Source organism: Macaca nemestrina, chromosome 8, assembly GCF_043159975.1.
Source record: "Macaca nemestrina isolate mMacNem1 chromosome 8, mMacNem.hap1, whole genome shotgun sequence".
In the NCBI taxonomy this organism is placed as follows: Eukaryota; Metazoa; Chordata; class Mammalia; order Primates; family Cercopithecidae; genus Macaca; species Macaca nemestrina.
Window position 1 is genome coordinate 80,238,026 of NC_092132.1, and position 72,089 is coordinate 80,310,114.

Below are 72,089 nucleotides of genomic sequence, written 5' to 3' on the forward strand. Positions count from 1 at the left end.
TGATACCAAATGCCTTTCCCTGCCCCTGTCTACCCTAGGATCTACCTTTAGAAATATTGAGACAGTTCTATTTAATTGACCATTTAATATGCATAAAAGAAAGATCTTAATCTTCAATTACAATAAATCCCGATTTATTTAGATAAATCAAAGCCCTAAATATCCCAATAAACGAGCAGAAAACAATTGATTTTTTTTTTTTTTCTGGAAATAACATTGTTCAGCATTAAGACTCAGGCTAATGATTTCCCAGATACAAAATTTCCTTAAGAGACCTATTTTGGGAGGGGCGGAGCAAGATGGCCGAATAGGAACAGCTCCAGTCTCCAACTCCCAGCGCCAGTGACACAGAAGACCGGTGATTTCTGCATTTTCAACTGAGGTACTGGGTTCATCTCACTGGTGAGTGCCGGACAATCGGTGCTGGTCAGCTGCTGCAGCCCAACCAGCGAGAGTTGAAGCAGGGCGAGGAATTGCCTCACCTGGGAAGCGCAAGGGGGAAGGGAATCCCTTTTCCTAGCCAGGGGAACTGAGACACACAACACCTGGAAAATCAGGTAACTCCCACCCCAATACTGCGCTTTAAGCAAACAGGCACACCAGGAGATCATATCCCACACCTGGCCGGGAGGGTCCCACACCCACGGAGCCTCCCTCATTGCTAGCACAGCAGTCTGTGATCTACCGGCAAGGCAGCAGTGAGGCTGGGGGAGGGGCGCCCACCATTGCTGAGGCTTAAGTAGGTAAACAAAGCTGCTGGGAAGCTCGAACTGGGTGGATCTCACAGCAGCTCAAGGAAACCTGCCTGTCTCTGTAGACTCCACCTCTGGGGACAGGGCACAGTAAACAATAACAAACGGAGCAGAAACCTCTGCAGACGCAAACGACTCTGTCTGACAGCTTTGAAGAGAGCAGTGGATCTCCCAACACGGAGGTTGAGATCTGAGAAGGGAAAGACTCCCTGCACAAGTGGGTCCCTGACCCCTGAGTAGCCTAACTGGGAGACATCCCCCACTAGGGGCAGTCTGACACCCCACACCTCACAGGGTGGAGTACACCCCTGAGAGGAAGCTTCCAAAGCAAGAATCAGACAGGTACACTCGCTGTTCAGAAATATTCTATCTTCTGCAGCCTCTGCTGCTGATACCCAGGCAAACAGGATCTGGAGTGGACCTCAAGCAATCTCCAACAGACCTACAGCTGACGGTCCTGACTGTTAGAAGGAAAACTATCAAACAGGAAGGACACCTACACCAAAACCCCATCAGTACATCACCATCATCAAAGACCAGAGGCAGATAAAACCACAAAGATGGGGAAAAAGCAGGGCAGAAAAGCTGGAAATTCAAAAAATAAGAGCACATCTCCCCCAGCAAAGGAGCGCAGCTCATCGCCAGCAACGGATCAAAGCTGGACGGAGAATGACTTTGACGAGATGAGAGAAGAAGGCTTCAGTCCATCAAACTTCTCAGAGCTAAAGGAGGAATTACGTACCCAGCGAAAAGAAACTAAAAATCTTGAAAAAAAAGTGGAAGAATTGATGGCTAGAGTAATTAATGCAGAGAAGGTCCTAAACGAAATGAAAGAGATGAAAACCATGACACGAGAAATACGTGACAAATGCACAAGCTTCAGTAACCGACTCGATCAACTGGAAGAAAGAGTATCAGCGATTGAGGATCAAATGAATGAAATGAAGCGAGAAGAGAAACCAAAAGAAAAAAGAAGAAAAAGAAATGAACAAAGCCTGCAAGAAGTATGGGATTATGTAAAAAGACCAAATCTACGTCTGATTGGGGTGCCTGAAAGTGAGGGGGAAAATGGAACCAAGTTGGAAAACACTCTTCAGGATATCATCCAGGAGAACTTCCCCAACCTAGTAGGGCAGGCCAACATTCAAATCCAGGAAATACAGAGAACGCCACAAAGATACTCCTCGAGAAGAGCAACTCCAAGACACATAATTGCCAGATTCACCAAAGTTGAAATGAAGGAAAAAATCTTAAGGGCAGCCAGAGAGAAAGGTCGGGTTACCCACAAAGGGAAGCCCATCAGACTAACAGCAGATCTCTCGGCAGAAACTCTACAAGCCAGAAGAGAGTGGGGGCCAATATTCAACGTTCTTAAAGAAAAGAAATTTAAACCCAGAATTTCATATCCAGCCAAACTAAGTTTCATAAGTGAAGGGGAAATAAAATCCTTTACAGATAAGCAAATGCTTAGAGATTTTGTCACCACTAGGCCTGCCTTACAAGAGGCCCTGAAGGAAGCACTAAACATGGAAAGGAACAACCGGTGCCAGCCATTGCAAAAACATGCCAAAATGTAAAGACCATCGAGGCTAGGAAGAAACTGCATCAACTAACGAGCAAAATAACCAGTTAATATCATAATGGCAGGATCAAGTTCACACATAACAATCTTAACCTTAAATGTAAATGGACTAAATGCTCCAATTAAAAGACACAGACTGGCAAACTGGATAAAGAGTCAAGACCCATCAGTCTGCTGTATTCAGGAGACCCATCTCACATGCAGAGACATGCATAGGCTCAAAATAAAGGGATGGAGGAAGATTTACCAAGCAAATGGAGAACAAAAAAAAAAGGGGGTTGCAATACTAGTCTCTGATAAAACAGACTTTAAACCATCAAAGATCAAAAGAGACAAAGAAGGCCATTACATAATGGTAAAGGGATCAATTCAACAGGAAGGGCTAACTATCCTAAATATATATGCACCCAATACAGGAGCACCCAGATTCATAAAGCAAGTCCTTAGAGACTTACAAAGAGACTTAGACGCCCATACAATAATAATGGGAGACTTCAACACTCCACTGTCAACATTAGACAGATCAACGAGACAAAAGTCAACAAGGATATCCAGGAATTGAACTCATCTCTGCAGCAAGCAGACCTAATAGACATCTATAGAACTCTCCACCCCAAATCAACAGAATATACATTCTTCTCAGCACCACATCGTACTTACTCCAAAATTGACCACATAATAGGAAGTAAAGCACTCCTCAGCAAATGTACAAGAACAGAAATTATAACAAACTGTCTCTCAGACCACAGTGCAATCAAACTAGAACTCAGGACTAAGAAACTCAATCAAAACCGCTCAACTACATGGAAACTGAACAACCTGCTCCTGAATGACTACTGGGTACATAATGAAATGAAGGCAGAAATAACGATGTTCTTTGAAACCAATGAGAACAAAGATACAACATACCAGAATCTCTGGGACACATTTAAAGCAGTGTGTAGAGGGAAATTTATAGCACTAAATGCCCACAAGAGAAAGCAGGAAAGATCTAAAATTGACACTCTAACATCGCAATTAAAAGAACTAGAGAAGCAAGAGCAAACACATTCGAAAGCTAGCAGAAGGCAAGAAATAACTAAGATCAGAGCAGAACTGAAGGAGATAGAGACACAAAAAACCCTCCAAAAAATCAATGAACCCAGGAGTTGGTTTTTTGAAAAGATCAACAAAATTGACAGACCACTAGCAAGACTAATAAAGAAGAAAAGAGAGAAGAATCAAATTGACGCAATTAAAAATGATAAAGGGGATATCACCACCGACCCCACAGAAATACAAACTACCATCAGAGAATACTATAAACACCTCTACGCAAATAAACTGGAAAATCTAGAAGAAATGGATAATTTCCTGGACACTTACACTCTTCCAAGACTAAACCAGGAAGAAGTTGAATCCCTGAATAGACCAATAGCAGGCTCTGAAATTGAGGCAATAATTAATAGCCTACCAACCAAAAAAAGTCCAGGACCAGATGGATTCACAGCCGAATTCTACCAGAGGTACAAGGAGGAGTTGGTACCATTCCTTCTGAAACTATTCCAATCAATAGAAAAAGAGGGAATCCTCCCTAACTCATTTTATGAGGCCAACATCATCCTGATACCAAAGCCTAGCAGAGATACAACAGAAAAAGAGAATTTTAGACCAATATCCCTGATGAACATCGATGCAAAAATCCTCAATAAAATACTGGCAAACCGGATTCAGCAGCACATCAAAAAGCTTATCCACCATGATCAAGTGGGCTTCATGCCTGGGATGCAAGGCTGGTTCAACATTCGCAAATCAATAAACATAATCCAGCATATAAACAGAACCAAAGACAAGAACCACATGATTATCTCAATAGATGCAGAAAAGGCTTTTGACAAAATTCAACAGCCATTCATGCTAAAAACGCTCAATAAATTCGGTATTGATGGAACGTACCTCAAAATCATAAGAGCTATTTATGACAAACCCACAGCCAATATCATACTGAATGGGCAAAAACTGGAAGCATTCCCTTTGAAAACTGGCACAAGACAGGGATGCCCTCTCTCACCACTCCTATTCAACATAGTGTTGGAAGTTCTGGCTAGGGCAATTAGGCAAGAGAAAGAAATCAAGGGTATTCAGTTAGGAAAAGAAGAAATCAAATTGTCCCTCTTTGCAGATGACATGATTGTATATTTAGAAAACCCCATTGTCTCAGCCCAAAATCTCCTTAAACTGATAAGCAACTTCAGCAAAGTCTCAGGATACAAAATTAATGTGCATAAATCACAAGCATTCTTATACACCAGTAACAGACAAACAGAGAGCCAAATCAGGAATGAACTTCCATTCACAATTGCTTCAAAGAGAATAAAATACCTAGGAATCCAACTTGCAAGGGATGTAAAGGACCTCTTCAAGGAGAACTAGAAACCACTGCTCAGTGAAATAAAAGAGGACACAAACAAATGGAAGAACATACCATGCTCATGGATAGGAAGAATTAATATCGTGAAAATGGCCATACTGCCCAAGGTTATTTATACATTCAATGCCATCCCCATCAAGCTACCAATGAGTTTCTTCACAGAATTGGAAAAAACTGCTTTAAAGTTCATATGGAACCAAAAAAGAGCCCGCATCTCCAAAACAATCCTAAGTCAAAAGAACAAAGCTGGAGGCATCACGCTACCTAACTTCAAACTATACTACAAGGCTACAGTAACCAAAACAGCATGGTACTGGTACCAAAACAGAGATATAGACCAATGGAACAGAACAGAGTCCTCAGAAATAATACCACACATCTACAGCCATCTGATCTTTGACAAACCTGAGAGAAACAAGAAATGGGGAAAGGATTCCCTATTTAATAAATGGTGCTGGGAAAATTGGCTAGCCATAAGTAGAAAGCTGAAACTGGATCCTTTCCTTACTCCTTATACGAAAATTAATTCAAGATGGATTAGAGACTGAAATGTTAGACCTAATACCATAAAAACCCTACAGGAAAACCTAGGTAGTACCATTCAGGACATAGGCATGGGCAAAGACTTCATGTCTAAAACACCAAAAGCAACAGCAGCAAAAGCCAAAATTGACAAATGGGATCTAATTAAACTAAAGAGATTCTGCACAGCAAAAGAAACTACCATCAGAGTGAACAGGCAACCTACAGAATGGGAGAAAATTTTTGCAATCTACTCATCCGACAAAGGGCTAATATCCAGAACCTACAAAGAACTCAAACAAATTTACAAGAAAAAAACAAACAACCCCATCCAAAAGTGGGCAAAGGATATGAACAGACATTTCTCAAAAGAAGACATTCATACAGCCAACAGACACATGAAAAAATGCTCATCATCACTGGCCATCAGAGAAATGCAAATCAAAACCACAATGAGATACCATCTCACACCCGTTAGAATGGCGATCATTAAAAAGTCAGGAAACAACAGGTGCTAGAGAGGATGTGGAGAAATAGGAACACTTTTACACTGTTGGTGGGATTGTAAACTAGTTCAACCATTATGGAAAACAGTATGGCGATTCCTCAAGGATCTAGAACTAGATGTACCATATGACCCAGCCATCCCATTACTGGGTATATACCCAAAGGATTATAAATTATGCTGCTATAAAGACACATGCACATGTATGTTTATTGCGGCACTATTCACAATAGCAAAGACTTGGAATCAACCCAAATGTCCATCAGTGACAGATTGGATTAAGAAAATGTGGCACATATACACCATGGAATACTATGCAGCCATAAAAAAGGATGAGTTTGTGTCCTTTGTAGGGACATGGATGCAGCTGGAAACCAACATTCTTAGCAAACTATCACAAGAACAGAAAACCAAACACCGCATGTTCTCACTCATAGGTGGGAACTGAACAATAAGATCACTTGGACTCAGGAAGGGGAACATCACACACCGGGGCCTATCATGGGGAGGGGGAGGGGGAAGGGATTGCATTGGGAGTTATACCTGATGTAAATGACGAGTTGATGGGTGCAGCACAGCAACATGGCACAAGTATACATATGTAACAAACCTGCACGTTATGCACATGTACCCTACAACTTAAAGTATAATAATAATAAATAAATTAAAAAAAAGAGAGACCTATTTTGTTGAATAATAAGAATGTTTGTTTGAGAATGAATTTATCAGTTCCCTCAAAGTAATGTTTGTCACATGTGCTTATAATCATTTGTCCTCCAGACTTGTTAATAATACCATTACAATTGTGTTTATTGAATTTGTAATACTCTATCCATGAAGGTAGAGTACGCTAAAAGTTTAATCTCAGTCTAGACTTTATATAAAATTCCAAACAGTTTGAACTATTTAAAAATGAATTTATAAAATTTAACTTAAGTTACAATAATTGGCAAATGAAAGTATGTGAGTAAAAGGATACCCAGGATGTTCTAAATTAGTTGGGTGTGGCGTGGTTTCTTCTACTAAAAGAGATTAGGAACTAGTTTTCATTTGTGTGCGGCATGGAATTCTCCACTTGGTTCTGTGACTCTCCTGCACTTTATTTATCGTCCAGGCATTGTTCGTAACAATTTCAAAAGTGAGTGGGTAAGTGTGAAGTCCTTAAGAACAGGATCTTTGTGTCTTATTCGTTTTTGTATTTTCAACACCTAACATTGCTTGGCATCTAGTAGTTACTCAATGTTCGTTTGCTAAAATCAGTGTAAAAATGATGTATAGATAGTATATTCTTATTTGTGCTTTTGTTTACAGGTATAAGAAAATTGGAACATATTTAAACTCTTCTAAGATATAAGAATTTTCACACTCTATGATAATGGTTTTGTTTTTGCTATATTTTAATCTGGGTTATTCAGAAATTGGAGAGAGCTTGATGTTCTGTGAATATTCTTACCAGACCAAAAACTTTTAAAAGTTACTTGTTTTTGTCTCTCAAAAGACTAGATGTTTTGATCTAATTTGTGGATGTTTGTTTATTTGAACGTTGAAGGAAAGCTACTAAAAAGATCGTTGTGATTATAGGCTGCAGAATGAATTCAATTTAAACTCGAACGTATTTCTCTTTGCTTTTAGGATATATTTATGTAAACATTGCTTTGTGAAAAAAAATTGGCAGTGGTGTGTTTATAATGAAAATAATTCATTATATTTATTGAAATCATATCTTCTGTAGTGGCAACATCCTTAGGGAGGGGAGGGAAGATGGTACTCATTAGATACTTTTCTTCATTTGTGAGCCAGACAGTATATTAGTTTTATCCAATTGCCATCTGCCATCCGTTTTGTATATAGTATGCCTAAGGAGCTCACTCCATATAAGGGTCTAGAAGATAAAGGTAGACCATATTGTATTTATATTTGTAAATACTTTATGCATTAAATTACAAATATTTATGTGCCATTAAGGTCTGAATAAAGGAAATACAGAGTTGAAACAGACATGCGTCTCTTGCTCAAAGCTGGGGGTTGAGGATAACTTTTGGCTGGAAGCGTGGTTCATTTGTGTGTATAGCTGTATTTGTCATAACTATGTGAATGTGTCACTTTGATTTCATTTACCATTAATTTGCTCAGTACCACTTGCAAAGTAATAGCAAAGAATTTCTGTACAATTGAGTTGATTTAAGAGTGCACTGTGAAAATACACGTGGTGTAGATTCAATGATGCAATAGATGTAATGAAAAAACACACATTTAATCCATTAAAAATATTTAAAGAATTAATATTTTGTTATGTGAAATTATGTAATAAGGCTACACAATAAATCGGAGCAATAGATTCTGTCAACACAATGGCATACATCAGTTTTGAAATGGGAAGAACGGAATTGTTTGATTTTTTTGCAGCTGCATACTTTCAATCCTACATAGAAATATGTGCTACAAAATCTATTTTAAGGAAACAAAATATTTTTTAAAATAACAAAAGTGAAAAATGAGCTCTAGTCCAAAACATTAAAAAAATATGTGGGTATATATATACATATATACACATACAGATTTTTTTTTACTCAAAAGAATCTATATAGACTCACAGGAATACTTGTATTCAGTTTGAAATCTTGAAAATAATAGCCTCAATGTTAAATGCTAATTGATGAATTATTTTTAATCTCTAGGGAGGCAGGAATAAGGTAATTTTAATAGAACTGCTGGGATTGAGTGGATTATAGCAGTGCTATTATAGCATGACAAAGATCTGGGTGTGTGCATGTGTTTGTACATGTGTGTGCATGCACACGTGTGTAAGTGTGCATGTGTAGGCAACATGGCACTCAAGAAAATGAAAGGAAACGAGCCAGAAATGTCTCACATTTTGCTGGCATCTGTGGAGTGTCGCCATATGAGAACCATATGACTGCTGGCAGATTGGCATGTCAGTTCAGGCATGTAAAACTTGACCGCCCTGAGCTCAGGGTTTATCAGTTTATAGCAGGAATATTGATACAATTTTAACTGCACTCTTTTTGTGCAAGGTCATTTTACCTTTCCTAATGCCTTCATTCCTGATTGTACCCTTTGAAACCATCTCCAAGCAGAAATAATATGCATATACATAATTTTTCCCAGTGAAACATACACATGTTTATAATAAATGTAAATAAAATTATTTATGTTTAAATATGTTATTAATGCATATTTAATATATTAATAAAACACATGTTATATCATATAGTAAATATGTATATAGTCCATGGAAAATGAGCTACTGAAGACAGTAGCAACAAGCTGGATTTTACCTTCATGTATCAGTAAGTGCTGACCACCATGTTCTGCTCTGAGCCAGAGATGGGTTTTCAGATGCCCCTTTAGCATGGTAACTAAGGTGGGCTAGAAAGTGGGACTGTAAATTTTCTTCTCAATTGGGATGAGGAGGCCCATGTTGGCATGGTCTATACTTTCCACAAACAGAAACTGTTGATGAATTGAATCTTCAGTAGCTTTGGGCAGGAAGAAGATGGTCTTAATTATTGATATCTTCAGGGTAAAAGAATAGAAGGTGTGAAAGAAACAGTCTCTATCTACACTGTTTGAAAGGAAATTGCCTTCTGTTGGAACAGTCTTTACCGGTCTGCTTTTTAATGAGTGGCTTTTTTGAAATAGAATGTTCCATTTAATTTTCAGAGCCAGGGAAGAGAGAACAGACAGGATATTAATCCATTTCTCATTGAGTCTACTAAAATAATGACATTTCTGGCTATTAGTATGACTTAAAAATGGAGATGACAAAAGTGAGGCCTAGTCCTGACAAAACTTTTCAGTAGATGCATATGGTATGCTCCCAGGCAGCACTGTCCCTCATCTCCTCGGGCCGCCTTGTTCCAGCAAAAGGTGGCAAGTAGTTTCACAAGCAGGTCCTCACCAAGAGTAACCCCTTGCATCTCACTTTGCATCCTTGGCACTTTTTTCATCCTTGCTTTGCAGCCTTGGCCCGTCCACCAAAGCCCAGTTGCTAGTGAAATCAAGAAATGAACTTAACAATTTGGGGACAATCCTCAAACAGTAGGGTCATGGGAGTAAGTGGGGAAATACTCCAGTCTTCCTGTTACTGGGTGGGACAATTTTGAGGCACTTCCTCCACACTTCCTCAGAGAACCCCTAGAAATATTGCTTTCCAGTTGCCCTGAGCAGTAAGTGGTTCATTAGCTACCTTTTAATGGCTTTTTGCCATTCCCAGTATCATTGTCCCCACTATCTCATTACCATTTCTTGGGATCAAATTTAAGGGAACTGCTGGTACTGAAGATGTTATCTCAGACTCTGCTTTCAGAAGAATCCACAGTAAGATAGGAAGTGTGTCTTGTGTGTCCCATCCCCTCTTATATCCTCTTTGGGAGCATCTATCACCAAATGTGATTTGCATCCCATAGCCAACATGAATTTCAGCTCCATGATCCTGATTTCTTTAGTCATCTCCCAACTTTGGACTTCAGCGAATTTTTGCACACTTTATAGGGATGTCTCCATTTTGTTTTGGTTTAATTCCCTTAGAGATCATGAATTCTTCTGGATACAATGTTCTTTAAGCATGTGCTCAAAAGGCATTGATGGGCTACTTAATTTATGCCATTTGATATATCACACTGATATTTTATCAAAGCCTTAACTCAAAGCAGTGAGTCCATTGGTAGGAATTTGGGTTTCTTCCAACTCCTGTCAAAGAAGCCGACACCAGAGTTGCTGATGCAAGGAACTTGCCCTGCCAACACCCTTCTGCAAGAAAAAAATCCCCAAATGTATGAGTCAAATGGCAAACAGGAGTGCATAATAAAATGCAGGATTCAAGTATTATTTTGTGAGTTATGTTTATTCAATAAAATCTTGTTAGAATTATTGACTATAGCACCTGACATAGGAAAATGCAAAATTATAAAATTGGCTAAGGAAAAAAAGTTTCTGTGCTTTACAAAACATTGCCTCTTTTATGGCACTCTTTACAATATAAGTATATGAATACATGATTTCCTACAATTATTTCCCCTACAGGTGAATGTTCCTTGAGGTATGGGGACCAGCTTGTCCATTTTTTATTTCTATCTAATCTTTTGCTTAGATCAGACATTTGGCAAACATTGGTGAAGATAAATGTGAAATACCTAAACACTTCTGTTAAGTATTTATATAGCATTATTTACTTAGCAAATTGTGTTTCAGGTTGAATGAGTGATCTCACAGTGGAATTTAAAATAGTATTGTTGGTACTGTAAGCTGAAGAATGCTTAGAAACAACACATAATTTTTTTTGGCTAGACTGCAGGAAGGCCATATTGAGCATATAATAGTCAGAAGCACTGGATTGGAAGCCAGACAGACAGGGGCTTCAATCCTGGTTCTTCCAATTAAGAGCTGGATGACCTTGGATAATTCACCTAACATCTCAAAACCTTATCTTAAAAGTTAGATAACAATGATAGTTATTTAAAGTGTTTTCATTTCCCTGCCATCATATAACTGGTGGGTGATAGATCTGGGACAAGAATCTAGCTTAAGGATTTTCAAACCACTGTTCTGATTGTAAAACACTAGGTCAAAGTAAATATCTCTGAAATTACAGTTGTAATCAATGAGAACACAAGCTTTAATACAATGAACTGGTATTTGTCCAAGACACAACTATGGCCCAAAGGGTCCTCTGATTGATCCAGTCTATCTAGAGACCCATAGATGATTAGGTCTGATTAATGATAACATTAAGGGTTCTATATGGGGCCTCAAGAAACAATTTTTGTCTTTTTACCTCATAATAATGAGGTCACTGGATGTCACCTCCCTTAAGAAAGTACCAGTTTAAATAATATCTTTGGGAAGACAAAACTGGTACACTCAGCCCCATTGCTTGAACTGCCAGTGCCATGGGTACTGTAGTCCATGCTGACAGCTGATACAGCCACTGTTATGCAGCAGCCCTTGTACCACTGCCTCAGAATGGATTGCACAAGGCCCAGGATCTGCTAACTCATAGCTAAATTTCACATTGCTGTTTATCCCACCTAGCAAGAGGGTAATCACTTCTCACTATGAACTAGACTTCAGTTGTTTTCTCTCTGAATTAAGGTTTCCTATTGGTATATAATCTGTAGCTGGTGCAATCAAGGTCTGTTCTGATGATGCAAAATTAATCTGAAAATCAGGAGTCACATATTTTTAATATTTGTGACAGTGGGTCTTAATCTGGTTGCACATTAGAATCAGATGGGGACATATTAACAACTCCTGATGCCTTGGTCTTACTCAGAGCCAGTAGCCCCAGTCACTTCTTATTTTATTAAAGCTCCCGCTTATAATTTGAGAATATTTAATCTTACAGGCACTCAGGGTTAAGGACCACTAGCCTAGGAGGATAATTTTATACTACCTTTCCTCTCATTACCAGTTCAAGGAACAGGAAGCCATAATGGCATTGCCTTAAGGAGTAGTGTTGGCTTTACTTTGAAGATGACTCCCTGTAATATGGTTTGGCTTTGTGTCCCCACCCAAATCTCATCTTGAATTTTACTCCCATAATGCCCACATGTTGTGGAAGGGACTTGGAGGGTGATAATTGAAGCATGGGGGCAATTTCCCCCATACTGCTCTCATGGTAATTAATAAGTCTCATGAGATCTGATGGTTTTATAAGGGGTTTCCACTTTTACTTCTCTCTCATTCTCTCTTGCCGCCTTTTGCTTTCTGCCATGATTGTGAGGTCTCCCCAGCCACGTGGAACTTTGAGTTTATTAAACCTATTTTCCTTACTAGTCTCAGGTATGTCTTTATCAGTAGCATAAAAATGGACTAAATAGATTGGTACCAGTAGAGGGGAGTGTAGCTGAAAAGATACCCGAAAATATGGAAGTGACTCTGGAACTGGGTGACAGGCAGAGGTTGGAAGAGTTTGGAGGGCTCAGAAGAAGACAGGAAAATGTGGGAAAGTTTGGAACTTCCTAGAGACTTGTTGAGTGGCTTTGCCCAAAATGCTGATAGTGATATGGACAATAAAGTCCAGGCTGAGGTGGTATCAGATAGAGATGAGGAACTTGTTGGGAACTGGAGCAAAGGTGACTCTTGTTATGTTTTAGCAAAGAGACTAGCAGCATTTTGCCCCTTCCCTAGTGACTTGTGGGACTTTGAAGTTGAGAGAGATGATTTAAGGTATCCAGTGGAAGAAATTTCTAAGCAGCAAAGCATTCAAGAGTTGACTTGGGTGCTGTTATAGGCATTACGTTTTATAAAGGAAGTAGAGCATAGAAGTTCAGAAAATTTGCAGCCTGACTATGCGATAGAAAACAAAATCCCATTTTCTGAGGAGAAATTCAAGCTGGCTATAGAAATTTGCATAAGTAATGAGGAGCCAATGTTAACCCCCAAGACAATGGAGAAAATGTCTCCAGGGCATGTCAGAGGCCTTCAGGACAGCCCCTCTTATCACAGGGCCATAACACTAGGAGGAAAAATTGATTTAATGGGCTGAGCCCAGGGTTTCCCTGCTGTGTGCAGCCTAGGGACATGGTGCCCTGCATCCCAGATGTTCCAGCTGTGGCTGAAAGGGTCCACTGTAGAGCTTGAGCCATGCCTTCAGAGGGTACAAGCCCCAAGCCTTGGCAGCTTCTGTGTGGTGTTGAGGCTGCAGGTACACAGAAGTCAAGAATTGGGGTTTGGGAACCTCCACCTAGATTTCAGAGGATGTATGGAAATGCCTGGATGTCCAGGCAGAAGTTTGCTGCAGGGGTGGGGTCCTGATGGAGAACCTCTGCTGAAGCAGTGTGGAAGAGAGATGTGGGGATAGAGCCTCCACACAGAGTCTCTACTGGAACACTGCCTAGTAGAGCTGTGAGAAGAGGGCTAACCATCCTCCAAGCCCCAGAATGGTAGATCCACTGACAGCTTGCACCATGCATCTGAAAAAGCTGCAAACATTCAATGCCAGCCCATGAAAGCAGCTGGGAGGGTGGCTGTACCCTGCAAAGCCACAGGGGTGGGGCTGCCCAAGACCATGGGAACCCACCTTTTGCATCAGTGTGACCTGGATGTGACACATGGAGTCAAAGGAGATCAGTGTGGAACTTTAAGATTTGACTGCCCCGCTGGATTTTGGACTTGCATGGGGCCTGTAGCCCCTTTGTTTTGGCCAATTTCTCCCATTTACTCAATGCCTGTATTTACCCAATGCCTGTACCCCCATTGTATCTAGGAAGTAACTAACTTGTTTTTGATTTTACAGGCTCATAAGCGGAAGGCTCTTGCCTTGTCTCAGATAAGACTTTGGACTGTGAACTTTTGTGCTAATGTTGAAAAGAGGTAAGACTTTGGGGGACTGTTGGGAAGGTATGATTGGTTTTGAAATGTCAGGACATGAGATTTGGCAGGGGCCAAGGGTGAAATGATATGTTGGCTCTGAGCCCCTACTGAAATCTCATCTTGAATTGTATTCCCACAATTCCCACATGTTATGGGAGGGACCCAGTGGGAGATAATTGAATCATGGGGGCAATTTTCCCCATACTATTCTTGTGGTAGTGAATAAGTCTCATGAGATCTGATGGTTTTATAAGGGGTTTCCACTTTCACTTCTCTCTCATTCTCCCTTCCTGCTGCCGTGTAAGAAGTGCCTTTCACCTTCTGCCATGATTGTGAGACCTCCCCAGTCACTTGGAACTGCGAGTCCATTAAACCTATTTTTCTTTCCAGTCTTGGGTATGTCTTTATCAGCAACATGAAAATAGACTAATACACCCTGTTCTCAAAGTGCTACCCTTTGAAGTTCCAATTTGCTTTGGCAGGTAAGTTTCAGCAATTAGAGAATAATCTCAGGCAATTGGACTTTTTATTTATTTTCAGAGAACCAAATCCATCTGCATGCTCAGTGCCTAAAGTTTCAAAACACTAAGAGCTATAAAACCTTCTGTGGAGTAGTGGGAATTTTGACTTGGTTTGCAGGACTCTATGTACCAGAAGCATGCTGGAGAAAGCCTGAAACTTTGATTATTTCTTCTAAAAGATGCTATCAGGAATAATTGTATAATTCCAAGATACCTTTGGATCCTTTTTTGCCCATTCCCTCCCTCTTTCTAGCAAGAAGATGATGCCCTTTCATTCATTCTCAGTGAAACAATGAGGACATGTGTGGGTTTTGCTCATCCTCTTCTAAGCTATACATAATTGAGCCACCCTGTTTGTTCATATTTACTCACTTCTTACTCAGAGCAGATCCGGGGACTTTATTTTTACCTCCTTGTTGGCAATCTCCCCCACATTGAGGAGTTTTTGTCCACCCTCATCAGCCCCAGCAAAACAGACACTTCCCTACCCTTATCATGGACTATAGTTGGCCTGAATCTGTAACAGAAAGGCTCTTCCAGCCTTTTGTATTAAAAGTTTGGGTTTTGTGAGTAAATCCATTCACAATTCAGAAAGATCAAGATATTTCCTTTTGGAAGAAAGATGAAGTCATATTGCAACAAAAATCTGCCTCTAAAAAAGCTGTTTCTAAAAAATCTGTTCAATATGTATCAAAGAATCAAATTACACCCATCTGGAGAGATGCATATGAAAAAAAAAAAAACCTGCATTAAACAGCAAACCACATCTATAGTGCTTCTTAACAGCAAACAAAGAAATTCTAGATATATCAACAGGCAGGGCAGGGCAAGGCCTTTTTTGATTAAAAAGTACTTATGGGAAAAGGACAAATCAAGCTCTTTTAGCCTTTCAGGTTATTTTCATAAGGTGGGAACAAGGGGCAGCTGCAGATTCTAAGTAATTCGTATGGGAAAAAAAATCATTTTCGGTGGCCTGTGGATGGCTTTGAGTGAGAGCAGATTTCGACGCAGTAATGATCTATGGGCCAAGGATTACACCCCTTTTTGCTCACAGAAGGACTGATTGCATGGCTCACAGCTGGAGTTAATCCAGATTTCTGTTTAATTAAATAGGAGCCATCATTCTGTTGCATTACATCAAAACCTAGGAAGGTGACATGGAGGTGAAATGGCAAATGTAAATTTTTACTTCTTAGATTCTTAGTGATGGGATAAAAATTCTGGTTTTCAGCAGGGTTTGTTTGTGAGGAAAGAATATAAATATAATTGAGACATCTGTGACTGTTTTAATTTCCCATCAGGATCATCCTTCATAAAATCATATATTTTTTCTGGGGCAGGATGCTTAGTAGGGTAAATTTAAAAAGATACTGTTAAAGCAATTCTTCCCTTCAAGAAAAATCCACTGAGTGCCACCTATTCAAATGGCATTACAAATAATACTATAGTGGACCAGCCAAGAATAAGGTTTGCTTAAAAAGTATACTGTAAATATACTGCTTACATGGGTTAACAATTTTGGTTACCAGAATGTTTATTACACTTATTATTTGGAGAACAGATATTCATCAAAACCAATAGATGAATAAATGTGTTTACAATGAAATTCAAAGAAACAAAAGATTATTTTCCCACTTTAAAGTAAAGAATACATATAATTTACTACAACTGGCTTTAACATGATACCAGTATATCAAATATATCAAACAGAAACTTCTATAAATGTGATTCTCAAATTAATCATCTTTCCACTAAGTGATTATAAAACCCCTTCCCAAGGTATGGCTAAAGGAAATCTTTCTACTACAGGAATTTCTCCACCTCCTTTTTTGGGGGGGCCATGCCAATATATTCTGTACCATTTGTGATACAATAGTCACTTCCACATAACGAGATTTTTATTATTGGCTTAAGAAAATTCTCAGTCTGCATTTGCTCATATTCCTGACTCTAAGTACAGTCTTCATGAACTGTAGAAATGGCAGATTTTTGTGATGATTGCAATTAGGTTTCCCTTTCTTTACTGTACTCTGCAAAATGGCATCTGCAATAGATTGCCCTATCTGAGGGTTTGTTTGCACAGCACTGTGGCTCTGGCTCTTCACTTATTTTTCTCTAATCTGAAAGTTGAAATCACCACTACACTTTAACGCTGGGTAAAAATTTTTCTTCTTCCTTGTTTTGTCAGATGATAGAAATGAGAAAAAACCTGAGGAAAACACAGAATAAATGACTTATGATAAAACCACAGGCTAGAGACCATCCTGGCTAACATGGTGAAACCCTGTCTCTACTAAAAATACAAAAAATTAGCCAGGTGTGGTGGCAGGTACCTGTAGTCCCAGCTACTCGGGAGGCTGAGGCAGGAGAATGGTGTGAACCTGGGAGGCGGAGCTTGCAGTGAGCCAAGATCGCGCCACTGCACTCCAGCCTGGGCGACAGAGCAAGACTCCATCTCAAAAAAAAGAAAAAACCAAACAAACCAAAATGAAGACAGTACGGTTGTTCTTGGCAACACCGTTACCTGTTATCTATCTCCTAGAGTGGTTGAAAGTGTGCATTTTAAAGGCACAGGCCTAGTTTCGTTTCCAAAATCACTACTCACAAGCTGTGTGATCTTGAGCAAGTCATTTCACCTCTTTGAATCTCAGTTTACTCATTTGTAAAATAGGGGTGATGATACCTGTAATTACCTGGGAAGAAAAGAATGAACAGCAAGTCTGTAACACAGTTTCTCTCCCCTTCAAGGATGCTTCAGGCAATTCTTCCCTGACCATAAAACATACAGATAAGTTTTTTAATAGCTGGAAGACAATAAGAGGGATGGTTAGGGTCTATTCTCTTCTAAGTTCTTACCTAGCAAGGCTTTTAGGAGGATATACTTGTTTTGTGTAGATTGCTTGTTAAAAATTTACCTGTAAATTATAGATTTATGAGTCACAACTCCAGTAAAAATTGGAAAATGAAAACTAACAAGGACTCTCCGGCTATGTGACTAACGAGATATGAAAACAGGGACACCTGAAAATCAGCAGTTTTTGTGGGCATACTTACCTCACACATAATGATTGTCATTGTGTTAATTCAAAACCAAAATGCATCTCAATGCAGAGAAAAGAGACTCCATCCCATAGTTCAGGGACTTTAGATCCTGACGCTGTATCAGTGACTACTACTTTCTTGTTTCTAGCACTGATCATTACAAAGGCTCAGATAAAGTTGGGTAAAGTTTGACTCACTTTTACTTAAAGTGGGTGTGTTTGGGTCAGTACATTTCCTCGTAGGATTATTGCAAGGAATAAATGAGTTAATATATGAAAAGCTCTTAAAATGGCGTCCACAAACTATTATGCGACTTACATGAACACTATTATTATTTCACAATTTCATAGAACACTATTGTATACGTTACACTAGATGTTGGATGTGAGTGTTAGAAATGCAAAAAGTCTCTTTCCATGAATAATTTAAATTAAGGAGAAAGGCACACAGAACAACCACCATAATATGGGTGAATAACATGGAAATGTAGAAGTTTCTATGTTTCTATATTTCCATGTTATTTCTTGGAGGTCTTAGTTTGGATTCCCCCAGGAGGAGATCCTCAGACAAACAAGTGAATATAAGTAGCTTGTTTGAGAGGTGATACTAGGAAACAGCAGTAGGGAAAATGAAACAGGGAAAGCAAAAGCATCCAATAATGGATAAGTTACCAGCAAATTTCCACTGTGAATAATTGGGACTTATTCCCAATGGGCAACTCAGGGAGCCAGTGTAGAACATGAGCCTCAGAGTTATTCCCACCACAGAGCTAGGAGCGAGGACGGTGGTGTATTTATACAGTGGCTCTTATCAGTCATTGGTTGAGAGCTGCTAGGGGTTGGAGGAGGAGGTAATTGTCTGATACTTCCTGCCTTCCCTGGCAGGCAGCAGGAGCTCAGAGAAGGCCCTCAGGCAAAGAAGCGCAGAAGCTGACAGTTGGCTGTGGGCCAGTATACCTACAGCAGTAAGACTGGGAGGGATATTGACAGGCCATGGACTGGGGCTGCTATATGCCACACTGCTGGTGTTTTATTCCTGAAAATAAGAGGACAATCCCAGTTGCAAGACTTAAGGCCTGATTTAAAAAGTAAGGGTGAATGGAACTGAAGTCAGGAGATATCTATATGAAAGTTCTTATAAATAATTGTTTCTGGAAACAAAACAATAAAAATGTTATACTAAGTAAAATGTCAATACTTTATGTATTATTTTATGTCAGCACAATTAGTAATTCTGTGCTCAGTAATATTAATTTTCATTTATACATACTATGGAATGAGAATTATTTGTATCTTCATCTGTGGTTTTAATTGTTTGTTCAGTTTATTATTTCTTTATGATCAATTATATGTGCAGTTATTTTATAATACCATTGCGTCTGACCTGAGAGTTGTCTCCTGTCTTGGGGACCCACTTCATGCCTTGTGGATCTACTTCCTATCTTCTGAATTTAACTTCTTAAAACCACAGGTTATTGCTCTTGTCTTCCACCTCCTTGATCCTATCTCAGTAAGTATCAGCATCCATGTCTTAGCTGCGCACATAGTGAACCCCACCAAAGAAGTGCTCTGTCACAAGCTTCATTTGCTCTTATTTGGCTTCATATTTCCCAGTGGGTCATCACAAAATTACCTTTTTCCTTCCTAGTATTTTACATCCCTCTTCTACCCCAATACCAGTTTTAAGTTTTTATAGTTAGTCAAAATCTGGCCTAATTTCGCAAATACATCTTAAATGTATTGGATCAAGCATTAAGTGTTGTACAAGGCAAATTCCTGATTAAAAAAGACAAAACAAGCACCGCCCTCATAAAGTGTAATATTTAGCAGCAAGACAGCCATTGGAGGAAAAACATAAAAGCTGATCTATATTTGAAAACTGTAAGAAGTGCTATGATGTAAAAGGCAATGGGAGCAAGTCATGCTGCAGTTTAACCCTGCCTGAGTGTGCGGATGTGGCCAAGAAGATTCTCAGAAAACATCCCTGACATTTGATCTGAGATCTGAAGGATGAATAGGATTGAATTTTCTCCCAAGCAGGAATGCTGCAAACAGAGAGAACAGGCATGTGCCGGCTCCTCTAGGGGAAGAGCCTAGGATGTACCCAGAGAAACTGAAAGGCCAGTGTGGCTGGAACCCAGAGCATGGGTGGGGTGTGAGCTGAGCTCAGGTGCAGGCAGGGGCAAGATAAGGCTGAGAACTGTCGATTTCTGTCTTTATACAAAGACCAATGAGACAACATTAAAGAATTTAAAGTGAAGGGGTGGTGTGGTTGGAATTCTGTTTCAAAACGAGTGCTCCCGTATTGAGAATGGATTGGAGGAATGCAAAAGTAAAAAGCAGGAGACTCTGTGAGAAAGGTTGTTGCAAGGAGCATGCGAGAGTTGATGGTATCTAAGGCTAGCCTGGCAGATGAAAATGGAGTGATATAGATGTGTTCAGGAGGCATTTAAAAGATTGATCCCACAGAAATAAAGCTATCATCCTGAATGCTGTCATGCATACAGAATAAGAACTTGGACTCTTACATTCTTTATGATATAAATGGTGGCCCATTTTAAATTTTGCAAATTCAGAAAAATTAAGGGAAAACCCCAGATGCCATATTGACAAGAAGTCTATTATCACACTCTGGGGTCCTGGATCAGCGAAGGACCGCAGGCTTGACATAGGCCTAAAATGAAGGATGTACATTCAAGTGGGGAAGTTTGATGTTGCTATGGTTACCTTGGCTCTTTATTGCATCTGAAGGTGTGGTCTGATAAAACTGGTGCTGATGGTCCTTGCTCTAGAGAGTCTTTCTTAGGAGGTCATCCCTCCAGACTACACATGGCCACTTAGCCCCCATCACTCAATGCTAGGAGCTTTTAGACATATGTACTCATATATTCTGCAGAGTCCTGCCAATTAAAATATGCTTGACTTGCATGAATTTAGACATTTGTCCCTTGAGGAGGATGTTAACAGTAGCCTTGCTAATCCCAGGAAGTCACCCAGGGATTTGGTCACTTTTATCAATCTACAAAACACAAAGGATTTATTCAGGGAATTCCTTCGAGGAAGAACTTGATTCTTTTTTTTTTTTCAGAAAGCCTCCAGGCATTAAAAAGATATGACAACATTAAAAAGTTGTTTACTCTTCTTGAAGTATGAAGGACGAAGGAATTCACTTATTTCTTCCTGATTTCTTCCTGACGAACCACAGTGACCTCTATTTTTCTACCCCAACTGCCCCAAAGACAGAAAGAGAACGTCTTCATACTTTCCTGAAGAAGTAATGCAAAACAAACCATAATGTAATCCTTAGGTCACTGAGAATACAATGAATCATTTGCATATTAAGATTTTTATGACTTATAATGCCATAGTTAAAAGTTCAGACTTTGTCATAGGCAATGGGAAAAAAAGGTATTTTTTTCTATATTTTTAAAATCAGAAGCAAGTTCAGATTTGCATTTCAGAGAGATGGCTCTAGGAAAAACTGGCAGGACAAATGGAAAGATAGCAACATCTGAGTTAAGAAAACCCATTAGAGAGTATTTCAGTTGTCCTAACAAGGTGTACTTATTTAGCACCTCATATGTACCTGAAACTCTGCAGGGTGCTCAGCATATGCAGTAAAGCCTAATAATCAAAAATACAGACTCTAAGGCCAGTGTGCCTTGATTCAAATCCCAACTCCTCCATTTACTAGCTGGGTGATCTTATGCAAGTTACTTAACCTCCCAATGCCATAGTTTCTTCATCTATAAAATGATTATCTGTCTATCTGTCTGTCTATCTATCTATATATCTATCTATATTGTTGTAAAGACTAAAATAAGAGTACCTCTATTTTGTGTGTGTGTGTGTGTGTATGTGTGTGTTTGTGCCTGTGTGTGTGTAAGAGATGGAGTTTTGGTTTGCTGCCCAGGCTGGAGTTCTGTGGCATGATCATAGCTTACTGCAGCCTTGAATTGTTGGCCTCAAGTGATCCTCTCACCTCAGCCTCCTGAGTAGTTGGGACTACAAGTGTGTGCCACCATGCCCAGCTAAGTTTAAATTTTTTTTTTTTTTTTGGTAGAGATGAGGTCTTGCTATGTTGCCCAGACTAGTCCTGAGCTCCTGGCCTCAAGTGATCCTCTTGTTTCAGTCTCCCAAAGTGCTGGGATTACAGGCATGAGCCACTGTACCAGCCCATAGTACCTCTAAAGCACTGCATATGTGGTACTTATTTTTACCTATTTTATTCAAATAACATCCCTTGAAGTGAGAATGCTAATTTTTATTTCACAGCTGAGGAAACTGAGTTTTGAAAAGGTTATGTGGTTCACTGAAGTCACAGAATGAGTAAGAAAAAGATGAAGCAGGCATTGAATCTAGCTCTCTTTGGTTCCAAAGTTCATGTTGTTTTCCTGGTACTTTCTATTTATGAGGTTTCCATGTGAGGCCACAGACTGGGAGTAGGTAGAGGCTGGTAAATTTAAGTCACATTTTGAGGACAGAATCTATAGGAAGTGAGATGGCTTCTGGAGTCACTCCAATAATGGAAAAGAGAAAGCTTGGTTGTTCAACAAATCTTTTGGCATCCTAACAAGTTCCCTCTAAACTTAAGGCTGGTGTGGTTTGCACATAGATTTGTCTAAGTGAGGGACCACATCACCTGTTTTTGATACATTTTGTCAATATTAGATTGTTCAGTGGTTGGAGATTACATAAGTATAGGTTACAGAACATAGAGTTAGGAAAGAACAATATGTTATTCATCACATTTAACCTTCAAGGCTGTGCCAAAAACATTCCTGAACTTTGTGCTACGGGCTTGAATAGGGTGTGTTTCCAGATGATTCCAAGAAGCATGCTAACAAGCTCTAGACTACCTTGAAATATTTGAGTTTCAGATATGAGAAGGTCACAGGGTAGATATTTTTGGATATCTTAAAAATGATATAATTTAATTAATGCCACCGTCATGATGTGTCCAAAACCAGCAGACAAGATATGCAGACAGGAGTCATTAGATATTTGCACACTGGAAATTGGCAATGATAGGTTGCCATAGTTAGCATAGGTCACCACCAACACAGATCTGGTTCTGAGCTTTGTACATTTAAAAGCTTAACATTATCAATTTGTCATGTTATAAGAAATAGATTTTTGCTGACCAAATTCATAAGAGAATGAATTATATGCTAGAACTTATAGTTTGCAATGAGATACCAACTTAAGTGACAAATGATGCCCCAAACTTAGATTTCCTGAGTAGTTACATGCACTCAGGAGATCAAATTATGAATTCAAACATTGCTTCATAGTGCTAGAATTGGAGGGAAGAGTGTAGATTGTTTTAAGGTATACTTTTTCTGGGTAAATGTACTCTTCTTTATTCTAAAGATATTTCTACCTCTGCCCCAGACCATGCTGAAAGGATCATAGCCTTTGCTGTACAGCAGATGATTTAGGGTTGAGAAGCTGGGATACCAGCTGAAAGGCACTAATTACAGTTATACAGATGAGAAATAGCTTGAAATAAGATTCTGCTCATGGCAAGGAAGAAGTAGGAAAGAATTGTGATATTTGAGAGGTAGGCTCAATAGAATATAGAGATGGATTTTATGTGGCAGGTGAGGCAAAGGGAGAAGTTGAGGCTGATTTGTAGATTTCTAGCTTTGGACACATCTAGTTACAGATAACTATAAGATTTCCACATGAAGAGAACCAGTAGGTATCTCATTAGAAGAGATTTTGACTAGGGAAGCAGATATGGAAGACATTGCTATGTCCATTTGTCTGTATAAGGATGCGATTTCTCCAGGGTGTGTGTGGAATGGGAGGGGCAGAAGTAATGTGTAGAATTTTGTGGCACACCAACAGTTAGGGGACGAATGAGAGAAGAGGAGTCAACAAAGGAGACTGATGGAAAAAGGAGGCCAGAGAAAGAAGAAAATCCAGGGAGGAATTAAGGCACGTAAAATCTGGGAAGAATTTTCAACACAGAATTTTTGATAAAGCCAAATGCCGTAAAGTGGCCAAATAAAAAGAAAGACTAAAAAATGTGTCTATTGTATATAACATCTACGGTGTCCTCAGTTGTTTTTTCATTGAGTGGTGAGGCCAGGAGTCCTATTGTAATGAGTAGAACGGTGAGTAAAGGAGTCAAGGCATTGATTTTAGGCTATTTTTTCCCAGAAGCTTGACTGTAAAAATAAGAAGGTTAGACAGTTTGGAGTTGTGTGAAGGGCTTCATAAGATGATGGGGTTTGAGCACATTTATTTACTGATTAGAAAAATGCTAGTGAAGGGAAAGATGTTGAATATTCAGAATGGAAAGGAAATAAATGATGGAACAACGAGCAATCCTTATTTTATTATTTCTTAGAATAGGGACATTTTCTAAATAGTCATCATCATGCATTTGTTATTGAGTATATGACTTTCTGAGACTAACATTTGCAGATTCATCAAGTTCTGCAAAACTTCTTTGGTTTCTGACTGCAGGGTAGAGATCTGTCCTTGGGACTATGTCATATTGGCTGCGCTCTAGACAGGGAGTGATGTTGACAAAAGAGTGTAAAGAAAATTTCGGTTCCATCTTAATGACCTGCTGAGTGAGCCTCAGGTTAGGGGTTACTCATAGAAAGAGACAGGACAATAGATGGGCCAATGAGTTCATATTAATCTAAACTACTTTTCATTCATTTGTAAATATATTTTGGTTGCCAGACTCCAAGCTATGCTAAATGCAAAGCATTCATGGTCCCTACTCTCCAGGAGACTATGAGCTGAGGCCAGGAAGATAAACATTAAGCAGATAGCTGTTTTGGTGGGCTCTTCCCTTCAGAAAGTCATTTTGACTGATACAACACTAAATAATGATAACAATTTTATTAACCAATATTGATGTGGAAAACCCATTTCTAGTGGAGAGAATAGAGTATGCCAAGGCCCTGGAGTAAGAGGCATCTGTTAACATCTTACTGATATCTTTCTTTTTTCCCCTTTATTTTTTCTTTTCCTATCCATTTGTTTTATTTTGAGGACAGAAGAGGAAAGGCAAAAGTTTTACAAAAATAAAGGAATGAATTTCCCAAAGAATTAAGAAATAATTGATATTATAGAAGGGGTGAAAAGTAGAACGTGGGGAATGTACAGCACTTGGTTATTATGAGTATTTATTTAAAACTATATATATAATTTTCATGATAGAGTTCCCCTTATCTTGATTTTATAAGTAAACATTGCTTTTTTTTTTTTTTTTTTTTTTAAATAGATGTAGGATCTTCCTCTGTCATTCAGGCTGGAATCCTGTGGTACAACCATAGCTCACTGCAGCCTTGAACTCCTGGGCTCAGAATAATAAGGCATAATAGGCATAATAAAAAAGGTCTCTCTCTCTCTCTCCTATCTTTCTCCCTCTCACTTTCCTAGATAGTGGCAAAGATTGCAAAGGTGATTTTAGTCTTGCGCTTGATGAACTGAGGGACAACTAGTAACAAATGTGCTTAAAAATCCAAAGCTGAAGGAAGCCAGTGAGATGGTAAGTCACAGTTATAGTTGGTGTCTTGCTGATTTTTCTTATATAGCAAAAGTCTTTAAGTCTCAAACTTAACATTTAAAAGGAAAGAAAACGAAGACAGGAATAACACTATCTTTAAAAATCACTTTGTGCCCTCTTCTTTTATTTTGAACCTTTTCATATGGATTTTTTTCCATTCTAAATTTTCCCTTGAGACTTCCTTCCTTCCTTCTGCTTTTCTTGTTTTGTTATATATAATTAGAATAAAGGAAGGCAAATATGTTGAGATCTAAATTCCAATATATCTAAATTGCTAAGTTCACAATATGTACAATGGGGGCAAAGTAACATAAAATCAGACTTTCAGAGACTTGTCTATAAAATCACACACGAGGAATAATGAGAGGCTAAAATATATAATTCCAAAACATGAAGTTTCAATGTAGAAAGTGTTGGGTTGTGCATGTTCTCACTTATAAGTGGGAGCTAAATGATAAGAACTCATGGCCACAAAAAGGGGAACAACAGACATTGAGGCTTACTTGAGGGTGGAGGATGGGAGGAGGGAGAAGATCAGAAAAAGCAGCTATTGGGCACCAGTCCTAGTAGCTGGGTGAAGAAATAATCTGTCAACAAACCCCCATGATATGAGTTTACCTATATACCAAGTCTGCACATGTACCCCTGAACCTAAAATAAAAGAAAAAAAAGGTCTTGGATTGTTGCTGAGTAAATTCTTTTGTGACAGAATATAAAACTCTCAAAGCTAGTTCTGAGGTTGTTAAAGTTAATTCTAAATCTGAATTTAAATTTCTTTCCTTCTTTATCTTTTTCTGTGTAAACTTAAAAAAAATTTTAGGGCTGGCGCGCTGGCTCACGCCTGTAATCCCAGCACTTTGGGAGGCCGAGGAGGGTGGATCACGAGATCAGGAGATCGAGACCATCCTGGCTAACACGGTGAAACCCTGTCTCTACTAAAAGTACAAAAAAAAAAAAAAAAAAAAAAAAAAGAAAGAAAATTAGCTGGGCGTGGTGACAGGCACCTGTAGTCCCAGCTACTCGGGAAGCTGAGGCAGGAGAATGGCTTGAACCCGGAAGGCAGAGTTTGCAGTGAGCTGAAATCGCACCACTGCACTCCAGCCTGGGCAACTCTTCCGAATGATGATGCCAGAGCTTAGAAATGTGAGAGATTTGCCCATGGTAAGTCAATAAGTGGGGGCATGGCTATATTGGAACCTCATATCTGTGCATGCCTTAGGTTGCCCTGATGCCAAAATAGTAACTGAGAGACTCTGTCTCAAAAAAAAAAAAAAAAAAAAAAAAAATTTTAGGAGTGCAGCAGAAGAAGGTAAAGTATACAAGTAACTTGGACTAATTAAATACATTAGGTCAATCGGTTTCCATATTTCATTTGAATATATAAATCTAAAATATGAAAAGTAAATCTAGTACACATGTAAAATTAAGATTAAAATGTTATGACATTGTCTGAATTTATTCATTTATTCAATAAACATTTATTGAGCATCTATTCAGCTTCTGTCTCAATCTGGGGATTTACAGCAGTTAAGAGATGATAATTCCTGCCCTCATATAATTTACGTTTTAGTCCGAATGCTATTTTTGTTAAAAAACCCTTATTTGATATGTTGAATATGCTTGCTTTTAAAAATAACTTATTTTTCAATACTTTAAAAATGCTTAAATGTTAAATATTTTATATAATGTAAAATATGCATTTCTCTTCTTAAATATATTGCCAATCATATGGGAAGATGTTTAAAACACATGCTGTGTTTGGTTATGGATATAAGAGAATTGACAAGAAAATTATTTGAAAAGGTAATGAAGAATTTGCAACAGAAAGCAGAGCATGACTTTAAGAGATAGTGAAACCACTAGTGTGTAAATGGTTTATCAGAATACTTTTCTTGGTATTTTTTTAAAGTTCATTAATTCAACATATTTTTATGGTATAAGTTCTTATATTTTGTGCTGGATCTTTGGTTAAATCCAAGAAGTGTTAAACCCTAGGGGAATATTTCTGACTACAAATAATATTAATGTCACCTTTTCATAAGATAATAAAAAAATAAAATAATATTAAGACAACCTTCCCATCAAGGTTATAATTAGAATGTCCTATTTAACTAAGAATAATGATGCTTCTTTTGGGTGGCCTTCTGCTTTGTTGAAGTTCTGCATCTTTTTAACCCACCACAAAAAGATGTTGTAACATCTTATTTGACATATTCTTCATATATTTAAACCACTTATATTTTGAAAAAAATAGGACTATAAAAATGTTTGTCACTTCATTGGAAATAAAGTGGTTTGTGCACACCAGAATAAAGGTTTCCTAATGAGAAAGATGTGAAGTGAGAAATAATGCCTGTGTAGTTTAGAATGTGAGAGCACTGGCTGGGAAAATTATGTACAACATTGCACTTAGCAAAGTTCCCTGATGCATTGTAGGAGCTCAGATAATAAAAAACAGCAAATGACGATAATTCACAAATTCATAGTAACTCTATGGTAGACAACATTTTCACACTCCAAAGCTGCTAAACTATACAGGTATTTAGGAGTAAATTTAGAAAGCAAAATATAAGTCAACTATATTTCTCTTGAGTCTGTTTACATTTATTCTGTTCAAGATCTTTTCTCTCTTAAGAAAGTTAAGAAGCTTGATTATTTGGTTCTTATCACTTATAAAGAGTTAAACAATATGATCTTAATTACATTTTAGCTGTTTTAAACAATTAAATCCTAAGCTTGTTTTACTTTCAAGAGAAAAACAAAAAGTCACACAAACCTCGGTTTAGTTGTAAAAAGAGGCAACTGCTATTCTTGAAATAACTGTTGATCAGCATCTAGTCTGGTTATTCAAGTGAACAGATCAGCAAACATTCACTAAAAGGTAAGGTCTATCACCTGTCTAGTTTAAGGCTAAATAATCTAGCCAAAGGTAGCTTTTTGAAACAAACTGGCCACCCATCCATACCACTGACTGAGCGGTTATATTTAGCCTCTTGGAAACAATGTGTATGGTAAGAAGGGCCAGGAGAGGTCACTCCGAGAAGCAGAGCTAGAGGTGAAAGACCATGACATAACTGGGCAGAGCCAGGCACTCCGTCATTTTAATAGCACACTAATTCCAAAAAGTTTTAGCACTTATGGCCTTGAAGCTTAATTAGTCTCATTTATCTTCATAATAAATGATGCCAGAGCTTAGAAATGTAAGAGATTTGCCCATGGTAAGTCAATAAGTGGGGGCACGGCTATATTGGAACCTCATATCTGTGCATGCCTTAGGTTGCCCTGATGCCAAAATAGTAACTGAAATACACAACTCAGAAATCACTGTACCTGCCAGACGATTGCCACCCTTCAATTGATTTCTCAATAAAATTGGCTGTGATTACACCCTTCAGCACAATGTAATTTCAGTACTTAAATAAACATATGTGGACATGAGTACAACAATTGGATACATCAAATAAAATTCCAAGAATGAGAGGTGAGAAGAACAAATTTGGTTTAAGCCCTTTTCACTGAAATTTAATAGAAACATACAAAAATGGAAAAGAACTAGTAGTTCATAGAGATTTCAAACAAACAAACAAACAAAAGATAAATTGAGTGGAAGAAGCTTTCAAAATTTTGTAGAGTAATGACCTGCTCACGTCCATGGGGAAAAAGTCCAAAAACAAGAAAGATTCACACTGCTTGGAATTAACACCTGATGTTACAGAATGGGAAAATATTCACTTTGTAAATTAATGAGATGCCCTACTTTCCTAAAAACTACCCGTTCGTTAAGATGGTAGCAAAATATTAAAATGCTTTATTGAAATTAAAACCACATTGCAGACGTCTTCTGCACAGATACTCAAGTTTTTCTCTTAATCATGTTTCTATTTTCAGTCACTAGAGGAAAGACACACATTTACATATGGTGAGCATTAGTTTCAAGAGGTCTGTTAGCTTTTGTTAAATCCTCTCATTAAATTTCTTGGATGGATTCCTATCCAGCTTATCCTACCAAATCTAAAGTTTGTTCAGGTGTTGAGAGTGAAGAATTTCAAAAGCAAGTAAATAGCCTCATGAGCTGATGCTAAAACATAAGAACCAGCTAGAAGACTCACGCGTTCTATGGGAGGAGAAAAATACTAAACAGGACAGTGAGAAGTAAGAGAAATGAAAAAGCAAAATGAGAAGGACTATTGCAAAAGGGCCCACCAAAGAATGCTGTTTGACAGCGTTTTCCTGGGCCCTGAAAACCCACATTCTAGCATAGTGCTGGGACACTTTGTGGGGATGAATAATAATTAAATTTATTGATCATTTTTCTCTGTTCAGCTTTGCCCCTAAGAACTGGTATACACTTAAAAAGGAGTGTATGAACCAGCTTTATCCTTACAACACCACCCTTAGGTAGAAATCCTTATTATCCCCACTTCAGAGATAAAAAGATGGAGGCACAGAGATGGAAAATCATTTGTACATACACAGTTAGCAAACGACAGAGTTGGCATTAGTAACCAGGAATGGGTGATATCTATTACATAGTTATTCACCTTAGGGGGTGACCCACTGAAAGGGAAGTTTTTGTTTTTTTTTGTTTTGTTTTGTTTTGTTTCTAATGCAGCAATTGGCATTGGAAAAGCAAGGTAATTTTCTTTCCTGAAGCTTACAGTTGTGAATATGAGAAGTTTGTCCAAACTCTGCCAATGCAATCCCATAATATTTGCTAAGCATCTACTCTAGGTAAGGGACACTGCTAAGTACAGGGATTACAAAGATGAATCATTTGACAGATTCCACTTTCACAGAACTCAACAATCTAAGTTTTTGAGTAAATCAATCAGGAGGCTATGAGAAATAAAAAGTAACCACAAGGGTAAAAGCAATGATAGCTGCCACTTACTGAGCACCCACTAGGAATAAGGCATTGTGCTTGGTGCTTTACAAATTTATGCCATGTACTCTACACAGCCATGCTCCTGCATGGATTTAACAGTGTTTATTTTACAGATGAGGAAATAAGACCCAGGTAGGTTCAAGTAACTTGGTCAACCTCGTACAGGAAGTAAATGACTGAGCCAGGATTTGTACAAGCAGAGTATAAATGGTTCTTTTTTTTTTTTTTTTTTTGAGATGGAGTCTCCCTCTGTCGCCCAGACTGGAGTGCAGTGGCCGGATCTCAGCTCACTGCAAGCTCCGCCTCCCAGGTTTACCCCATTCTCCTGCCTCAGCCTCCCGAGTAGCTGGGAGTACAGGTGTCCACCACTACACCCGGCTGATTTTTTGTATTTTCAGTAGAGACGGGGTTTCACCGTGTTAGCCAGAATGGTCTCGATATCCTGACGTCGTGATCCGCCCGTCTCGGCCTCCCAAAGTGCTGGGATTACAGGCGTGAGCCGCCGCGCCCGGCCACAAGTGGTTCTTTATAGAGTGTGGGAAAGTGTCAGCAGAGGAGTGAAGCTACTCTTGTATCTGTGACAAAATGGTCCATTTTCTGGGAATACTATACTCCTTAATGAAGCGAGCAATTCTCAAAAGAAAGCATATACACTTTTGGAAAAGAGGGGACATCGACCAAGATAGCCTATCAGCCAGATAATGGGCATGCAAGATTTATTACTTGTATACATGGGAAGTCTTCAATAGAAACAACAAAACATGCTGGAGGGAGTGTAGTGAGAAGCTAGTATAACATAGGTGTCAGGGTTCACTCTGTCACAAGTTTCTTTCTAGGCTCTGAGGTGTCCTCCAGCCATCTGTCCTGAGGTCATGTGATACATTTTTGTAAACTTTGCAAAAGCAAGCCACACTATTCACAACCTAGTAAGACCACTGTCTTGTTCACTGCAAATTCTACTCTAACATTTCTTCCATTGTGTGGCACTGGAGGGCCACTGAAATTCTGGGGATTCAGCTAGGAGAAGCTGAATTAATAATGCATTTAATTGGAGTTAGTGGGATATATTTATGGGGATTTAGTGGGGAGAGGGCGCCTTAGGTTTATAGCTAAACTCATTTCTACCTGTCCCAGGATAGGAACAACTTCCCAGAACATTCCTGCAGAGCCCACGGTACCAAAGCAGCTGGTGTATGATGTGTAGGTACAGCACCAGCAGGGGCAGGCTCATGATGATATAAATGTGTCCCCATGTAAGACAAATGTGGGTCCTGCAGATGAGTAAGATTTGAAATACATGGAGCAAGAAACGATTAAGAAACAATTCCGTGGCAAACTTGCAAACATCAGACATGTAACATTCTACATGGAGTATTTGGTTTTTGCTGTTCCCTAGGCAAAACAGAATTGTCGTCTCCTGATAGAAATAAACTCAAAATTCAGTGACTAGAATTGTAAACATGCCATACATTCTTTTCATTTTTGATGGGAATCATTTGAAGTGGAATTTATCAGTTCTGTGTTTTTAGGGTAAAATATTTGAAGCAATACTCCAAGCACTAGTTGCATGTGAAATTGCATGTTTAATTTACTCCAGATATCAATAATATAACATACTTTGATTAACCATACTAGAAAAACTAAATCTTTTCTGTTCTTTCCATAGAAAATAATATTATAAAATTGCTGTCATATGATATGGCAGTCAAAGAGTATGTAACTAAAAATATAGGGAAAATGATGTCATAGAGATATACTGGACAGTTAATATATATAATAATATAAATGCTGTATAATTTTATATTCAAATGATATAATACATATAAATTTAATCTAAATATCATATAGTTTTATATATAAATGATATAAATAAATATAATATGATACAAATATAAGATGTTGTGTTAATAAAATAGACCCCTTTTTCTGGATGTTGTGAAGTTTACTGTGTTTGACAGTTTCAAAAAATATTATTACTTATATGTTATTTAAAATTTATTAGTTTTCCTTATTCTAAAATGCTGTTTTTAAAATGTTATAGATAAATCTCAGTTTACCTATATCTAAGCTTTCTGATTTCTTCTGTCAGTTCAAGTCGGCTGTTCAACTCCCATAAATTTCTCATTTCGGTTATTGTAGATTCAATTCCAGAATTTCTATTTGGTTTCTTTATATGTGCACATATAAAGAATATCTTTATTGATATTCTTTTATTTGGAAAGACATTATTCTCATGGTTTCCTTTAGTTATTTAGACATGGGTTCCTTTAGCTAAAGATAATAAAAATAGGTGTTTTAAATTAGTCTTTATCTAATAAATTCAACATTTGCACTTCCTTGGGTAAATTTTCTAATTGTTTTTTCTCCCCACTAGCCATAGGTCATACTTTCTTTTTTCTTTGTGTGCCTCATAATTTATTGATTAAAAACTAGATATTTTGAATATAATAATGTGGTAAGTCCAGAAGTCAGATTCTCCTGCCCCTCACCCCTTAGGGTTTGTTGTTGTTCTTCGTCGTAAGTGGTGTTTGTTTCATGATTTTTCTGAATTAGTTTTGTAAAGTCGTACTCTTTGTCGTGTGTGGCCACTGAAGCCTCTGTTCAATTTGCCTAGGGGCCAGCTAAGTATGGCACAGAGGTTTCAAGTGCTTGGAAGCAATAAAAATTTAGTCTTTTTAGAGGGTCTCTTGTACGTTTGTTGGGGTACGCCTCTGACACTTCTCCAGGCAATTTGCAACTTTGTCTTAGCTTTTTGTTAAAAATTTTATTTATTTATTTTTTATTATACTTTAAGTTCTAGAGTACATGTGCGCAATGTGCAGGTTTGTTACGTATGTATACATGTGCCATATTGGTGTGCTGCACCCGTTAACTCATCATTTACATTAGGTGTATCTCCTAATGCTATCCCTCCCCCCTGCCCCCACCCCACGACAGGCCCCAGTGTGTGATGTTCCCCACCCTGTGTCCAAGTGTTCTCATTGTTCAATTCCCACCTATGAGATGCCTTAGCTTTTACTTTCTTCTTGCACAAAGGCCCAAGGTTAGTCATGGGTAAGAGCTTAGAACCTTCTCAGGGCTCTCTTAAGCATGCACACAGCCCTGGATATGTGTGTGGCCTTCTAGATTCCCAATAATATTTCAGAGGCTTTCAAACTTTTTATTTGCAGAAGCATCTCATTCCACAGCTTTCAAGCTTTTTGGTTAGTCTATTGTTTGTTCCAACAGTTGTATGTTGCCTTTGACAGCAACACCTAAAATATTTTCCTGTAAATACCTTCAGTAACGCACCAACCTCAATCTCCTCTCCCTACCCACCACCCATTGCAGCTTTAGCACTAGGCATGTTTCTTAACAATTCTTTGCAAATGAGGTCCATTTTACCACCTCCAGTACTAGTCCTGGGACTGTGCTCTGTTATTTTCAAGGGTTTCACTGAGCTGAGGAGTTGTGGATGAGACCAGGAAAAGTTAAAATGCCACAAATCTCATTTACTTACCAAGAATCAGCTTTTTTTTTTTTTTTAATAAAATAATCACTCCCTGAATTGCTGCAAGCCTTTAGTTTCTAAAATTTTGAAAAAGTCGATTCTGCCAATTTTTGCAATTTTATTGGTTGCTTTTGTGAAGGAACGGACTTTGGGAGTTCCTTAATCCATCACACTTATATCACTCCCCAAATATTCTCTTTTGTACCTCATTTGATATTTGTAATTTAATATTCTTTTTTCTCAAAAACGACCACTCGATTATGTAAGTATAAAGCCCATCAAAATGCATCTGTCCTTATACAGAACAGTGAACAATTGTAAATATTGCCCTTTAGGGGATGGATGCAGTATCATAGAAAGAATAAGAAATTAAAATGAGAGAATTAAAGAAGGGATTTAAAGTAAGCCTTCATGGGAAAATTGGACTTTCACCAGTGGAGATGGGTAGGTGGCATAGAGAAGCTGAAAAGGTATCACAGGCCAAGAAAAATAGAAGATTTAAATAATGGGAAAGATGTCATCATTATTGGGAAAAAGCAATTGGTCCACTTCAACCTGAGAGAAGGATGTTTGGGAAGTTGTAAGGAAGATAAGGCTGAAGACATAGGATAGGGTCTCAAAAGCCCAGAGTGGAGGGTTTCACAACAAATCTTATTATAAAAGAACAATAATAATGATGATTTTTTTTCACCCTGCATGGTATTTTACCCTCAGGTTAGAACTTCACAGAGTATTCTGTAAATAGCAATGTGTTTTATCCTGGCATTACCACTGTTGCCATCTGCAAGCCATGTATTACTCAATATTCTGTATACTTCAATACTATGGCTGTGAGTTATGGGGCCTTATGGAACCTAAATGTAATTTTAAAACCCTGTATGTCTGGGGGAAATCACATTTCAGAAGCTCATCCATCACTTCTCTGGGTAACCTTTGAGTACTGGGCATCATGATTCTGGAGTTAGAACGTGACATGGAAAGAAGAAAGAGGTGTGTGTGACAGAGTTAGAGGAAGCAATACAGATAATTGCTCAGAGCCAAAAGAAAACACAAGATTCTAAGGCCTAATTTTTGGAACTGGTGAGGCTTCATAATAGCTATTCACTTCTAATCATCCTCAAATAATAAATGAATAGAACAGTCAATGCTATTAGAATAATTTACTATTCATCAAGAATAATAAATGAGGGGAATAGGTTGTTATTCAAATTTCTCTAAAAATAGCAAAGAAGAGGAAGGAGGAGAACTACTACTGTTTTTCGGTCTGGCAACAACGTGTGCAGTGGTGGCAGCGTTGCTGGGACACTCGAGGTGGCAGAGGAAAAGACAGAGCCAAATGTGCTTGCAGTCAGTGCCTCTGGCTTGGCTAGACACCAAAGTCAGCTGAAACAATGATGAATCCTCCTGGTTATTCCAGCTCCAAAAAGCAAAACACTTTTCTGCTTTACTAATGCTTTGTCCCTGATGGGTTGCCTCTTCCTCTCATTAATCTTTAGTTTATGAACTCTGTTGGCAAGAGGTATACAAATCACCCACAAGTCACACACAGAAGTAGATGCTGTCGACAGCTCCTGGGCACATAGGGCTGTTCATTCATTGACAGTAGCACTGGATCAGCATCAGCCTCTACATCACCAGTTTGCCACACAATGCAGATGTGATGCAGACGTGATTCAGTTGTCTTCTTCATCTACAACCCTCTTCCAGATACTCTCAATGAAAGTGGAGATGGAGATAAGCATGGAGGCACAACACTGGACGTGGGAACAAAGGGCAGGAAGTCTAGAGAGCCTCATGTCAGTTCACCTACAGGTTTTGAATTGCCATTCTTATCATCATTCGGCTGCTAGTAGCAGTGTGCTGGTATTGCTGAGCATGGAGCTAAAGCCCCAGCAGTGAGCTGTTTTGAATGTTCCCCTTGTTGCCTCCATGAAAGATTCTGAGAATTCATTGTTCAGGGAGAATTATGTCAATACAACCCAGGACCTGCATCTATCTCTGCCTCACAGCCTGACTTTGTTGATAGCCCAGATCATCAGGCCAGATTCCATCAATACTGATGGTGAGTTTCCCATCAGCGGCCTAGTTTTTTAATATAACCCAACCTGATGGGCTGTGCCACCAAAGCCAATCTCTTTTTTTATGTATAATTAAACTTCTCATGGGGGTAATGAAGTTCTAAATCAGAATCTAAATCCTTTTACTCTCAATAAACTTCTCCATACAATGTAACTCTGTAGATGTAATTTATGGGAAAGAGATGCCACTCAGCTCTCTCTGGCAGCATTTAAGACCTAAATGGCAGTGGATTTGTTGGGGGTGGGGGATTGATAGCTCTAGCTATCTCTAAATGTCATGTTACTGAAGTAAAATTTCTATATGGGGCTTGTACTAGCTTGAAATATCTGTGGTTGATTTTTAAAAGTTGATAACAAGACCATGTTTCTAGGAGAAGAGTTGCCAGATAAAATAAAGGATGTCTAGTTAAGTTTAACGTTCAGAGAAGCAATACATAATTTTTAGTACAAGTATGTCCCAAATAATGCATGAGATATACTTGTACAAAAAATTTGTTCATCATTTATCTCAAATAAAATTGAACATTATATGGTCTTTTAATTTGCTAAATCTAGCCACCCTACAAAGGAGACAATATCATGCAAGTATCTGCTCAACTGTGGAGGAAATGCTTGTTTATATATACGATTAGGACCCCTTCATGGATAAGTGTACCTTGTGGAATTACTCATGGACTTGTTATTGAACTTGTGAGAAGGAAAGGCTCTAAAGCCTGTTAAACTGTTATTAACATGTGACTTATATTGCGAATAAAATACCAATAAATATGCATTATGCTAAAATAAATAGCACACACAAATGGTTCCAAACACAATATCACTTGATTCCCAATGCCATAATCAAATGGCTTCATGCAAATGAAATGACTCGGGTAGTTATCAGTGTAATGATGTTGTGAAACAGCCTTACTGTCAGGTAACCTTATCTTTTATGCACTTTCCCAAATGCCTAAAATGTCACACTAAAACACTTTTAAAATTAAATAATGCCTTGCTATTTCTGAGGTGAGATGCCTGCTGAGTTAAAATCATTTTTTTTTAAAAGAAGAAACACTCCTAATTTTTCTGCAAAATTAGGTAGTTATCTGATTCCATGAAAGAAATATATTAACATATTTTAGGTTAAACTAAACATTTACTAAAATATTTAGTTACAACAATCAATATTTCCAAATGAAATGATCATTCCAAAGATAAGTCAAAAGGTTGAGCCCAGAAACTGAGGTTCTCTGTACTCTCTCTATACATATATCCAGAAGGTTTTAAAATACACTGAGAGTAAGCATTGCTCACTGAAGAGTTTTCTACCTTTTTATATTCAGCAATATTCATTCTTTCCTGCCAGGCCACTAAGTCCTTGAACTTACTTCATCCCCACCTCTGTCTGGGGCCAACTGGTATAGTTTTGCTAGCTTTACTTCATGTCAATCTCAAGCACCAAAATCCAATCTAAAGTAGGAGAAAACTAAAGAAATCTTGCCAAACTGCATCTCATAAGCATCTCAGTTTATTCCTCCCTGATCTTGTGTTCTGGTAACAATAATTACGCCTGACATGAAACTCAAAATAGGTGCCATAAATAGGTCCATGACCTATTTGGACCTAAAATAGTTCCAAAATAGGTCCACGACTTTCCAACATTCGAAGTTATCTCTTCCTCCCAGTTTTCTTGTCCCCCAGCCAAGTGAACTTCCTATAATTTAGAGTAAGATGACAATACCACAGGAAGTAAAGAAAAGCACCACGGGGTGATAATGGTGGGAGAGCCTTTGTAGCTCTGATCTTTCTTCATTACAATACATGAGATTATCAGATTAGCTAGTTGAAAATCTGATATACATAGGAGAGAAAAGCTAAGTGAAAAAGAATCACAAACAGATCAAGTGATTTCACTTGGGTACAGAAGAAAAGAAAGACAAAAGAGCACTGCTGTGTGGTACTCTGAGCACTGTGATGCTGGGGGCTTCGAGATATGGGGATTCCACTGATTGTGTAGGTAGAAGATACTAAATCCAATTTTTCTCTTTTCTATATTTTGCCTTGAACTAGCTGGTTTTTCTCCTAGTTATGGGTCACATTTCTTTCTGCTTTTCAAGTATAGTAGTTTTTATAGATACTGAATACCATAAATGTTACAGAATTTAGTGTTCAGATTTTGTTATTTTCCTTTTTATTGTGTATATTTAAGGTGTGCAATATGATGTTTTGGATATACATACATAGCAATATGTATACATATATACATAGCAAAATTACTACTGCAGTCAAGCAAATTATCCTATCCATCTCCTTCCATAGTTTGTTTCTCTTTCTTTTTCTTTCTTTCTTTCTCTTTCTTTCTTTCTTTCTTTCTTTCTTTCTTTCTTTCTTTCTTTCTTTCTTTCTTTCTTTCTTTCTTTCTTTCTTTCTTTCTTTCTTCTTTCTCTCTCTCTCTCTCTTTCTTTTTTTGTGGAACGAGTTCCTAAAATCTACTCTCTTAGCAAATTTGTAGTATATAGTAAAATATTAACTATAGACCTTATGCTGTTGGACTAGACTTATTCATCCTGTGTAACTTCAAGTTTGCACTCTTATTCATCCTGTGTAACTTCAAGTTTCTGCTTTTCCATATTTCCTCTCCCTCCTCGCCCCTGTAACCACCATTCTACTTTCTGTCTCTAGGTATTTGACTTTTCAAACAATTCCACATCTAAGTGAGATTATACAGTATTTTTCCTTCAATTTCTTTTTTTTTTTTAGAATTTATTATTATTATACTTTAAGTTCTAGGGTACATGTGCCTAATGTGCAGGTTGGTTACATATGTATACTTGTGCCATGTTGCTGTGCTGCACCCATCAACTCATCAGCACTCATCAACTCGTCATTTACATCAGGTATAACTCCCAATGCAATCCCTCCCCCCTTCCCCCTCCCCCCTCCCCCTCCCCATGATAGGCCCCGGTGTGTGATGTTCCCCTTCCCAAGTCCAGGTGATCTCATTGTTCAGTTCCCACCTATGAGTGAGAACATGCGGTGTTTGGTTTTCTGTTCTTGTGATAGTTTGCTAAGAATGATGGTTTCCAGCTGCATCCATGTCCCTACAAAGGACACAAACTCATCCTTTTTTATGGCTGCATAGTATTCCATGGTGTATATGTGCCACATTTTCTTAATCCAGTCTGTCACTGATGACATTTGGGTTGATTCCAAGTCTTTGCTATTGTGAATAGTGCCACAATAAACATACATGTGCATGTGTCTTTATAGCAGCATGATTTATAATCCTTTGGGTATATACCCAGTAATGGGATGGCTGGGTCATATGGTACATCTAGTTCTAGATCCTTGAGGAATCGCCATACTGTTTTCCATAATGGTTGAACTAGTTTACAATCCCACCAACAGTGTAAAAGTGTTCCTATTTCTCCACATCCTCTCTAGCACCTGTTGTTTCCTGACTTTTTAATGATCGCCATTCTAACTGGTGTGAGATGGTATCTCATTGTGGTTTTGATTTGCATTTCTCTGATGGCCAGTGATGATGAGCATTTTTTCATGTGTCTGTTGGCTGTATGAATGTCTTCTTTTGAGAAATGTCTGTTCATATCCTTTGCCCACTTTTTGATGGGGTTGTTTGTTTTTTTCTTGTAAATTTGTTTGAGTTCTTTGTAGGTTCTGGATATTAGCCCTTTGTCGGATGAGTAGATTGCAAAAATTTTCTCCCATTCTGTAGGTTGCCTGTTCACTCTGATGGTAGTTTCTTTTGCTGTGCAGAAGCTCTTTAGTTTAATGAGATCCCATTTGTCAATTTTGGCTTTTGCTGCTGTTGCTTTTGGTGTTTTAGACATGAAGTCTTTGCCCATTCCTATGTCCTGAATGGTACTACCTAGGTTTTCCTCTAGGATTTTTATGGTATTAGGTCTAACATTTAAGTCTCTAATCCATCTTGAATTAATTTTCGTATAAGGAGTAAGGAAAGGATCCAGTTTCAGCTCTCTACTTATGGCTAGCCAATGTTCCCAGCACCATTTATTAAATAGGGAATCTTTTCCCCATTTCTTGTTTCTCTCAGGTTTGTCAAAGATCAGATGGCTGTAAATGTGTGGTATTATTTCTGAGGACTCTGTTCTGTTCCATTGGTCTATGTCTCTGTTTTGGTACCAGTACCATGCTGTTTTGGTTACTGTAGCCTTGTAGTATAGTTTGAAGTCAGGTAGCGTGATGCCTCCAGCTTTGTTCTTTTGACTCAGGATTGTCTTGGAGATGCGGGCTCTTTTTTGGTTCCATATGAACTTTAAAGCAGTTTTTTCAAATTCTGTGAAGAAAGTAATCGGTAGCTTGATGGGGATGGCATTGAATCTATAAATTACCTTGGGCAGTATGGCCATTTTCACGATATTGATTCTTCCCATCCATGAGCATGGTATGTTCTTCCATTTGTTTGTGTCCTCTTTGATTTCACTGAGCAGTGGTTTGTAGTTCTCCTTGAAGAGCTCCTTTACATCCCTTGTAAGTTGGATTCCTAGGTATTTTATTCTCTTTGAAGCAATTGTGAATGGAAGTTCATTCCTGATTTGGCTCTCTGTTTGTCTGTTACTGGTGTATAAGAATGCTTGTGATTTTTGCACATTAATTTTGTATCCTGAGACTTTGCTGAAGTTGCTTATCAGCTTAAGGAGATTTTGGGCTGAGACAATGGGGTTTTCTAAATATACAATCATGTCATCTGCAAACAGGGACAGTTTGACTTCTTCTTTTCCTAACTGAATACCCTTGATTTCTTTCTCTTGCCTAATTGCCCTAGCCAGAACTTCCAACACTATGTTGAATAGGAGTGGTGAGAGAGGGCATCCCTGTCTTGTGCCAGTTTTCAAAGGGAATTTTTCCAGTTTTTGCCCATTCAGTATGATATTGGCTGTGGGTTTGTCATAAATAGCTCTTATGATTTTGAGGTACGTTCCATCAATACCGAATTTATTGAGCGTTTTTAGCATGAAGGGCTGTTGAATTTTGTCAAAAGCCTTTTCTGCATCTATTGAGATAATCATGTGGTTCTTGTCTTTGGTTCTGTTTATATGCTGGATTATGTTTATTGATTTGCGAATGTTGAACCAGCCTTGCATCCCAGGGATGAAGCCCACTTGATCATGGTGGATAAGCTTTTTGATGTGTTGCTGAATCCGGTTTGCCAGTATTTTATTGAGGATTTTTGCATTGATGTTCATCAGGGATATTGGTCTAAAATTCTCTTTTTTTGTTGTGTCTCTGCCAGGCTTTGGTATCAGGATGATGTTGGCCTCATAAAATGAGTTAGGGAGGATTCCCTCTTTTTCTATTGATTGGAATAGTTTCAGAAGGAATGGTACCAACTCCTCCTTGTACCTCTGGTAGAATTCGGCTGTGAATCCATCTGGTCCTGGACTTTTTTTGGTTGGTAGGCTATTAATTATTGCCTCAATTTCAGAGCCTGCTATTGGTCTATTCAGGGATTCAACTTCTTCCTGGTTTAGTCTTGGAAGAGTGTAATTGTCCAGGAAATTATCCATTTCTTCTAGATTTTCCAGTTTATTTGTGTAGAGGTGTTTATAGTATTCTCTGATGGTAGTTTGTATTTCTGTGGGGTCGGTGGTGATATCCCCTTTATCATTTTTAATTGCGTCAATTTGATTTTTCTCTCTTTTCTTCTTTATTAGTCTTGCTAGTGGTCTGTCAATTTTGTTGATCTTTTCAAAAAACCAACTCCTGGATTCATTGATTTTTTGGAGGGTTTTTTGTGTCTCTATCTCCTTCAGTTCTGCTCTGATCTTAGTTATTTCTTGCCTTCTGCTAGCTTTCGAATGTGTTTGCTCTTGCTTCTCTAGTTCTTTTAATTGCGATGTTAGAGTGTCAATTTTAGATCTTTCCTGCTTTCTCTTGTGGGCAGTTAGTGCTATAAATTTCCCTCTACACACTGCTTTAAATGTGTCCCAGAGATTCTGGTATGTTGTATCTTTGTTCTCATTGGTTTCAAAGAACATCTTTATTTCTGCCTTCATTTCGTTATGTACCCAGTAGTCATTCAGGAGCAGGTTGTTCATTTTCCATGTAGTTGAGCGGTTTTGATTGAGTTTCTCAGTCCTGAGTTCTAGTTTGATTGCACTGTGGTCTGAGAGATAGTTTGTTATAATTTCTGTTCTTGTACATTTGCTGAGGAGTGCTTTACTTCCAATTATGTGGTCAATTTTGGAGTAAGTATGATGTGGTGCTGAGAAGAATGTATATTCTGTTGATTTGGGGTGGAGAGTTCTATAGATGTCTATTAGGTCTGCTTGCTGCAGAGCTGAGTTCAATTCCTGGATATCCTTGTTAACTTTTTGTCTCGTTGATCTGTCTAATGTTGACAGTGGAGTGGTGAAGTCTCCCATTATTATTGTATGGGAGTCTAAGTCTCTTTGTAAGTCTCTAAGGACTTGCTTTATGAATCTGGGTGCTCCTGTATTGGGTGCATATATATTTAGGATAGTTAGCTCTTCCTGTTGAATTGATCCCTTTACAATTATGTAATGGCCTTCTTTGTCTCTTTTGATCTTTCACGGTTTAAAGTCTGTTTTATCAGAGACTAGTATTGCAACCCCCGCTTTTTTTTGTTCTCCATTTGCTTGGTAAATCTTCCTCCATCCCTTTATTTTGAGCCTATGTATGTCTCTGCGTGTGAGATGGGTCTCCTGAATACAGCAGACTGATGGGTCTTGACTCTTTATCCAGTTTGCCAGTCTGTGTCTTTTAATTGGATCATTTAGTCCATTTATATTTAAGGTTAAGATTGTTATGTGTGAACTTGATCCTGCCATTATGATATTAACTGCTTATTTTGCTCGTTAGTTGATGCAGTTTCTTCCTAGCCTCGATGGTCTTTACATTTTGGCATGTTTTTGCAATGGCTGGTACCGGTTGTTCCTTTCCATGTTTAGTGCTTCCTTCAGGGTCTCTTGTAAGGCAGGCCTAGTGGTGACAAAATCTCTAAGCATTTGCTTATCTGTAAAGGATTTTATTTCTCCTTCACTTATGAAACTTAGTTTGGCTGGATATGAAATTCTGGGTTTAAAATTCTTTTCTTTAAGAACGTTGAATATTGGCCCCCACTCTCTTCTGGCTTGGAGAGTTTCTGCTGAGAGATCTGCTGTTAGTCTGATGGGCTTCCCTTTGTGGGTAACCCGACCTTTCTCTCTGGCTGCCCTTAAGATTTTTTCCTTCATTTCAACTTTGGTGAATCTGGCAATTATGTGTCTTGGAGTTGCTCTTCTCGAGGAGTATCTTTGTGGCATTCTCTGTATTTCCTGGATTTGAATGTTGGCCTGCCCTACTAGGTTGGGGAAGTTCTCCTGGATGATATCCTGAAGAGTGTTTTCCAACTTGGTTCCATTTTCCCCCTCACTTTCAGGCACCCCAATCAGACATAGATTTGGTCTTTTTACATAATCCCATACTTCTTGCAGGCTTTGTTCATTTCTTTTTCTTCTTTTTTCTTTTGGTTTCTCTTCTCGCTTCATTTCGTTCATTTGATCCTCAATCGCTGATACTCTTTCTTCCAGTTGATCGAGTCGGTTACTGAAGCTTGCCCATTTGTCACGTATTTCTCGTGTCATGGTTTTCATCTCTTTCATTTCGTTTAGGACCTTCTCTGCATTAATTACTCTAGCCATCAATTCTTCCACTGTGTTTTCAAGATTTTTAGTTTCTTTGCGCTGGGTATGTAATTCCTCCTTTAGCTCTGAGAAGTCTGATGGACTGAAGCCTTCTTCTCTCATCTCGTCAAAGTCATTCTCCGTCCAGCTTTGATCCGTTGCTGGCGATGAGCTGTGCTCCTTTGCCGGGGGAGATGCGCTCTTATTTTTTGAATTTCCAGCTTTTCTGCCATGCTTTTTCCCCATCTTTGTGGTTTTATCTGCCTCTGGTCTTTGATGATGATGGTAACGTACTGATGGGATTTTGGTGTAGGTGTCCTTCCTGTTTGATAGTTTTCCTTCTAACAGTCAGGACCCTCAGCTGTAGGTCTGTTGGAGATTGCTTGAGGTCCACTCCAGACCCTGTTTGCCTGGGTGTCAGCAGCAGAGGCTGCAGAAGATAGAATATTTCTGAACAGCGAGTGTACCTGTCTGATTCTTGCTTTGGAGGCTTCCTCTCAGGGGTGTACTCCACCCTGTGAGGTGTGGGGTGTCAGACTGCCCCTAGTGGGGGATGTCTCCCAGTTAGGCTACTCAGGGGTCAGGGACCCACTTGAGCACGCAGTCTGTCCCTTCTCAGATCTCAACCTCCGTGTTCGGAGATCCACTGCACTCTTCAAAGCTGTCAGACAGAGTCATTTGCGTCTGCAGAGGTTTCTGCTGCTTTTGTTTTTTACTGCACCCTGTCCCCAGAGGTGGTGTCTACAGAGACAGGCCGGTTTCCTTGAGCTACTGTGAGCTCCACCCAGTTCGAGCTTCCCAGCAACTTTGTTTACCTACTTAAGCCTCAGCAATGGCGGGCGCCCCTCCCCCAGCCTGGCTGCTGCCTTGCTGGGAGATCGCAGACTGCTGTGCTAGCAATGAGGGAGGCTCCCTGGGCGTGGGACCCCTGTTTGCTTAAAGCTCAGTATTGGGGTGGGAGTTACCCGATTTTCCAGGTGTTGTGTGTCTCAGTTCCCCTGGCTAGGAAAAGGGATTCCCTTTCCCCTTGCGCTTCCCAGGTGAGGCGATGCCTCGCCCTGCTTCAGCTCAAGCTGGTCGGGCTGCAGCAGCTGACCAGCACCGATTGTCTGGCACTCCCTAGTGAGATGAACCCAGTACCTCAGTTGAAAATGCAGAAATCACTGGTCTTCTGTGTTGCTCGCACTGGGAGTTGGAGACTGGAGCTGTTCCTATTTGGCCATCTTGCTCCCTTTTCCTTCAATTTCTACCTTATTTCATTTAGCTTGCTGTCCTCCATGTTCATCTATGTTGTCGTCAATGACAGTATCTCCTTACCTTAAATTTGAATAACATTTTATTTTATACATGTGCATATATACATTATACATTTCTTTATTTATTCACCCATCAATGGCCACTTAGGTTTCCATATCTTGTGTCTTGTGAATAATTGTGTTGAGTATTGTGCTGCAGTAAACATTGGGTTGCAGGTATCTATGCAAGGTGCTGATTTCATTTCCTTTGGGTATATACCCAGCAGAGAGGTTGCTGGGTCATACAATACCTCCATTTTTAATTTTTTGTGGAACCTCTGTACTGTTTTTTATAATGATTGTACCAATTTACATTCTGACCAGTGGTATACAAAAATCCCCTTTTTTCCACACCATCACCAACACTTGTTATCTCTTTTTGATAATAGCCATCCTAACAAGTGTGAGATAATATCTCATCATGGTTTTGATTGGCATTTTCCAAATGATTAGTGATGTTAGGCACCTTTCAATCTACTTGTTGGCCATTTGTATGTCTTCTTTAGAAAAATGTCTCTTCAGGTCCTTTGTCCATTTTTAATTGGATTATTTGTTTTCTAATTATAAGTTGTTTGGCCTCCCAAAGTGCTGGGATTACAGGCATGAACCACCGGGCCCAGTCTCTGTTCTATTTTTCTATGATTTTCTTTTTATGCCTGCACCACAGTTTTCATTACTATAGCTTTGTAGTATAATTTGGAAGCAGGAAGAATGATGCCTTCAACAAAAGCAATCAGACAAGGAAAAGAAATGAAAGGTATCCAAATCATAAAGGAGGAAGTAAAAGTATCTCTGTTTGCTGATGATATGATTCTATATGTAGAAAACCCTAAAAAATCCACAAAACTCAAGCTCAGGAAAGTGGCAAAATATAAAAACAAAGAAAAATATATTTCTTTACATCAATAATCATCAATTTAAAAATCAAGGAATAATCTTATTTACAATAGCATGAAAAAGAATAAAATACATAGGAATAAATTTAACCAAGAAGTGAAAGTCTGTATACCAAAAACTATAAAACATTAATGAAAGAAATTGAGCAAGACCCAATTAATGGAAAGATATCCTGTGTTTGTGAATTGGGAAAATACTGTTAAAATGTTCATACTGTGCACCCAAAGCTTTATACAGATTCAACATAATCCCAATCAAAATTTCAATGACAGTTTTTCACAGAAATAGAAAAAACAATCATAAAACTCATATATAACCACAAAAGACCTCAAATATTGTCTTTTTGTTTTCTAGATTCTGTTATGTTTCTTTAAAAAGTGCTATTTTTCTGACAGGGAATGAATTTACTTATAAATTAGCTTGGTCTTTGAAGGAGGGTTTTCAAGCTTTGTTTAGGCAGGCCTAGAGTAGCCTATACTCTAGAACTAGTTTGGCTCCAGTGCTAAGCCATGACTTTTGTGGAGTCTTTACTGAGTGCACCTGTGTTCAAGGAGGTCTTTCTGCTAATTTTTCAGACAATCATGTGTAGGTTCAGATAGTGTTTTAGGTTACAGGTCTCAAGTAGTTGTTCTTTCTCTGATGTTTGTTGTTTTTCTAGCTGCATGCAGTCTCACCTTATACATATCACAGCTTAATGTTTGGAAGAAGATTTAAGAGTACCTTTATTCAGGGTTTTTTAAAACTCTCTCATACTCTTCCAACCAAGTTCAAGTCACCTCTTCCTCCCTAATCTGTGATCTGCCTCCTCCATCTAGAAATATTCATTCATCCATTCAACAAATACTGATTTGCCAGCCATACTATTCTAGATGCTTGGAAATATTTATGTAAAAAACATACAAAACCTCTGAATTTTATAAGTAGATTACATTTGCATATGAGGGAGAAAATCAGTAGAATAAAAGTAGAACAAATAATAAGATGTAAATTATACAGTATGTTAGAAAATAATAAGCTCTATAGAAAACCAAAGAGAGCAGGTTAAAAGGTATCAGGATATGGGAGAGTACAATTTAAATAGGTGGTTAGAGTGGACCTTGTTAAAAATGTACTTCTGAACAATGAATTAAATGAGATAAGGGAATCAGCCATGTGGATACCTAAGGGAAAAGCTGTGGGAAAAGAGGAATGTTCTTGGAGTTTTGGAGGATCAGCAATGAGGTCACTGTGTCTAGAACTGAATGAGCTGTGTAACATGTCAGCCATTATAAAACCTTTGGCTTCTACTCTGAGTAGAGTAGGAAGGCATTTCAGGGCTTTTAGTAGATGAAAGATACAATTTGACTTACATTTTAAAAGAAGCACTCTTGCTGCTCTACTCTAAATGGATAGAAGTACAAACAGGAAATCAGGGAAACCAGTTATAGGTTCTTGAAGTAATCGTGATCATTGGAAAAGTGTGGTGGCAATAGAGACAGCAATTAGTGGTGATTCTGGATAAATATTTTCAAAGTAAAGATCACAGAATCTTATAAAATAATGATCGTGACCATGAAAGTGAGATAAAGAGGAATCTTAGCTAACTCCCAGGTTTTGGGCTGAAAAACTGAAAAGATAGAGTAACCCTCCAACGAGATAAGGCTATAGATAAAGCCAATTAATAGGAGAAATACCAGGAGTTGGGTTTTAGATTTAAGTATTAGGTTCCTAATGGATATTCAAATAAAGATAAGTAGGAAAGTGAATATAGAGATCTGGATTTCAGAGAAGATGTCTGAGTTAAGGATACAAATTTGGGAGTCATTTGCATAGAAATTATGTTTAAAACCATTAGGTTCAATGATATCACCAGAAGTGAGACTGTAGATAGATATGAGAAAAAGAACAAGAGCTAAGTCCTGGGGAAGCATAACATTAAGAAGTCAGAGAGACAAGCAACAAAGGAGCCTAAGAAGAAGAACCTGGTGAGATAGCAAAACAAAGAGAACAATATCTTGGAAGTTAAATGATGAAAATGTATCACAGAGAAAGACATGCTTAAGTCTGCTAACTGCTGCCAATGAGTCAAGTATATGAGCACTAAGAACTGACCTCTGGGTTTAGAAACATAAAGACCACTGGAGACTTAGTAAGATAAGTTTTGATGGAGCGGGTGGAGGCCAACGTCTGATTGGAACTGATTCAAGAGAGAATAAAAGCAGAGGAACAGAAAGTTCCAATGTATTCAGATTCATCAAGGAGTTCTAGGGCTACAATGAGAAAGTAGATGGGCTAGGGGAAATGGTATGACTGCCTGGCAACATTCTGGGTGCACTTGAGGTGCATGATCATAAATTTAAAGGGAGACCAGTCAGAGTCAAATCACTGTAAGTTTCTCACCAGCCATCTGCTGTCCAAATGCAAGCAAGAATGAGGTACTATAGATTTCACCCTGATCCATGGGCTTGCCATAAAGATTTGGGATGGGATGATAATGGTAGATCATGGTACTTAAGATGTGAAGGAGGTTCAAGAGTTCAGAGGATTAATGGATTGCAGGTTCCAGGCAAGGAGCGTCCAGCCATGGCACAAAGTCCAATCTGGGTGGGCACCACATCCATCTAGGCTAATACTGGTATTTTAGAAATCTGATCTGGAAGGAAACATGTGGCAGACCTTATCCAGGTAACAGAGAAAAATGAACAAATATGGGTCAGCCAGGCAGCTGCTCAGGGTACCAATTTTTTATATGTGTTAACACATTATTGGGGTACTAAAACATCACTGGAAATGGACATGTACATGTAACCCTGAAATGAAAAAAAAAAAAAAAGATTTTCCCCCAGCTCTTCATAGAGGAGTTCTAACGTGGTTGGAAGAAATACTCTTCACCTCTTGGAATTCACTTCACTGATGTAGCTTTAGCCTATATATCCTTGAATTGCAATTGTTAGTTTCTTACTATTCATTTTATGACTTGTCTTTTTAATGTTGTCTCTATCAGGCTGCGTAGGGACATGGATTTTTGAAGCACAGGTATTTTAATCAGAGCTCATTGTTTACAAGGGTCAAAAATTCATTTTCGCTAACTTTGGAAAAGATAAATTTAAGAAAGAAACAAACAAAATAGGCCATCTTAGGGATACAGTAATGACTCAGCCGGGCTTCATAGGAAATGGGAATGGGAAGAGTCTGAAGGTCTTCTCTGTTTTTCTGCTCGGTCATGTGGCTGCTACCATCTGTTTCTTCTTGTCTGGCCTTTCTTTCAACAAACTTCCTCTGTTTGCAAATGAACCCACATGGCTCCAATTCCACCCTATTTGTCCTCACAGATCCAGTATAGACCTTATCAGGAACCAAGGTCTCTGTGTCTCTATATCAAAATTTTCAAGAGTCATTTTTTCTCTTGGGGTACTGACCCATCAATTGCTAAGTTGGACTAGATGGATGTCTTCCAGCAGCTAATCAATCAGCTGTGGTCAGGGAAAGGTGAGGTTATATAACCATAGCTGCCCTAGCAATGATCCTTTCCAGAATGATGGACTGTAGATGGATAAACATGTCTATTGCAAGAAATATCACAGTTCCCTTTTAAATATACTTTCTATTAATGTCATTTCATAATTTTTGATTAAATAACTAGAGAAGAATGCAAGAGCCAAGTGATTCTGCCCCTAGCTACCTCTCTTTTCTCCAGTTGCTTAAGGATAAGTTTTTCAAATTAGGTTTTAAAAAAAATTAGTTTAGTATACAGACTCTGCTAAAGTTTTAGTTGATAAAGGCAACAGAGTTAAAATGAAACTGAGTTTTACCAAAAAGCTAAAAGAGTAACAAGGAACCTATGCAATAAGAGGGAAAAAAGTGCCCGAGTGAACATTTTAATTAACTCACATGTAATTTTAATTAAAAACATAATGTGTCAGGAAAATGAGTAATGCCTTAGGGCAATAAAATAGCTGGGTTTCCTGCTTAATCTTCTGCTTCATCTCTTTCATGGCACGTGTACGCTATTGTTAAGAAAAGATTTTCTTCTTCTATTTCAGTCAAAGAGAACCTCTGTTAACAAAATGAGTTGAACAAGATAAGAAAATTGTAGAAAAATACCATGTGTGACAGTCTCATTTTCTTTCTTAGGAGTCTCTCAATTCCTTTGTCTTGGTATTTCTTTTTGCAGAACACACCCCTTTCAGGAAATCTGAACTCACTGTGGTCAAAATTTATTATCTTTTTTTATGATTAAAATAATCATGAAGGGTTAACAATCCCTTTCCTCCCCTTAGATGTTAAGCATCCAAGAGTGCCTGACTCCTTGTGGGGGACAGAAATAACCCTGATTTGGAGCCATGTGATTTGGAGTTGTATCTCAAGCCTTTATGCAAACTGTCTTGAAAGCTTTCTGGAATTTACTTCTCTATCAGTCATGGAGAATAATGCATGCATCCCAGGGTTAGAAAGAGAAGTAAGGGGTATCATGAATATGGAAATAGTCATCTCTCTCGCTTAAGGATTTTATTCTTATGTAACACAAATTGTTTTGTCGCAGCTATTGTTTATAACTCATCATTGCCTCCCAAGTGGGATTGATTTTGGTAATGGCAACATAAATAGAGGAGGACGGGAGCCCAGCAGAAAGAGGCTGGGCACCATGTGATGGAAGAACAGAGAGGAAAACTTTGGGGAGGGCAAGCAGGAAAGACAAAGTTTCCGCAAACAAACATGCCCAATGAGCATTTTAAAATAATTTACTGTTCGATGTCTGATCTCCCTGATAAAATCTCCAGACAATTTCACATTGTTTGCTATTGATTTGTGGGGTGGTGAATTCTTTATGGAGATTCCATAGAGTTACAAAGTCCTATCCCAAGTCAGGTTGAGGAGACAGCTGACTTCTAAGTTTCACTTGGATTGTGACAACAGCTTGATCCATCTAACAAAAAGAACTCTCCGTCATGATACTCTGCTAATCCCAGTGACAGCTCTAGTTGACTGTCAGGGCCAAAGAAGAGGCTGTGTCTTTAATTCTTGCTTTTTACAATTACCCTTGGTTTCTTGGAGAGTCAAGCGCCCCCTTCCATCACCTCTAGAAGCAAAATTATGGAAGGTGTGATACTCAACATTAACGATAGCCACCATGTTACCCAACTTGTCTCCAGAACTTACCCAAAACCTTGTGGTTACATCAGGAGGCAAATCTTTGTGGTATCTGTGCAACTCTGCTACTTCCGAAATGGCTGAGGCCTGAGGCTGAACTAGGGTGAGCTTAATTTAAACTACAAATGGTAGGGACAGGAGGCAGAGAAATTCCAGATAGAGAAAGGCAGGTCCCTGGCAAAGCCCCACCCTCAAGCCTGGAACCACAGTCCAAAGTGAGAGCATATATTCCTGTTTTCCCACTCAAATATTGCCTTTTCTAAAACCACCCATGGCCCTGCTGAGAACCACTTTCATTGGCAATAAAATCCTCCATATTCACCACCCTTCAATTTGTTTATGTGACCTGATTTTTCCTGTACACCAAACAAAAGTTTGGATGCCATGGGTATGGATGCTAAAGGCTGTCACACTGACCCACTGCCCTCGTGAAAAGGCAGAGGGCCCACTGAGCTGTTTAACACTTCAGCTGTATGTGGACAACAAAGCTATCAGCGCACTGTAACACATGCCCTCTGGAGCTTCAGGAGTCGCGGGTATCCCCTTAGACACTGCCATAGGGCTGCACAGAGTTTTGTTTCTGTCGATGCCTAAATGTCTTGCTCTGGTTCCTGTACCTGTTCACTTGTGTGCTCTTCCTCCTGCAACGGGTTGAGAGCTGTGGGCTGAGTAAGCAAGGCATCCCTGTTGTGAGGCCTGCAAAGGGGTTAAGGAAAACTTCTTGTCTCATAAAGACCACCAATATAGATATAAACAAGAGCAAAAGCTGGGCAGGAGTGTTAAGCTCTAAGAAGTCAGAAGTGGTATCCACACATGGTGAAGGTCAAGAAATCCAGAAGCCACTAGTAAGTCAGTCCACTGAATTTGCAATATGGCCCCTGGAAAGTGACAACACATGAGAAGCCATTGTGGCAGGGGCAGAGGTGGGGAGTAGGAAGTGGGGGTTGGGCCCTCGAGGAATTACTTGGTTCCCAGGATTCAAAATTGTATGTGCCTTTGCGAGCCAACCATAGTACAGCCTATGGGTGGGTTAGTTTTGCATAAGGGGCCTGCAGCAGTTAACTATGCCCTACCATGTTGTACTTGTAGACCTGGTCTGGTGAGGAAGATCACAGACTCACTGGCTCTCCCTGGACTCAAGGAGATCTCCTAGTTGACAGATATAATCCCTTGAGCTGACCCCTTTCCTTATCCGTCCTCTGGCCTCTCACAAAGTAATGAAGTTATCGCTCTGTCATATCCCTTGGTAAAAGCAAATTCTATTTTTAATGAGATTTGAGGGTTTATTGCTCATGTTGGGATTTTATGATGATTATATTTTCACCTAGAGGTACTGGAAAGATAACAAATAAAAGTAGACCTCTCAGACTTATTTGTATAAATTTTCCCAAAATGTCACAAATGAGAGATAAAAGTTTAGATTTGAATTGTTTGCTTGCTGAGAAGACAGAATTTAATTTTACATTGCATTTCCTGCTATTGTAACTATTCACCACAGATTTGCCCCAATCCCACTCAGCAGCTTTTCTGAAGCCAGGTGGAGCTTCCATTTTATTCTGAGAACAGTTAATTGGTGGCAGCTCACTCTCCTCTGGGTAAAGATAAAGAAATATGAATACAATAGAGTCATTAGTCATACTTTCTAAAGTGTGTTTTCCAAAAGTGGCCAATTTACAGTCTTGGGATTTATATCTTCTTGGTTCCCAATCCAAGCACCAATTTTCAAGTCCTCTGGCTAGAACAAGAGGTTTTCACCAAATGTTAAAAGCCACCAATCATGGCAAAGAAAAACCATGAAGTTTCAGTTTTCTTCATAGAAATGACAGCAATGCTTTTCTGCCAGCATGGTGACTGTGGTACAACACACGTCCATGCACAGCATGGAACAAATTTATGCTGAGTCCTTTCTGAGAAAATGTTTAGCCTGGAGATTCTGGCTTGGTTGTTTGGAGACCCAGATAATCTTGTGATCTCTTCCTTCATGTCTGTTTGTTGTAGCAGCTCAGAGAAGCAAGATAGTTCAACAGAAGAATTCTGCTCACCTTGCCCTTCTTTGTCTTTATCTGAAACCTGCCCAATTCTTCTTTTGCAAAGAACCCTATTCTACCCCAACCAGGGGTAGACATTTTATTTTAAATAGGAAACTTTTCATTTACCAAAACAGCCTTTAAGCCATTTTGCCCTTATGCTAATCAGAAGTATAAAGCGATTAAATATCGCTCAGCCTCAATATTGCAAGGCTTATACATAAAGGGCAGAATTTGGCATTAGTAATGAGCTGCCCTCTCTCATTCACGGTTTCTACAAAATCATTACTTCCAGAAATCCTCTGATTTTTCTCCCTGTGCCTCCTTTCTATAGACCAGATTTCAATAGGGAGCCCATCACTATTAAAATAAAACAATGGAAACCCTCACTACTATCTCCAAAATTCATTCTTTCTACTGTTTCCATCATGGCTTTTGGGAAGCACAGGCAGGTGAGGTGGGTGAATACCTGGGAGCTGTAACCTATACTTGGTCACTTGCCTAAATTTCCTACAGTGGACCTTTCATCCGTTAGCTTAGAGGAATTTGGTTCCAGTAACAATACAAAGATCTTTTAGTTTTCAATTTTTACCCTACATTGTAACTAAATTCTTACAATTTTCTGGGCTCAGCTTTTGGTGGAAAGCAAAAGGAAAGTTTTCCAGGCTCAGTTGAAACAATGAGTAGAGCCTGTCATGAGAAGTGGTAAAAGTTGTGAAGATGGGGATCATCTGACTTCACATTCATCCCAGTGTTTGCTATGAGCAGCCTGAAATCAGGAATTTGCTAGGAAACTGCCAGCTCAAGGAAGGCTTGGCGTTTCCTCAACTGAGGCCCAGGATGGCTCCCAAGGACACCCATGGCTTCACCCAGGCTTCTAGTCTCCTACGGCAGACAAAGCGGCATTGTTTACTAAGCATCTGATTTCTTTTCCTCATGCTAAAGAGGATGTTGGTGAGTGGGTAACTGTTTGTCCTTCCCTGGAAGCTACAAAAATAACTAAACTGTCCTGAGTGCCTGGGACAGCGTTTTGGAGAAAGGGAGGCTTACAGGGAAAAGTCCACACTCTAGAAACTCAGAATATTCAGGGTGCCTTGGGTGTGGATTCTTGTTACTTCAGTCCTATTTTTTGCTACGGCAATGGGCATAAAATCATTTTCCAACCCACAGGGGAGTTTCTACCTTCACTGGATGTAAAGTAATTTTTATTAGATTATTATCATTTTAATGGGTGCTAATCAGTTGGTAAGCATACGGGCAAAGCTTATACCAACACCTGTTCCCAGCTGGTATGGAGATCTCTTTGCAGCGCTCCACATACATAGGTTTACTTCATTAAAAACTAAATACTATATTAATAATTGACTTCCTTGGAAACATATTGGCCCCAGTGCTGTGTGTTCTGTTTTAATTTTCTTTGTAGAAGCACTGAAAGCACAGAAAGTGTCTCGTACAGGGTATTTTAAACAAGTAATCATGGTTATTACTGAAAACAACAGCTCTGATGCTTTTTTGCTGGCTTCCAGGGACTCATGAAAAATTCTGTTTTTTTCCTTTACAAGACTATTTATTTCATTTAGCTTTTAAAGGCTATCTCTATCCTGTCTTAACTGCAGGATCTCGCTTACTGAAGCCAAAACACAACCTTGTTTTTTGTTGTTGTTGTTGTTGTTGTTTTGGCAAATAAGGAGAAGCCAGAATCTTACCTACTTAACCCAATTTACTAAATAGATGTTTCCAATTTGGATTCAACATTATTTTTTAATGTAATTTTTAGTTCACTTGATATTTATTTGAACTATAGGAATCAGGATAAAATGAGGAAACCAAATCAAGAAATAAAGTCAAATAAGGCAGGTAAAATAAGGTAAACATTTTTTAATATAGGAAGTCACTAAGTACGTTTTACTGGGGTTCCCATTGGGAAGCTTAATATAATAATAAATTAATGCTAATAATCATTTATTGAGGGCTACTGAGTGATACAAATTATGTCAGGTGCATTGCTTGAACAAACAAAAAAGTCTGTAAGGTGGCTCTTATTATCTCTATTTTTTTTTTCTTTTTTGAAACAGGGTCTCGCTTTGTCACACAGGCTGGAGTGCAGCGATGAGTGAGATCATGGCTCAGTGCAGCCTCAAACTCCTGGCCTCAAGCAAACTTTCTGCTTCTGTCTCCTAGAGCACTGGGATTACAGCCGTGAGGCACTGCACCCAGCCTTTCCATTTTTAGGATGAGTACTCTTGAGTTTCAGTGACTTAACCTTTTCAAACTACTAAATGCCAAAGACAGGATTTAACCTAGGGCTTAATCTCATTTTCTTCTGCTACTCTGTCCTATTTTCTCTCCCTGATAATAATTACATTTATTAAGCATCTACTATGCATGCTAGGTATTATACAGATATCATTTTGTATCTATATAGCAACACTGTGAAATAGCTATTTTAATCTGTCTTTAACAGGAAAAAAATGAGGTGTAGAGAAATCCAATTTCTTGTCCAGATTTTTATAGTTAGGAAAAAGCAGGATAGGTTTTCAAATTTGGATCTACCTCAAACCAAAATTTGAGTTGCTTCCAGTCAGCATCATGGTGAATTGGTGATGAAGGAGAGTGCATCTCTAAGATTGATATTTTAGCTCATTGCTAACGATAAATTAAGTCATTAAGAAATAAGCCAGGCGAGGCAGTGGCTCACACCTATAATCCCAGCACTTTGGGATGGAGAAGCAGGAGGATTGCTTGAGTCAGGAGTTCAAGACAAGCCTGAGCAACAGTAGCAAGACCCCATTCTCTACAAAAAAAGTTGAAACTCAGCCAGGAGTGGTGGCACGTGCCTGTATTCCCAGCTCCTTGGGAAGCTGAGGTGGGAGGATCACTTGAGCCCAGGAAGTCAAGGCAGCAATGAACTATGATCACGCCACTACACTTCAGCCTGGATGGCAGACTGAGACTTTGTCAAGAAAGAAAGAGAGAGAGAGAGAGAGAGAGAGAAACCAAGTATAGCATACTTTGTTATTTTATCTGAATTTCACTGATTTAGTAAATTAAACAGGAAAACTTTGCAGTTTATGGATACATCATACTGTACCCAACATCTTATAGCTACATGCAATGCTTAAATCCTATATTTCATGTTTCTCCTGGCTCTGTTAACCTTAGTGATTTGGTCACTATTTATTTGAATATTGGGTAATCTACTCAACATCACAAAATGAGCAGAGAAGCTGGATTTCAAATCTGAGATCTTGATTCTTAACACCAGTTGATTTCTTAGTGCAACTAATTTCTATCAGTTATTTGGTCTTTTCATATAGTAAGAACAAAAGACAAATCAATGCCATAAAAATATAAAAACCAATCTCTACTCCTTCAGAATATGTTTTCAAGGAGATGTTTGTCAAAAGATTATTTTAAACTCTGAAGATATTAAAGAATAACAGTGTAATTCTGTTTTCTCATGATGTGCAAAGAACTGTATTCACATAACCTTAGCTCTCCCGTGGTAGAGTAGTGAGCAGCCACCAAATCAAGGTACTCCAGGGTCCCAGGGCTGACCAGTGGTCCTCTTACCACCTTTTCAGTCCCAACTCTCCCCACCCACAGGTACCCCAATGGTAAGGCTTGCAGCTTTGGTTCCTCCTTCTAAGTCTCACCTTTGCTTCAAAAATTCAGGCTTTGTCTTTGAGCACTCATTGAGTAACTCAAGCTGCTGCTCTACAGTTGAATCTGAATAGTGACTGCCTCTTATTGATTCTCATTCATGGGCCACACTTCCTTGTTGGGACCTTCTACCACTTCTACAAACTGCAATGCTCCTTGTTGCCTGAGTTATGACTGAGCTTGCTGTAACCCTTGGACACTTTCTTTGGCCACTTAGTAGAACCTCCATAGTTGTCTATCAAACATGTTCAATTCTATTGAGCCTCATTCACTGTCTCTCTTTGCCCAAGTATGCCCCAATGGCACATCATGTCTTAGTCTCAAGATAGAAAAATAATGCTGCCAGTCTCATTGTATCAGCCCCAAGCAATTGCACCACCAGTATGAGTCCCATTGTAGTTATTTTTTAAAATACAATTCATTTTCTTATTTTCTATTGTCTTCAGTTTTCCCTGAGGTATTCGTCAAAATGAAAATGAGCTAGTTAAAGTCTCTGAAGGAAAACTCTACATTTTAAGCCCGATATAGCAGCTTAGTTCTCCAGTTACGTTTCCACAGAAGAAACTTACATCCAACACTGAATGTATGACAGCACCCACCCAGGAGAATTATAATGGGTTGAGGCTGCCAATTTATTGCTGCTGGTAAGAAGGTGTGAGCGTGTTGTTGCCCCTCTAGGCTAGAGCTCAATGAACAAAATAATCCTTCTCTGTGTCTTCACAGAACTTGTGTGGCTGGCAATGTTCTATTTATTTAATTACTTCTCAGTTAGGATTTCTCAGGGGAAGATAGAGTTGAAAGCCCTGAAGTTGTCTCACAAGATGTGAATAATTCTTAGCAAGTACGTTTAAACAGAACCTAACTTCAGCATTTTGTAGCTTCAGCTGTCAGTGCAGTAGATGTCTGCCCCACCAAATTCAACCCACAGCTGTTTGATGACCACACCCTATATACAAGGCATTACATTAACTGCTGAGAAAGACCTGTGCCTTGTTCAAGAGGAGCAAAATTACACTGATCTGAAACACAGTCCACCAAAAACAAAGTCGGCTTCAAATCACAATCATTCTCCAAATTAATATGGTAGGTGTTTTCCAGGCGGACTGCAAAACTTTTGAGGGAGGGGTTTCAATCTTCAGTTTTTGAAACCCTGTGATATGGTTAGGCTTTATGTCCCCACTCAAATCTCATCTTGAATTGTAATCCCCATAATCCCCACATGTCAAGGAAGACATTGGGTGGAGGTAATTGAATCATGGGGACGGTTTCCCCCATGCTGTTCTCATGATAGTGAGTTCTCATAAGATCTGATGGTTTTATAAGGTGTTCTTCTCCTTTGCTCAGCACTTCTCCTCACTGCCGCCTGTGAAGAAGGTGCCTTGCTTCCCCTTCATCTTTTGCCATGATTGTAAGTTTCCTGAGACCTCCCCAGCCATGCTGAACTGTGACTCAATTAAACCTGTTTTCTTTATAAATTACCCAGTCTCGGGCAGTTCTTCATAGCAGTATGAAAATGACCAATACACCCTCCTATCTCAAATGCCAAGCACAGTACTTTACACACTCAGCAATAGGCATTTCACATGTGTGAATGCAGCTAACATTCTTCAAACTTCTTTATAAAGAAAGGGCTTAATCTCAATATTAAAGAATATTTTTCAGATAATTTCAAAATTGCGATTAATTATAGGGTTGGATTTAGAGTTTAGTGAGTTGAAGAGAGTTTTCCAGTCATTGCCAATCAATTTTATGTTTAAATGGTGACATCTTTGCTCACTGTGCCTATATTATCTATTACTTTACACTATTTAATGCTTTACATACATGAAGAGGAGGTGATTTTTACAAAATTATAATTAGTTGATCGGTTTTTTATGGGTACCTTCTTCCATATAAGATTGGAAGAAAAACATACCATAAAATGGCAAAATAAATGATAAAGTAAGGAGGGAAAATATAAATTAGAAAAGGAGGTACAGACTAGGGGGACATATCTGACTGAGCTATCTGAAGGTCAAACTGTGAAAGGAGGCATAGTCAATTTCACAATTACTATAATCCACAAAAATAAATTTGACTAGATTTTCAGGAAAAGAAAAAGACTATCTCAGATGCTACAGTCTGAATGTTTGTGTTCCCCAAAAATATATATGTTAAAATATGCATACATTTTTCAGATGGACTCTCACACTGTAGCCCAGACTGGAATGTAATGGCCTGATCTCGGCTCACTGCAACCTCCGCCTCACAGGTTCAAGTGATTCTCCTGCCTCCGTCTCCCGAGTAGCTGGGATTACAGGCATGCACCACCACGCCCAGCTAATTTTGGTAGTTTTAGTAGAGACAGGGTTTCACCACGTTGGCCAGGCTGATCTTGAACTCCTGATCTCAAGTGATCCACCCACCTCAGCCTCCCAAAGTGCTGGGATTACAGGCATGAGCCACCGTGCCCGGCTTATATGTTGAAATCTTAACCTCCAAGGTAAGGAATATTAGGAGGTAGGACTTCTGGGAGGTGATCAGGTCACAAGGGTAGAGTCCTCATCAAAGGGATTCATGCCCTTATAAAAGAGGCCCCAGGCTGGGCACAGTGGCTCATACCTGTAATCCCAGCACTTTGGGAGGCTGAAGCAGGTGGATCATGAGGTCAGGAGATCGAGACCATCCTGGCTAACATGGTGAAATCCCGTCTCTACTAAAAATACAAAAAATTAGCTGGGCGTGATGGCAGGCACTTGTAGTCCCAGCTACTCAGGAGGCTGAGGCAGGAGAATGGCCTGAATCCGAGAGATGGAGCTTGCAGTGAGCTGAGATCGCGCCACTGCACTCCAGCCTGGGCGACGGAGCGAGACTCTGTCTCAAAAAAATAAAAATTAAAATTAAAAAAATAAAAAAGAGGCCTGAAAGAGACCTCTTTCCCCTTCCACCATCTGAGGACACAGACAGAAGGCTCTATCTATGAACCAGGCCCTCACCAGATACTGAATTTGCCAACGTCTTGCTCTTCCCAGTCTCCAGAATTGTAAGAAATAAATTTCTGTTGTTAATAAGCTACCGAGTTGATGGCACTTTGTAAGAGATAGCACAAACAGACTAAGACAAAAGATTTGAGAGGGATCTAGACGTCACATAAGTTAGGTTTCTTGCCCCTCAACTTCGTTTGCATACCAAACTGTCTTCTTTGTTTTGATGTCTGTGTCCCCTGGGAAGCCAGTTTTGAGTGTGCGGCTACCGACCTCCCAGTCTAGCTTATGTTGGGTACCATCAGTTAGGTTCTGGTATTGCTAGGAGCTGGCCTGACATTCATAGCTACGCCTTGTTGTTCTCCAGTTAAACATAACAATTTTACAGAACACCAATTTCAATTAAAGCCACTCTGTAACCATAATAGATCAAGACAAAAACAAGAACACACCAAAGTTATGTCTCAATACAGACAAAACAGGAAAAATTTCAAATTTCCAAAATAATTGAACATATTTCTATCAATAACTAATATATATAACTACAGCTTCCTTAGCAATTACAGCTTTATCCTTGGTTCTGATGGTTATGATGGGGTCTTCTCAATCTAAACTCCTGCTTCTTCCAGGGCAAACACCTGCTCCCTCCATGTTTTCTCATAATAATATAATTGCTATGCATAGTTCTCTAAGGAATACTAGGGACAGTTTGAAATTTCAATGGCCACTTTAGAGAGTTTTTAACACAAAAAGGTTTAAGTTGAAATTAGTTTAGAACAAAAAGCAAAAAAATTATCATGAAGAGTTTACTTCATTTAACAGAAGGGACATATTCTTCTCTGTGTTTTGTCGTTGTTGTTTGTTTATGTGTTTATTTTTTTACTTTGGGAATTAGTAAATTCTGGCTTTTAAGTGTTGATAAAATTGTCACAGGCCCAAGCTATATCTAAATCAGTTATAATGCCACTATCTTTTGCATTTATATCAGACTGTTTTTCTACATCTAAACTTTCTCAACTCTTAGAGGAAACATATTGTATATTAACCTTCTATCCTGTAACCTTGCTATAATTTCTTATTAGTTTCAGGAGTTTTTTTTGTTGTTGATTCTTTGGAATTTTCTACATAGACAATCATGTCATAGAATTACTTTTTATAGCAATAATTTCGTATTTTTATAAAGCTGACGCCCTCTCATTGGTTTTCTGTTTCTTCTTGCTCCTATTACAGTGGGCTCAAGTGTTGTGGATATCTGTATAAAACATCATGTGACGCCAATCATCTCCAAGTGAGCAGTTCCTCTCTCCAGCAAATGGCATATGACAGTAAAAAGTGGTCTCTTGCAGTTCCTTGTGTATTTTGTACTGTGTTTAGTGCAATACTCTAACCTTGAATAACACCATACAACCCATATGAAGTACCTCTAGTGATATCAACTGGAAGTGCTCTCATGAAGCAGAGAATATAACAATAAAAAGTTGAATTACTTCATATGTCTCGTTGATTGAGGTCTGCAGCTGTGGTTGACTGTTGTTTCAAGATAAATAAATCCAGCCTAAGGACTACAATTTTTTTTAAGGAAGGAATTCATAAAGCCATCACTGGGAATACACCAGCAAAAAATGCAGTGAAACTCTTGAACTCTTTTTAAAATAGCTTTTTATCTCATTTTGAAAATGCAGCCTTTATTTGAGTGCAAAATTACTATAACAAAGGCATATATTTATCTATAGACTAATATGATTTGAGGAAAAATGAAGTCATTATATGACAACTTAAAGCAAAAGGAAGGTAAAGGATCAAAAGCTGGGGAATTTAATGCCAGAAAAGGATGGTTTGATCTATTTTAGAAAGAAGTTTGGCTTTTTAAAGTCAATATAACAAGAGAAGTCGCTTCTACTGACCAAGAAGCAGCAGACGAGTTTCCAGATGTCAATAAGAAAATCATTAAAGGGAAAGGAGATCTTACTGAACAAGGTTTTAATGCAGATGAAAGTGCTCTATTCTAGAAAAAAAAATACCGTGAAGAACATTTACTAGTAAGAAAGAGAACTGAGCATGAGGATTTAAGGCAGGAAGGGACAGGCTAACTCTGATTTGTGCAAATGCAGTTGGGCCTTTATTTATAAATGCCTTTATTTATAAAGCTATTAACCCCCAAGCCTTCAAGGGAAAAGATAATTACCAGCTGCCTGTCTTTTTTTGTACAACCAGAAGATCTCAATAACGAGAACCCTTTCTTTGAATTGGTTTCATCGACGACTTCTGCCTGAAGTCCAGAAGTACCCTGGCAGTAAGGAAATGCCTTTTAAAGTTCTTTTCATATTGGACAACACTCCTGGCCACCCACAACTCCATGAGTTCAACATCAAAGGCACCAAAGTGGTCTACTTGCCCTTAAACACATCTCTAATTTAGCTTCTAGATTAGGGGATGATAAGGACCTTTAAGGCTCATTACAAATGGTACTCTATGAAAAGAATTGTCAACACCATGAAAAAGAATCCTGATAGAACATTATGAAAGTCTGGAAGGATTATATCTTTGAAGAGGCCACAACTGTTATAGAAGAAACCATGTCTTTAAGCCTGAAACAATAAATTTCTGCTGAAGAAAACTGTGTCCAGATGTTGTGCATGACTTCACAGGATTTATGACAGAGCCAATCAAGAAAATCATGAAAGGGATTTTGGATATGACCAAAAGGGGTGAGTGTGCTGGTGAAGAGAAATTCAAGAGCTAATAAACACCAGAGCAGAGGAACTAACAGAAAATGACTTGATGGAGATGAGTGTTTCTGAACCAGTGCCAGATTATGAGGAAGAAAACATAGAGGAAGCAGTGCCAGAAAATAAATTGACATTAGACAGTCTGGCAGAAGGATTCTGATTATTCAAGATTGCTTCTAACTTTTTTATAACATGAGCCCTTCTATGATACAGGTGGTGAGACTAAAGCAAACTATGAAAGGAAGATTGGTACTATACAGAAACATCTTTAGAGAAATGAAAAAGCAAAAAAGTCAGGAATTACAATGAATTTCTGGAAATTTTCACCAAGTATGCCTGGTTTTCCTGCCTTTCCTTCCACCTTCTCAACTTGTTCTGCTTTTGCCACCCCTGAGACAGCAAGATCAACCCTTCTTCTTCCTCCTTCTCTTCAGCCTACTTGATGTGAAAATGACAAGGATGAAGACCTTTATGATGATCCATTTCCACTTAATGAATAGCAAATACATTTTCTCTTCTTTATGATTTTCTTAATAGCATTTTCTTTTCTCTAGCTTACTTTATTGTAAGAATACAGTATACAACACATATGACATATGGAATGTGTATTAATTAACTATATTATTGGTAAGGTAAACAGTAGGCTATTACTAGTTAAGTTTGTAGAGAGTCAAAAGTTATATGCAGATTTTTGACTGCATGGGAGGCAGTGGGGTCAGTGTCACTAATCCCCACAGTATTCGAGGGTCAACTGTACTTTCCATCTTGATTCAACCCTATTTCAAGCTGCTATGACTAACAATGCAATGAACTCATATGACACCTCATGCTTTCATATTAATAACTCTGAGTGTCATTTCTATGATATCCACCTGAGCAGTTTAGTTTCTTCATGATCTGAAACTTAGAATTATGATTTTCTGAAGAAGACACTGGAGAAAAACTACCCTTGAAACTTCATGAAAAGGAAATGACCAGGTACTGTTAGCAACTAATACAGCACTGAAGCTCCAAGGTGTTGATAATTAAGCTACCAACTTAAAGACATACATCACTTACTCCTGACTATTGGACATCCTAACGGATCTTAAACTGAGGATTCCTAGGAATTCCATGTATAAGTAGACAGCCCCCATCCAAAACTTTGTAAGAAGCTGCTGAGTGCAAAAGTAGATAGCTTCTATGCAGGGCAATAGAATAACATTAAATTTCTGCTTCTGTGGCACCCTTTTTCTTAAAAAAAAATCCTTTGCTCTATCACTAATGTTGCCTATTATACTTTGACATCCTCTATTAACTATTTAATAACTAAAAAATGTTCTCAATTTCTCTCTTATCTTTGTCATGTTACTTTTAACTTCTTATAATCTTCTTCCACTTAAACCCAAAACTCTGTGGCATGTTTTTTAAATTGATAGATCGGCTCTAAATTTGACTTATTGCTAACCAAATTTATTAACTATTAATTAATGATTAAACACCTGCTCTTGGATGACACAGCATAAGGATAGATTATGTATCTTTGTTACAGGTCTCTTATGATACTTAAGCTTCTTTGACATCATTTCATCCCAATTTTCAGTTTTATAATAATTGGAACTAGGCCTCATGTAAACTAAAGGCTCATATTGAAGTCACTACAATCTTGTCACAAATGCTCGCTTATCAGAAATGAAAATTAATCCCCACTTATACCAGTTTGGTATACCCTGACCTACCCTACATATTCATTCGAATTGTTAGGCACTGTCAAATATTTAAAGGTGGCCACAAATGCTATATATAATTAGTCTTTCCTAACACCCTAACATGCCTCAAGTTTCCCTATGCTCTGCATTCATCCTTGCAATAAGCAAAAACCCCAGCTGAACTGTGAATGTGTTCTTGGTGATCTTCGGTTGGAGGACATTGATACTAGGTCAATAAAATACAGTTCCTGATTTAAGACGTCTACAATCCAGTTGTATTATAGGAAAAACCAACTAACTGATCTCTCCTACTACACATTCAATGTCAAGAACACATCTGTAACCAAAATGTGTGGAGTCCCCACACCAAGCAATTCTCTGACAGCAGCTAGGTGTCCTGCAATTTAACTCAATTCTGACAATGCCTGCCTGGAGACAGTGTCAGATCCCACAGGGTAAGGGCTCAGTTTCAAATGCTGCCCCATTTCAAATGCTGCTATGGTTTGAATGTCTGACTCCAAAGTTCATGTGTTGGCAACTTGATTCCCATGGTGGCAGTGTTGGGAGGTAGGCCTAATGAGAGGAGATAATGAGGTTATGAGGTTCTGCCCTCATGAATGAATTAATGCTATTGTCACAGGAGTAGGCTCCTTATAAAAGGATGAGTTCAGCTCCCTTTTATCTTTCCTCTTGCCCTCTCTTTGTCCTTCCATCTTCTGCCATGAAATGACAGAGGAGAAAGCCCATACCAGGGCCTCTTGGATTTTCTAGCCTCCAGAACTGTGAGAAATAAATTTATATTAATTATCAATTTTCCAGTTTGTAGTATTCTGTTATAGTGGCACAAAACAGACTAAGACAGATGCCAGTCACAAGGTCCAGGTTGTAACCTTTGTTTCTAACCAGCTACAAACTGGGGTTCCTGCAAACTGCTCCTCGAGTTACACAGTTTGCTAGCATCTAGCATGGTCCACCATACTAGAGAAATATTTTACTTACATTTATCAGTTTATTATAAAGGATGTTACAAATGCTACAGATGAACATCCAGATGGAAGAGATGTATAGCGCAAGGTATGAGGGAAGGGTCATGGAGCTTTCTGGCTTCTCCAGGAATGATACCCTCCACATGTTCAGCAATCTGGAAGCTTTTCAAACTTCATACTTCTGATCATGGCTTGGTCTTTCTGGTAACCAATCCTCACCTGATAGCCCATTAAGAGTCACCTCATTAGAACAAAAGATGCTCCTATCATCCAGAACGTACAAAGGGATTTGGAAGTTCTTTGTGAGGAACCAAGGTCAAAGATCAAATACAAGAACAAATAATGCATCCAGCATTCTTCTTGCTCAGAAAATTTGAAGACTTTGAGGAGCTTTGTGCCAGAATCCAGAGGCAGAGTCAAAATGTATATTTCTCATTATATCATAATATCATACCAGTGTGGTGACAGATAACTATTTGTCAACATTTGTTATATTAAATGGTAGGTAATTAATACATTAAAAAGCAGCATCACTATAGAGAAGAAATCAGTTTGTTCTGTTGCTGGAGAAGGCCCTGTGACAGTTTCATAAATGAGAAGATATTTGAGGTGGACTTTGAAGGATGAAGATAAAAAGCAACAGAATGAAGGATAACACTAATAAAGAGGAAGGAACATAATAGAAGGGAATGACATGAGCAATGATATCATGGTATGAAAGTTGATGGGTTTTTCAGTGATACAAAATAGTCAGGTGCAACTTGGCCTGGAAAAGAAAATAGTGGAATTTGGACTGTAGTGTGTATATGGTAGGGGGCCATTGAAGACCTGTAAGTGTGGCAGTATACAATCAGATTGCACTTTGGAAGATACCCTGGTGAGAACGTGAGGGACTAGAGTAGCCTAAGGGAGAGACTGATGGCAACTGCAAAACTATTGCAGGTATCCAAAAGAGAAATCATGGCTTAAGATCAGGCAGGAAGTTGTAAGAGAACTGAGTGGGCAGATTCAAGATGAACCATTTTTGAATTACAGTACACATTACTGAACTCAGTGACCAACAGGATACACAGATTGAAGGTACAGAGAAGACCTTCAGAATGACTCTAGCATGAAGTGTGGGGAAGTGTTTGGGGATTCTGAAGGAGATGAAGATTCAAAGAGGAAGACAGTACGTACAAATTTGGATTGCTGTACATGTGGAGCATTCTGTTAGGAGTATCGAGACCTCTGTAAACATGGACTCGAAGCTTAGAAGTGAAGTTTAATCTGGAGAAAGAGATGTGGAGGGTAGGATGAAGATGAGGCTGCTCATTAAGAGATGGTAGATGATTCTGGAGAATTCTATCAGTTAAGGGGCCAGCAGATGAAACAATATTTACAGAGGTGAGACAAGAACAAGGAGATAAAAAGAACACAGTACAGTGGCTAATGCCTATAATCTCAGCACTTTGGGAGGCTGAGGTGGGTGGATCACCTGAGGTCAGGAGTTTGAGACCAGCCTGACCAACATGATGAAACTCCTTCTCTACTAAAAATACCAAAAAATTAGCCAGGCATGGTGGTGGGCACCTGTAATCCCAGCTACTTGGGAGGCTGAGGCAGGAGGAGGAGGTTGCAGTGAGCCAAGATCCTGCCACTGCACTCCAGCCTGGGCAACAAGAGTGAAACTCTATCTGAAAAAGAAAGAAAGAAAGAAAGAGAGAAAGAAAGAAAGAGAAAGAAAGAAAGAAGGAAAGAAAGAAAGAAAGAAAAGAAAGAAAGAAAGAAAGAAAGAAAGAAAGAAAGAAAGAAAGAGAGAGAGAGAGAGAGAAAGGAAGGAAGGAAGGAAGGAAGGAAGGAAGGAAACAGTAAGCACACTAAATATTTTCTGAATAAATAAATAAGAGTTATAATTTTGAATTACAGGTTTTTTCTTTCAAAATATTCCTTCTTTCTTTGGTTTTGGTAAAATCTCAACTGTGCTTTTCCCTCTCAAAATATTTCTTCTTTCTTTGGTTTTGATAAAATTTCCTTAACTTCTTTTTCTGCTACCACTGATCAATATAAAAATCTTTCCATGATCAATGGCAGACGCTTAGGCTTCTCCTCTCTGAGAAATACCACAAAGTAAATATACTCAATCCTATTTCTATTTCTTAAATTACTTTGCTTGCATTGTCTGCCTGAGTAGTCAAGTGGCCCCAGAATATTTGAAATACATTAACGGAGAAACAGGAAATAGTTAATGGCTGCTCCTGCAGCAGCTCAGTAAATTAGAATAATCAAATGCATTTTGGGGTAAACTCATGTGCACATAGCTGCAAACAGTAATCTCTATTCTTTTGAAAGCACAAATCACTTATTACAACAATTCTTAATCATTCCAATTTCAAGTTGTAGATGAGAATAAGTCATAATGAGAGAATTTGTACTTTCTAATTAGAGTTTATTTTTTTAAAAGCACAGAAATAAAATGGTGGATTACTACAAAGGAGAGAAAGTCTTACCATCAATTAATCAAAGAAAAAGAGAACTTAAAACATGTCCAAATCAAACAGAGCTACAAAGTTTTAGTCATTCAGGGAAGTTCACAAAACACGTAGCTTTCCTCCCAGAATCCCACAGAATTGTGTATAATAGAGACTGAGGTAAGACAGCACCATAAGTTGCTGAGGAAGAGGAATTTGGTGGTTGGCCACGCTTTGAAAAGGCCTCCATTTTGGGCGTGTGCCAGGTTTCCCCAGCACCCAGTACACACAATTACTGCATTTGCATGTGTAAATTGGGTAATGGTGTGCCTAACTATCAGATTTGTATGTGAAAATGCTATCAGCATATGCACTATTGGTTGTGTGCCCACTAAAAGAGAACTTTTAATGGGGTTGCATTAGTTGGGGAGAAAAATTTCTAAGAAGTTGAGACCAGTTTCTATGTCCCTGGATCCACTGTAGATGCCCCTATGGATAACTGGCGCCCCCGATAATTACTTTGTTGTTGTATATTCCCTCAAATGCTATCTAGGGGAGGAAATTCATCAGAGGATCAGTTGACCAATTCTAATTAGCACAGAGCAAAATTATACCCAAGTTACTCTTGGCAGTGCCTATCAGAGCCAAATGAACAGACTGCTGCACAACCAATCCATTTATCTTGGCCATCTTAACAATCAACATGGATCTCTCTATAAAATTGACTTTGTCTTTTTTCCCAGCTAAGACATAGTATTCCTCAAACATCTTTTCTGACACATCATTTCACTTTCTGAAGACTTTAGTGTTTTTCAATTGCCTCATATGATGACTCACACCTGTAATCCCAGCACTTTGGGAGGCCGAGGCAGGCGGATCACGAGGTCAGGAGTTCAAGACCAGCATGGCCAGGACGCTGAAACCCTGTCTCTACTAAAAATACAAAAATTAGCTGGGCATGGTGGCACGTGCCTGTAATTCCAATCCCTACTACTCGGGAGGCTGAGGCAGGAGAATTGCTTGAACCGGGACCCAGGAGGCAGAGGTTGTACTGAGCCGAGATTGTGCCACTGCACTCCAGTCTGGGCTACAGAGCGAGGTTCCGCGTCAAAAAAATAAAAAATAAAGAAATAGATAAAACTGTTGCCCTTCCACCCCCCACAAAATAGCAAAACACGATGCTCACTTTTTCAGCCTATCTTAGTGGATTTCTTCTTCCAGAAGTTTCTATGCTCATTTATTAGAACCCTAGAATGTAATGAACCACAGTTTGAGCATTCACCCAAGAAACACAGTAACCATATTTCCTGGATCAAAAATCGGTACACATGATATTGGGATAATGGGACTGAATACTTCAAATTGGAATTCACTAAAAAATCTAGGATGTTGGGCTGTTGCAGCAAAAATGTGCCTTATTCTGGGGGGTAGCTTCCTTCTCTGTAACGACACTTACCCTGACCCTCCACCACAAACAAAATAAAACCTCAGTGTAAAACAACTGTCATCATATATCCCTTTAGGACTGTTTTCTGCCAGGCACAGTGGCTCATGCCTGTAATCCCAGTGACTCAGGAGGCTGAAGTGGGAGAATAACTTGAGCCCAGGAGCTTGAGGCTACAGTGAGCTATGATTGCACCACACCACTACACACCAGCTTGGGTGGCAGAAGGAAGCCCTGTCTCTAAAAAATAAATAAATGAATAAATAATAATAGTAATACAAATAAATAACTAGAATTCTGTTTTCTGTTGTCTAAAGTAACAGCTTGTACACAAATGACTCATACCACCTCTGTATCTTCTCTCTTGATATAATCTTTCGTTAAACTGCGAAAACCCAACAAGTTGTATACCATTTGGTCTTTTCACCCATTCATCTTTCTATCAATTTTTCTCAAAGTTTGTTCTGAGTAACATCTAATAAGAAATGTCTGGAGAACTCATGAGAAATGCACATCCATGCCTTATTCCAGTTTTGAGAAATGAGGCCTGGAAATCTATAATTTAACAAGTTCCTCAAGTGATTTTTTTTTTTTTTTTTTTTTTGCAGACTAAAGTGTGCATCTTGTATACGATTTTATGTATTTGTCTTTTTCCACTTAGCTGTGAGGATGCTTAGTACTGAGTTGCAATTTAACTATTAAAGGCATACATTGCATATCCTTCCTATTAATCTAGACAGAATCATTATACTGGTTTGTTGTAATAAGAATAAAATCTTAGCAAGAAAATACAATATAAATATTTAAAATAAATGCCATAACGTAAGATATATTTCAATCCAGAGAGATCACTTTCTTACTGAATCTGCCTGATTTTCCTACAGATATTTTCAAGAAGTGGCAACCCAAGACCTAAGATCATCTCTACTTCAGGTTTTACCATGTAATGGGCACCCTCAAGTTTATTCCTGCCCTAAAAATGCATGCAGCTGGTGAGAAGAAGAGACTGATTTATGACCACTCAATATTGAAAAGGTGTAGCATTCCATTTCACAAATAGTATCCTGCTAGATTAGAAAATACCATGAACACATTGGAGGATCCTCAGTCCAGGAGCCATAAACCACTGGTACTTTTCCCCTACATTTTAATTTAGCTATCTGTTTCGGATTACATAAATAAAAATGAGCCTGTATTTTCTTTATAAAATAAATCAGTCTCTCTACATAGGGATCACTAGTTAGATTGAACATTAGGGCATATATAAAATTGCATCCTTAAAAGACAAGAAAACATTTCTCAGTAAGAAAGAAGCTGCTCGCAGTGACCTTCATGTCGAACAGTAGGGGGTCAACACAGGCACTAAATCATTTTGATTCACAGATGAGATCAACATATTCATATTTGTTTGCCAAATGTGTATTTTAATTTAAGCTTCCTCTGATTGATGCGTGTAATTTATGCTGCCTAGAACTAAGGCGTCATATTTTTCTTTTTTCCTAACTAACAGGGGGAGACTTTCTTGGAAACAGATAAAGGAAAGAGTCCAGTAATTTGTAGCAATGTGACTGCAGCCACACATGCTCCAGAATTAATGTTCTTCATTAGGGTGAGTAGGATCAGCTGTATGTATACATCAGGTTTTTAATTAACTCATTCCCCACAACAGGACTCATGATTCAAACTGTTAGCATTTTTTTCTTAAATCACAAAATTAAAAAAAAAAATTGGGTGGCACATCTTTTTCACACACACAAAAAGCCAAGGTGGCGGGGGGGTGATATTCAAAGAAATGAAAGGCTCTTTGTATTATACTGAGAGTGCTCAGAAGATCTTTATAATCCTGTGTTAATCAGATAAAGGAGAGCTTAGCACTGAATGATTCCAATGAGATGCTGAAAACTCAACCATTGTGACAATTTTTCCTCTGTATAATGGATAGGATTTCAGCTTATTTGTCCTATTGCCTTTAAAACTGACATTTTGAATTTGTTAGATATTCTTCACTGCCTTGCTCTTGTGGAACTGACCTGGTGATATTTTAATAAGATACTACCAGTTTAAGGAAACTTCAGTAAGGCAACATGAGGAGCTTAAGAGAGGGGTGAGGGAAGAAACTTTTTATAGCAGCTTCATTCTCTGAGATCATATTAACATAAATTTGACAGTTAATCTCCATATTGCAAAAAGGCTGCCCAGACTTACTTAATTAAACTTAGAACAAATATGTTTCTTTATTTGCCAGGTACAGTTTTTATCTTAAAAATACCCCCTTCCAATTATGACTCAAGACTGTGGTTAGGGCAGCAGCATGGGGCAGTGGTTGGTGAGGGCAGGAGACTGAGCGCTGTGCCGTTCAGGAGAGGGCTGGGTTTCGGGAAAGCACACCTGACCCCATGCTCCTGAAGAGATTCTATGAAAGATGCTGACGATTTGTAAAAGTTTATTTGCTTTAGATTTTAAATGATAAAATTAAATTTGATTGATAGAGATGTTTTTCTCAAATCCATTTAAAATCCATTCTTCGATTAAATGTGTTGAATAAATATCCAAACTATTAACCTGAAGAACTAGCTCAAAGAGTGTACATGAAAAGAAATGGACCAGGTCCAATGGCTCACAGAATCCTAACACCTTGGGAGGCCAAGGCAGGAGGACTGCTTCAGACCAAGAGTTTGAGACCAACATGGTGAGACCCTGTCTCTACAAAAAGAAAGAATAAAAAATAAAGTAAACATGGAGGAATGAGCAAGGCCTTTGACATCCAAAGGCCCTGAATTTGTGCTTTACATCTGTTTCATATTGAACTGCAAATTACTTAGCCCTTTGTGAATCTCAGGTTCTTCTGCTAACTGAATTTAAGAGTATCTCAATTTTTAGTAATGATAAAATATGATGATTTATTTATTCTATAAATATTTATGAGGTGCTATTGGTGCCAGTCCCTTTACTAGGCAATGCTGAATAAGACAATATCCCTGCCTTCACAGAGCTTCCATTCTCGCAGAGGAAACAGGAGTAAGAGGATTCTGTAAGGCCGGCAGGTTTAAGTTCCATGAAGCAATATCATAGAATACGAGGTTAAAGGGTGGTGGCAATGGGAAGGCGGCTTTAGACAGAGGATGGGGAAAGATCTCTCTAGGATGTGACATCTGAGAAGATTAAAATGAAGTAAAGAAGCAAAGTTTGTGAATTTGGGGAGAAGAGAGTTCCAGGAAGAGGGAGCAGTAGTTTCAAAATTCCTGAACAGAAACTGACTTTGGTAAATTAAGTAGTAGTCAGGCCATCAGAGGGCTTGAGTGGGATGAAATGAGGGTGACCCAAAGCTGACTCCAGGTCAGCTGTCTTTCCTCATTTCCTAGAATTCATGGACTCCTTTACATTTCAGTCCGACTCTGTGGTGGGATGCCAATGAAGGACTGAAGGCAGGGAAGTGACAAGATAGGTTTCTGCTTTACAAACATCACTCTGACTATGTGGAGAACAGACTGTAATAGGGCTGGCATGGAATAGG